The sequence below is a fragment of the Eschrichtius robustus genome, chromosome 6 (assembly GCF_028021215.1).
Source record: "Eschrichtius robustus isolate mEscRob2 chromosome 6, mEscRob2.pri, whole genome shotgun sequence".
Taxonomy (NCBI): domain Eukaryota; kingdom Metazoa; phylum Chordata; class Mammalia; order Artiodactyla; family Eschrichtiidae; genus Eschrichtius; species Eschrichtius robustus.
The window spans coordinates 78,912,033-78,984,121 of record NC_090829.1 but is presented as its reverse complement, the minus strand read 5'-3'; the positions used below and the strand labels follow the sequence as shown (position 1 = coordinate 78,984,121).

The 72,089-nt window shown below is 41.2% G+C and overlaps 1 protein-coding gene across 1 annotated transcript; it reads left to right on the top strand.

Moving 5' to 3' along the window:
- The first annotated feature begins 18,424 nt into the window (after positions 1-18,424).
- Positions 18,425-42,067, top strand: CD86 (CD86 molecule). Its single transcript, XM_068545510.1, is given in 7 exon segments — positions 18,425-18,460; positions 26,956-27,301; positions 28,878-29,186; positions 31,909-32,065; positions 32,622-32,629; positions 39,454-39,487; positions 41,965-42,067. Coding segments are annotated over 7 exon segments (987 nt in total). The 3' UTR covers positions 42,062-42,067.
- The last annotated feature ends 30,022 nt before the right edge of the window (positions 42,068-72,089 follow it).

Below are 72,089 nucleotides of genomic sequence, written 5' to 3'. Positions count from 1 at the left end.
CGTTCAATAACTTGCCCAGGGCCCAGTGGCTCAAGCCAGGATTTGCCCTTGGGCTGACCACCAGTTCCAAACCCGCACTACTTCCCCTGCACCACACGCCCTTGCTTGGGTGGATCTCCTCCACCCAGACAACATCAAGCAGTTTTCACTTTGTCTCTCTTAATTTCTCCAGCCTCGCAGGGCACAGCTAGCCTCCAAGAGGCGGGGAGGCATGCTCAGAGGGGGCTGCCTCTCTCCTGAGCTGCAGACTCAGAGGCACATAATTGCCCCCAAAATTGAGCAGAGGGCATTGTAGGGCCTGATCGGGTCAGAAAAAGAAGCTATGTGTTTGGGGCAGGATTATATATGTCAGGCCTATTTCTGCCTAAGCACTGGATTTGAAAAAATCCACTTGGAATTCACATGCTTTCGTACTTCTTCTTGTGACTTTTCCCCAGACTCAAGAGTACCATCCGCTTCCAGGAATAGCAAACCAAGGTAACAGAAACATTCTAGGCTACGACAATTAGGATTAGATTAGGGTAATCTGAAAATAGGGGCTGTGTAGGCTCATTGGCTTCTCGCAGGATCTATGGAGTGGTACTCAGTGAATGATTTTGTGGGGAAGGTGACAGTTGAAACACTGGGTCTCTCTGCTCTCTCTCGTTGAGGACTGTCTCCTGCAACCCGGCCGAGCCAGACACAGCATCTGGCACATAGCTGCCCAGTAAAACATTTGCTGAACTGAGCTGACTCTTTACCTGTGGACCTCTGTAATCTGTCAGGGAAGGTGTCTTTGCCATGTTTGTGGCGGGGCTGTCTTTGGGGGGTTTCCTCAGGGCTTTACAGTCACTCGCTCTCAGGAGTGCATTTGTAGTCATTCTCATCAGTGGAAATGCCCACCTGTCAGCAGAAGTTATCTGGAACCAGCGAGAACACTGCCACTGTCTGTGGTGTTATTTCTCTCTAGTCAGTTCCCCTTTCTGCATTTGAGATCTAGCCTCAGCCCTGACATTCTTTCTCTACTAGGAGTGTTCGGAGGTATGGGGAGCTCACAAAGGCTCCTCTTCATTTATTCTTAATACCTTGCTTCTGTGTTCCACGGGAATGCCACTGGGCTTATGCCTCTGGTCTCTGGGAGCTGCAGTGGATGGGCATTTGTGACAGGTATGTTTTTATGAAGCTTGTATGCCTGGGGGAGCATGGTATGGGATCAAGCTGCATCTGGGGCAGATGTTCAGAGGTGGGGCTGACAGCCAACAAGGGAGTGGGTAAGAAGAGGTGAGGGGTACGTGCTTAAAACCTTTGACCATCAGGCTTGATTCTCAGACTGGCTACGTCGGAGGTGGGACATTATCGAAACGTGTCTCTTCCAGTCAGATCCCTTTGTCTGCTTTGGTGAGTGAAGAGACATGACAGGCAGGAAATAGACGGCACCACTTACCAAACAACTGGCAGCCGTTCTTGGCCTTGGAGTGCTGGGGGCTACAAGCAGCTCTGCTCCAGGAGAAGCTGTCCAAGTATGCTAGCCCTGACTGAGCCCCTTGTGCCAGTAGAAAGTCCAGAGGACGGGGACAAAACTTACACACTCTGAAATGGCCTCTGCTTTCTTGATTGGCCTTTCCCTTCTCCTGTCCAGAAACCTTTGCCCATTTCTTCCTCCCATCCAAGTGCCCCATCCCAATATTGGCCCCTTCTGGCACCAGAGACCAATAGCTTATTTGGAAAGAAATAGTCCGAGGTCAAAAGAGAGCCCAGGCAGTGGTTTATCGTGTTCTGTATACCATGAACGTATTTGCATTTGCAAATAGGCTTAAAATAGCAACTCCACTAACAGTTATTTAAGGCTCTGGAGAGACAGGTGAAAATAATTTTTGGCCAAGGGAACTTCCCACTCCTCTCAAATTATAATAACTGAGGAGTTGACCTGTTCCTCCCAACCTCAATCTTGGGACTCAGGCTCTGGACTAAAATAAGTCAATTTAATTGCACAAGTTCACAGTTTTATATCTTCTGTTTGCTGCTACAGATACCACTAACTCTATTTACATGAGCTATCCTGTGTATAATGGAAGCTTTTTCAAATCTCTGCTCATTTGTGTGTTCTAAATACGTTTATTGAATGCTTCCTACATCCTAGGTACCGGGTTTCTAACAGGGAGCATAAAAGACATGGTCCTTGTCCTCCTGAAGCTTCTAACCTAGTGGAAAAACAGTGCTAATTAAATAGTCACACTAAAAAATTACCGTATAGCAACAGTGCTTTGAAGAGAAGAAATGGTTCTTTGTGATTGCGCTCACTGTTCAATAACTATGTCTTTGAGCTTGATATTTTGGTTCCTCTGATATCCCCAGATAACAGATGTCCCCTCCTGGTGGAGGTGAGGACTGGATTTCATGAAACTGAGGCTAGGGTGGGAGGGGAGAGGACATGAAAGGTGAAAGGGTGAGCCAAGCTAGATTCCTTAGTAGAAAAATCAAGGTTCAGATACCATGCTTCAAAAATCAGATGGGCTTCCCTGGTGGCGCAGTGGCTGAGAATCCGCTAACACGGGTTCGAGCTCTGGTCCGGGAAGATCCCACATACCCATGCGCCACAACTACTGAGCCTGTGCTCCAGAGCCCGTGAGCCACAACTACTGAGCCTGTGCTCTAGAGCCCGTGCCCCACAACAAGAGAAGCCACCGCAATGAGAGGCCCGCACACCGCAACGAAGAGTAGCCCCCGCTCTCTGCAACTAGAGAAAGCCCGTGTGCAGCAACGAAGACCCAACGCAGCCGAAAATAAATAAACAAACAAATAAATTTATTAAAAAGAAAAATCAGATAGAGGTGGGAGTTGAGTTTAGGGGTCTCTGGGCCAGGAGATTGAAGCTGTGAAGACACAGAACTAGAGCAAACATGTCTAAACAAGCGAGGAGGTGGTGGGGCGTTTCCTGGAGTCATTCAGAGTCCAAGCAAGTGGGGACACTTCACCTTTCATGGTCAGGAAGGATGGATAGGCCTTAGGCTGAGCATATAACCCTTTATTAGACCCTTATCCTCATCTCGAATCTGATATAGAGAACTTCTGAGCTGCACATCAGAGTATACTTAGGCTGAGGTTTGGGAGAGAGACACCATTTTGAATATATGTAGAAGAAGAAAAGTGTCCAGCACTTTCTGTCTCCCCATCAAAATGGGAAAGGTCCCATTCCCTGTTCTTCTCCCTCCTTTCATGAATATGATTTCTTTCCGAGTTCCATTTCCTATTTAGATAAATTAACTGGAACTTAACTTTTTTTAAAAAATTAATTAATTTATTTATTTTTTGGCTGCGTTGGGTCTTCGTTGCTGTGCGTGGGCTTTCTCTCGCTGTGGCGAGCAGGGGCTACTCTTCGTTGTGGTGCGCGGGCTTCTCATTGCGGTGGCTTCTCTTGTCACAGAGCACGGGCTTTAGTAGTTGTGGCGCACAGGCTTAGTTGCTCCACGGAATGTGGGATCTTCCTGGACCAGGGCTCGAACCCGTGTCCCCTGCATTGACAGGCGGATTCTTAACCACTGCGCCACCAGGGAAGCCCAAACTTAACTCTTAATAGCTAAAAACAAAAGACATTTCTCCTTTCCAGATAGCATTTGCATTTTAACAGGGGCTTTCAAAAAAATGCCTTTACCCAAGGAATGAGTAATTTGGGAATTCCAAGCACCAGGGTAGGGTTAGTACATGGAATGGGGAGAAGGGAATGTCCCTCAGATTGTGCCCTTGAAACTTTGGTTTTCTCTTTTTGACCATGATTCTGGTTCTGAGAGAACAGGAAGGGGCTCCCTTAGGTTGCCGGAATTGGCATGGCTGCCTTTTGGTAAGTTCTGTGGGTCTTATTCATGGCAGGCAGAACCCTTGATTGGATGTTTACAGACTCAGAGAGAGGAACTTGTAAAACTTTGCATGATACTTACCCATAGGAACTTTTTGGCACAAGGGGAAAAATGGTTTCCAAAACCATTGATAATTTGAAAAAGCAGTGCTTCTTGACTCAGAAAGGTCCAATTCTAGACACGACTAGGAAAACTGGGCATCTGTCTCATACACAAACCTGCTGCTGGGAGACTGGAAAAGCTAATTACTATTGCCATGTTACGCTCCTTCTTCTGGGCAAGTGAGGGGAATGGACTCAGTTTTAAGACTTTAGTTACCTACAATATTGGGGAGTGGAGAAAAGCATCCCCCTGCTCCTTATGAATCTGCCTAGACATTTCCTCTTCGTACCTAGGCATCTTTGATGCTGCTCTCCTCATAGCTGTGTGGAAACACTGTGCTCCCAAATGGGTGAGGAAAAGGACAGCTAACGAAAGGAAGGCAGTGTTAGGCAAGAAGCTTCTCCGCCAATGAGGGCCCAAAGGGATTTGCTCCAAGAAGAGACTGGAAACCAAGTCAGACATATGATCCAGCCTAAGCTAGCAGATGTGGCTGGTGGGGAAGCTCAAGGAAAGCAGAGCTCAGGATGGGTGACGTGTATCCGTACCAATCACCTCCCATGTCCACCAGACACCAGGAAGTGTTCACGTTTTCATCAAGGCATTGCTCATGCCCATCTTCTTTCATGTCATGCCTGCTGCCCCTAAGCTGGTTCAGCCTCTTCATCTCAAGGTCTACAAGCCTTTAACATTGGCTTTCTTGATCACCCTGATATCAGCCCTTGCCTCCTTCCTCAGGCCACTGACAGGATTATTTTCTTTAAATTTTCATTACATAATTTCTTTGCTCCCACACTATTAATCCCAAACTCCCAATTTTCTATCAAATATAAACTCTTTATCTGACTTTCTAGGCCTTGTTAAGCTATCCTACGCTGCTTACAGAAACTCATTTCCCATTATTTGTCCAGAGTCAACCAACAACCTCTCTTCCAGTCCAGCCTGATTTTCTTACTGTCCTATAAAAAGACCATGGTCCTTCCCCTATTTCCAGGTGTCATAACATTACTATATTTGATTGTGGCTTAGGAAGTTGCCAAAGACTTTTATACTAGTAAGAAACATTGAACACAGGGTTCTGCCTCTGTTCTTTTTTTTTTTTTTTAATTAATTAATTTATTTATTTATTTATTTTTGGCTGTGTTGGGTCTTCGTTTCTGTGCGAGGGCTTTCTCCAGTTGGGGCGAGCGAGGGCCATTCTTCATCGCCGTGTGTGGGCCTCTCACTGTCGCGGCCTCTCCCGTTGCGGAGCACAGGCTCCAGACGCCCAGGCTCAGTACTTGTGGCTCACGGGCTTAGTTGCTCCGTGGCATGTGGGATCTTCACAGACCAGGGCTCGTACCTGTGTCCCCTGCATTGGCAGGCAGATTCTTAACCACTGCGCCACCAGGGAAGCCCTGCCTCTGTTCTTATACATGTGCGTGCACCTCAAGAATATGGCTAAAATGTTTATCCAGTTAAACTCAATCAAACATTTAAAAGTGGTTCATCAGGAGGCAGCAGTTTTTTGAGACATATTAACTGGATGCCTAGGATGGTACCTCTTCAGGAACGTGTTTGAAGGGCTGTCCTGGGAAGAATTGTTGGAAGCTTGCAAAGGCTTTCAAGGACAGAGGCAGATAGCCACCACATCGAGTTCTGGACAATCAACAATTGCTAATATGAAAGGAAGACAGAAATTCTCCAAGAAAGTTTCTGTTACGCAGTGGCCGAGGCTGACAACTCTCTGGAGTGGGAGTATCAGAATGAGTGGGCTTAGGTGGAGCACTGGGAAGAAGCCTCACCTGCTCTAACAGAACCTGACTCTCTCCAGCAAGCACTAACACCCCTAGCTCACTCTGTTCCTGTCACCAGAGGACAGTTCTGAGACCAAATCTGACCTACTTTTAAGTCCCAGGTCAGTTATCACCATCTTCACCCCACCCTTCCGGACTATAGGAGTGCTTGCTGTTTTCCATCTCTTCTGAAGCCTTAGACCACATGTCAGCTCAGCAGACCCTCCACAGACCCTGGGATCCTCTAAATGCACCCTACCATATACTATGCTAAAAATAAGAGGAATGGGATTGGGTGGGGGCAGGGAAAGGTGGTGTGTCCAGGTTTTCTCCCTTATTTTTCCTCCCTCCTGGGAATGGAATGAGAAGCTTCAAGGTAAACTTAAAAGTTATGAAGTTCAACCACCCACCCAATTCAAGCATCTCTCTTAAAATGTCTCTCTGCATTATTACCCCACTTTTGCTTGAGCAAGTCTGGTGATGAGGAGCTCATTACCTCACAAGAAAGTCCAGTCCTTGGTTGTACCACTCTATTCAAAGTTCTTCACTATCTGAAGCTGAGCTCTGGCTCCCTGTGACTTCCAATTATTGGAACTACTGGCCCTTTAACAACAGTGCATGTGTCTTCCTGTGGGCGGGCCATTAAATATTTGCAGAGGGCCATCAGGTATTTGCAGGCTTCTCTTCTTTAAGTTAGTTCACCCCAGGCCTTTTAACTGTTCCTCATTTGACATACTTTCACTATTCCCTGGTGAATCCCTTGATAAACTCTAACTTGTCATTGTCATTCAAGTATAACCGACCGTGATACCACAAGTGATGTGGTCTGATTAGCACAGAGCACAGTGACCACATTCTACACTAAGAGTGAATTAACTTTTGGTTAGCCTTGCCATGCGAATGCTTATGTGATTTTTACATTTACTATGGATAAGCTACTTCTCTATTGTCTACTTAACTACTTCACTTAAGTGCAGATCTTCATGTGTACCCTGAGATTCAGCATGCTATTATCACACTTTCTTTTCAGGCTTTACAAACATTAATTCAGCTTACCAACTGACCAGTAGCTATCTGGCTCATTCTTGTGCACATTTTTATGCACATCTGCACATTTGAAAGCAGAAGTATGATTTCTGTGCTTTCATTCATAGTTTTACTAAATATGTGAAAGTGAAAAAGTAAAAAACAGAGCCCCACAGCATCCACCATGGTATGAGTCTATTAAACAAGAATGATTCCTGGCACTCAGTTGTTGAGTGAATCAATCAATCAATACCTTGTCCTCATTCCCCATATTTAACCCATCACCATATCCTGTTGGCTATAATCCTGCTTGAACCTATAAACTACTATCTACTTTTGCCACCACAACCATAGGCCATCTTCTGTCACTTAAACAACTAGAGTAGTCAACTGATTGGTTTTCTGGCCTCTGCCCTGGCTTCCCTACTATCCATTTGCTACACAGCAGCCAGTCATCTTCAAAATGCAAACCTGATTATGTCACTCCTCTGCTGTTGATGTTGCTCTCAGAATAAAGACCAAAATCCTTAACTGACCCATAAAATGAGTATGGTCTGACCCTTGCCGACCTCTCCAATCTTGTCCTCCACTGCTCTGTCCACATTGACCTCTCATGTGCCCTCAGTGCCTTTGCACATGCTATTTCCTTTGCCTAGCATCCTTCCAAGTCACCCCCCCCAACCCTTCACCTACTTAGCACCTATTCAATCTGTTCTGTTTACCTATTGATGCATCACAAACTGCCCCCAAACTTAGCAGCTTACAACAATGAATATCTTACTCTTTCACAATGTGGGAATCAGAAATTTGGGCAGGCTTCTGAGTGATTTTTCTGGTCCTCATGGCATCAATTGAGGTCACTTGGTGGTATTAAACTGATGAATGGGCTAGTCTGGAAGTACACTGCCCAATTCAGTAGACACTAGCCACATGCAGCTACTGACCACTTGAAAGGTAGCTCATCTTAATTGAGATTTGTTGTAGGTCTAAAATACCCACAAGATTCTGAAGATTTAGTACAGAAAAAAGAATGTAAAATATCCATTAATAATTTTTATATTGATCACATGTTGAGATTATAATATTAGGAATATTGGATTAAACAAAACATATTATTAAAATTAATTTCACCTATTTCTTTTTGAATTTTTTAATGTGGCTACTAGATACTTTCAAATTACGTATGTGGCTTGCATTGTATTTCTGTTAGACAGTGCTGATCTAGAGCAAGGGTCAGTATTTTTTTTTTTTCTATAAAAGGCCAGATAGAAAATATTTTCAGCTTTGCGGGCCATATGGTCTGTGTCACAGCTACTCAATTCTACCATTGTAGTACAAAAGCAGTCATAGATAATAATTAAATAAATGGGTACGGCTGTAGTCCAACAAAACTTTATTTGTAAAAATAGGTGATAGCCTGATTTGGTCTTCACGCTGCAGTTTGCTGACCTCTGATCTAGATGATTCAAGGTTTTATTCACATGTCTGGTGGCTTGGCAGAGATGGCTGGAAGGCTGGGTTCAGCTGGGTCTATTGACCCGAACACCTACACATGGCCTCTCCAGCATGGTGGTCTCAGTAGTGGGACATCTTACACGAGTATTCCAAGAAAGACAGAAGCTGCAAGGCTTCTTTTGACCTAGCCTCAGAAATCCTAAACATCCCTTCTAGTGCACTCTATTGGTCAAACAAGCGTCTAAGGCCAGCCCAGACTCAAGAGAGGAGATTAGCAAAGACTATGTGTCCATCTTTAATCTATCACATCATTCTTCAAAGTTTAGACTAGACCTACTATGGGCCCTCAAAGTACCATGAACCTCTCCTCTGTAGCACTTGTCATCATTGTAATTTTACATTTATTTGTATGATCATTATCCTGCTCCTCTGCTAAACCGTAAGCAACCACATGAAGAGGAGTCCTTTCTGGTTTTGCTCATCATTCTGTTCCCAGCACCTAGCACAAGGCCTGGCTCCCTAAATATTTGTTAAATGAATGAACGACATTAGGGCACAGCTTTTCAGCCAAGTAACTGTACGAGTATATATCCCATGTTTCTCCATTGCTCTCAAGCATATCATGAGACACCCTGTCAGAAGTTAAAATTCAGATACAGTCAAGTCCCAGCAACCTTCTTATTTTGCAGTTCAGAAACTTCGTAAAAAAGGAAATAAGCCTACCCTATTCCTCCCAGGGCCTCAGAGGTTATCATAGCTGCTCTAAAGGTAGAGCTTCAGGTTCTGGTGCCCTGAGAAGTGATTCATGCAGCACGTCACCCCGAGGCCAGCCAAAGCCCCGGGCAGCCTTGTCCTCCTCCTGGCCTTCACTCTCCTCTCACCCGGCTGGCTGTGCCCATCTAGCACACCTGGCTTGTCCAGTCACAGTGTGAGCTGGCAGAAGGCAAAGGGCCAGGGCCTGAGCACTGGGCTGAGGCCCATCTAGTCCTCCCTCCACGGAGGTTGTGGCGTCTCCCGCTTCGCTCGGAGCAAGGACTCTCGTATGTGCCAGGAGGAGATAAATGAGTCCACCTTCCACACTGGCCTGGAGCTTGAATGGTAGCTATTTGTGGACATTCTGTTTCTCTTTTTAGTGCTGGGTCAGGAACCAAGGCCTGCACATCTTTACACTCCCCCATAACCTCTAGAACAAGCCTGACGCTGAGCAAATTCACTACATGTTTGCAGGAGACAGTCTCAATGAACAACCTTCCTTAGACACCAGCAAACCTATCAGCATTTTTCCTGGTGCCCTGATCACCACTAATACTCTAGACTAAGTTGAGAAATAGGGAACTTTTTTTGTTGCTCCCCAACTTCTGCCTTGGAATCCTTCTCTCACTTCCTGAGTCATCATGTCTGTGCTCCCCTGTCCCACGCCATGGCTGGCCACCACTGCACCACACCTCTGCATACTGCCTTTTGCCTGAACTAGATCCCACATCCTCCTGCAGACCTGAGATGAAAAAGAGCTCTTCTTAATCCTCTCCTTTTTCTGCCCCAATACCTGTAGTTCCCCGAGCTCTTCTAGGTGAAGCTTAGCTGAAACACAGTAACATGTGTCTGGAGGTCAGCCCAGGCCAGGAAACTGATTACCTGTCTAGGGCTGGAGTGGAGAGGAGCATTCTCCGCCTGGCACATAGTGGATGCTCAAGCAATATCTGTGGACTGAATGGCAGCTCAGGACAGAACTTTTCCTGATACACAGGAACACTTATGGCTCCCTCCTACCCCCAGCCCAGCCTGGCCCCCTGAGTGTCACACTCTGATTCCAGGAGCCACCATCACACTTGGCCCCAGGGATGTGCTGCTCCCCTGCTGTCCTGAGAGGGTAGAACTGGGATCCTTTCACTGGGTCCTACAGCACATCTGAATCCAGCTGGAACTTTTAAAGGAACTACACCAGTGTTAAAGAGAACACAGTGAGTGACGGATAGAAACTAAATTTTTGGTGGTGAGCAAGCTGTAGTGTATACAGAAGTGGAAATATAATGTTGTATACATGAAACTTATATAATGTTATAAACCAATGTTACCTCAAAAGAATTTAAAAAGAATGCAAGGAGGCTGTGCAGGTTTAAATCTCAACCTCGGATCTCAACCTCTCAATCTCAATCTCAACCTCCGGGTGACTTGGAACGTTCTCTAACCTCTCTGAAACTCCATTTCTTCATCTGTAACACGGGGAGAAATAATCTCACCTTGTTGTGAGGCATAATAATATACTTAGTCATTCAGCTGACTCTCACTCACATTCTATGATGGCCAGGCATGTAAAGCAGGGGAAAGTAGTGTCTGATGGGTACTTTACTTTGGTTTCTGAAGTGAACCTCCAGCTAAATGGAAGCTACTCATTCTAGGTTTTTGACCAGTTCACACACCTACAGACTTTACCCTGCTCAGAGCTGACAGAAATCTCCTCTCAGAGAATCCTCCCTGTAAATTCTTAGGTTCTTTCCTCTCCGATTCCCCTTTTTGCTCTCTCCCTCCAAAGGCTAGAGTGTCTACTTCTCAGGCCCTCTGGAAAAAGCAGTGACTCGTAGTTGGGGTTAAGAGTTCATTGCACAGGAAGCAGTGACATTTCTGCTCTTCTTCAGAGCCGATGACATTGAAGAAAACTGGCTTCCTAAGTCAAGCCGCCACCCTCACGCACACTCCATGGCTAGAGGTGAGAGAAATTTTTTACATGGGGCATTTATACTGGATAAGAGAGAATCATGTCAATCTCAAGTGTTTTAGCCCTATATTTTAATAGGGCCTCTGATAAACTAAGTGTCTAAAGGGTTGGCCAGGATGGTGGGCAGTCTCCAAATTGATGTTAGTGAAGTTTACTAGGAATGTCACTGCTGGGCCAGGATTTTGAGAACAAACATGATCTCTATCCCCCAAATCCATGAAGGGCTTAGATAGAAGTGTGGTAGGCTTACTCTGCATAGTTTGAGAGAACACCACCAGTATCAATGAGAGGAAGTTAAGGAGAGGCAGCTTCTCACTCAGGGGAAGAAAGAGTTTCCAAACAGAGAAGTCAGAAGCGATGTTGACTTCCTTCTCATACCCAGTGCTCCTCCCCACTGCATGAATTACAGGGCCCATCTGTCCAGGATTTCCCAGGGCCGTACCAATTTCATGTAATTATTTGAATTAAGGGTGATTCATTAAATTTATAACAAAATATAATTTTGATTGTGTGTCCCTGTTCGACACATCACCCAGGGGAAAAAAATCTTTGATTACGTCAAGCATACTGATATTTGGTTTGCAAACAATGGGAGATTTTTACACTAGGTGGGAGTTCAGACTCAAAGGGTTCCCAGTCCTCAGATTCTATGATAAATAGGATGCTGGCGGTGATTTAGGATGAGGAAGTGCACAGGAATCAAATAGAGAACCCCTTTACCATATGATCCAGCAATCCCACTCCTGGGCATATATCTGGATAAAACTCTAATTCAAAAAGATACATGCACCCCAATGTTCACTGCAGCACTATTTACAATAGCCAAGCTATGGAAGCAACCTAAATGTCCACTGACAGATGAATGAATGGATAAAGAAGATGTAGTACATATATACAATGGACTATTACTCAGCCATAAAAAAGAATGAAAAAATGCCATTTGCAGCAACATGGATGGACCTAGAGATTATCATACTAAGTGAAGTAAGTCAGACAGAGAAAAGACAAATATCATATGATATCACTTACATGTGGAATCTAAAAAAAAAAATGATATAAATGAACTTCTTTACAAAACAGAAACAGACTCGCAAACATAGGAAACAAACTTATGGTTACCAAAGGAGGAAGGGGGGCGGGGATAAATTAGGAGTTTGGGATTAGCAGATAAAAACTACTATATATGAAATAGATAATCTACAAGGTCCTACTGTATAGCACAGGGAACTATATTCAATATCTTGTAATAAGCTATATGGAAAATAATCTGAAAAGAATATATGTATGTATATATAACTGAATCACTAGGCTGTACATCAGAAATGAACACAGTGTTGTAAATCAACTATACTTCATTTAAAAAAACAGAGAACTCTTTTTCCAGACTCTACCACTGAGTGGTGCCAGCTTTGGCCCAACAGATAATGCCCGAGTTCTGAAACCTATTGAAATCACTGGAAGGAAGGCAGAGCAATTGGGAGAGAGCATGAGGTGCATAGACTGAACACCTACTGTGTGCTTCAGCAAACTGAATATATTTGCAATTCACTGTCACAAAGCACTAATTTTCTAATTGTTTACTAATCAGCACTAATTTTTTAAATATAAAAGCTCCTAGAAATCAATTAAAAAAAAGGCCAAAGACCCAAGTTAATAGTAGGAAAAATAAATGTACAGATATGGAACAGGAAATATTATCTCTCATACGTTTGAAAAGACGCTCATACTCAAAATAAAAGAAATTCATTTTAAAATTACAGTGAGAACCACCTCACACCCATTAGGATGGGTACTAAAGAAAAAAATACAGAAAATAACAAGTGTTGGCAAGGATGTGGAGAATTGCAACTCTTGTGCATGGTTAATGAGAATGTAAAATGGTGCAGCCACTATGAGAAACAATATGGCAGTTCCCCAAAAAATTAAAAATAGAATTACCATATGATCCAGTAATTCCACTTTCAAGTATATACCTGAAAGAAATGAAAGCAAGGTCTCAAAGAGATATTCGCACATCCATGATCATAGCATTATTCACAACAGCCAAAAGGAGGAAGCAGCTCAGATGTCCATCAACAGTTGAAAGGATAAACAAAATGTGGCATATAATACAATGGAATATTATTCAGCCTTGAAAAGGAAGGAAATTCTGACATATGCTACAACATGGTTGAACCTTGAATACATTACGCTAAGTGAAATAAGCCAGATACCAAAAGACAAATATTGTCTGATTCTACTTACATGAGGTCCCTAGAGTAGTCAGATTCATGGAGACAGAAGGTAGAATGGTGGTTACCAGGGACGAAGGGGTGGGGGAGAGTGTGGAGTTAGTGCTTAACGGGTACAGAGTTTAATTTTTGCAAGATGAAAGAAGTTCTGGAGATGGGTGGTGGTGATAGTTACACAACAATGTGAATGTGTTTAATACCACTGTACACTCAAAAAATGAGTAAGATGGTAAATTTTATTTATTTGTGTATTTCATGACAACAAAAAATTTTAAAAAATTACAATATGTCATTTTAACCTTCCCTATTGAAAAAGATCGCAAATTAGAAACCTTTGTTGGCAAAAGCTACATGAAACTAAGCACACTCATGTTTTGCTGCTGGGAGCATAAACATAAAATTTTAGGGGAGAACAATTTTTCAGTATCTGTGAAGATTAAAATTGCAATTACCTTTTGACCTTTTGGTCAAGGCATTCTGCTTCTAGGAAGATAGCTTACTCTCACATATGTGATTTGGCATACGATCAAGGTTTTTCATTGCAGCAGAAGATTGGAAAAACCTAAACGTCTATTGATAGGGGCTGGTAAAGTAAATTATTGCCATCCAATAGAATACACCAGAATAATATGCGAATGTTAGAATGAGGATACTCAGTACGTGTAGATACAGAACAATCTCCAGGGGAGTGGTTAGTGTGCAAAACTGCGTTATAGTATGCTAACACTTGTGTTTTATAATAAAACGAAAAAAAATATGGGTATAAGTTTTCATTTCGTTTTGCCTAAAATAACTTCAAGTGGTTAGTGTGCAAAACTGCGTTATAGTATGCTAACATTTGTGTTTTATAATAAAACGAAAAAAAATATGGGTATAAGTTTTCATTTCGTTTTGCCTAAAATAACTTCAAGTAGAGGCAAGAAACTGCTAACAGGTATCAGTGGTCACTCCAGTTATTTCTATGGGGGAAAATCAGACTGCTAGGGGGCAGGGTTGGGAGTGAGTTGCTTTCCACTATTTATCACCTTTACATTTTAAATTTAGTACCATGTGCAGGTATGATCTACTAAAATATTTTTAATTTAAAAAAAAAGGTTATAGTCCAGAAGGGAAGAAACAGACACTTTTGGCCCAAAGCTGTGTGCTGGGTGCTATGGGAAAAGAAAGGAAGGGTGTCTAGCCTAGCCCAAAGTCATCAGGGATGGCTTCTAGACAAATCACCCCTAAGAAAGAAATTTCTGCTATTGCATCAGGAATAGTTGCACACTTACCCCTGAGCATTGGTTTGTTTTTATCTCATGGACAGATCTGTAAATTAATGTACCAGTTAGGTTTACCTTTTCTCTTTGGCTGTTAAAAAAGCTACAAGCCAAACTTGTGACCCACACCATGCAAAGCGGGCAGAGTTCTATGGTAAGCATTTAGCATTTGCCTTGTACTGGGCTCCATTTTATATTCCTGCATTTGGTTTGCTTTTCCCCTGTTTGTAATGTTGGTCATCTTTCCTATTCTGTGCTTCCCTGTAAGCCACTCTACAGCCTTTTTGGTCTAAGTTGGGGTAAGTGGGTGAATGAAGAAAGACAGAGGGCAGGAGAGTTAAAAAGAGAGGATGGAGTTTATAGAGCAATGCCTGTCATTTTCCTTGGCTCCATCATGTAGATAAGTGAACACTCTAGTGCAGTGGTTCTCAAAGTGGGGTCCTCAGACCAGCAGCATCACTATCACCTGTGAGTTTGTTAGTCATGGGTTTCACTCAATCTACTAAATCAGAATCTCTGTGGACAAGGCCCAGGAAACTGCTTTGACATGCCCTCCAGATGATTTTTGTGCACAATAAAGTTTGAAAACCACAGGGAAGCCAAAGAAAAATTGATTTCTAAACATAAATACTTTCTATTTGCCCCACCATACCCATTTATTGGTCAAGATAAGTAATGCTAGCTACTGCAGTAAACAACTCCCAAAATTTCATTAGCTTAACACAATGAAGTTTTATATTTTGCTCACGTCACAGTCCAATATAGATCACTGTGGGGTGTTGAGAGCTGTTTTATTAATTGGTCCGGCAAACCAGCTTCTTTCATAATGAGGCTTTGCCATCTTCTAGGCCCTTGGACTCCTCCTCTGGATCCTCTGCATCCAAGAAGGCAGAGGAAGGAGGCAAGAGAGAGGCTTTAGTGCTGCTGTATCTGGAAGTAACACCTGTCACTTCTGCCCACAATTCCATTGGCCAAAAACCAGTCACATGGCCCACCTAACATGGGGTGGGGGGACTGGGAAATAGGGCGTGTCTGTGGTGTTAGGAGGAAAAGAAAATGGCTTTGGTGTACACACTGTTTGATCTCTGCCACACCCATGGGCCGAAGTGAATTTCAAACTCCACTTGTTATATTTTGGTTTTTGGTTTCATTTTCTAATCAAGTTTTATCTTCTCTTTTTTAACTTTAGCACTATGGGACTGAGAAACACTCTCGTTGTGATGGCCCTCCTGCTGTCTGGTAAGCACCCTCTGGCTTTATAAAGTCCTAGAATCCTCCCACTGTCTCCCGATGATCCTGACCTACAAGCTGGGGTTTGAGACTTGATGGGTTTTACTCACTTTCTATTCAGCGTTCACAATACCACATGCAAAAGACTTTCATGGAGAAGAAGGAAGTATCACAATCGAGAACAAGTATCTCAGCTGATGGCGGGCCCAGCCTGAGGTGGAGCCCTACACCTTCTGCCGTCTCACACCCGTGGTCCTGGATGCACAGAGGAGGGTAGACTGGCCTGTCCATCGGTGCCCAGGGAGCTGGGGGAGGGTCCCTACTGTGACACGCCTGAGGCTTAACTCTTCTGCTCCTCTGTTCCCACTTCTGGCATTCTCACACTTTTAGGAAATGGCTGACAGGCTTCTAAAAGTCTCCTTCCACTAGCGATCATTGTTTTTCTGGTTCCCTACCTTCCCTCTACCCCCCAAATCCACTGCCCTCCCCACCAGCCCGTGCCCATAGATCATAGTTGGCACTGATTACTGGGAGGATCAAGAAACCCAGCTCTGCTACCACCTGCTTCAGTGACCCTCAGCTAATTGTATCAGCTGATTTACCATCAAGCTAAGGGACTAAGCTTCAGGGCTCCTCACTTGCACAGCTTTTTCCAAGCCCCTCCGAGACCCCAGGAGGAGCCCTAACAGTGTGGTCCTGTGTCTTAAGCCTTAGTAAAATGTTCATTAATAAGATATTTTAACCACAATAAGTTAAGACCACTGTCTCTTTCCACTGCAACTTTTCGACTTTTCTCTCTATCACATTCTCCCCATGTTGAGTGGCACTGTAGTGGCCATGGGCATTTTGTTTTGTGTTCTGTATTCTTTTTCTGAAAGAGCTCTTCCCCCTCAAAAGAAATTTTAGAAGTGTCAGGCCTCACAAAACTCAGATCTTCCCTGTTTACTGCTCTCTTTGAGTTTCAGTTTCATCTGTAAACTGGGGTTGGCCGAGGTTCCTGCGGCCCTTCCTGCGACTGGGTGCCTTTAGTTTCTCCTGGCCCATCCCCTTCCTGCTGCCTGTTTTCCCCACCCTTAGCACCGAGAGGGAAGGCATCCGGTCCCGGTGTGGGGCAGACAGGGAGGGGGAGCCCAGCCTGCTGTTTGGCTACAACGGCACACAGGCTGCCCCTGACTAACTGGCCCGGCCACGAGCTTACCTCCTTCCGATAGCCACACACCAGGCCCTTGGCCACTGTCCTTGTCCCTGCTGTGGGTAAAAGGAGTCAGGCTACAAGGGAGAGATGCTCCCTCAGATTGATGTTGGCTGGGACAGGCCTTTTGTGGTGTGTTTTCTGTTTAGCACCTTGGAGCTTGTTGGGTCTGTGCTATAGATGAGCTGCCTGATCTATAGATGGGCTAACTGATCACTTTACTGACTTAGGTCATAACAGCAGCTTCCACCTCCCAGCACCAATATGACATGTTACTCTAGCTCTTGGGGAGGTAGAAGTTATGTGTGAGCAAGAGCAAGAGAGAAAGGGGATAAAACAAAGCTTTGCAGGACATTATCCAGCAAGAACCCCTTCCCATCCCACTTCTTATTTTATTTATTTGACAAATACACAGATGTAGTGCTTACTTTGTGCCAGGTACTGTTCTAAGCATTTTATAAATATTAACTCACTTAAACGTCATCATAACTCTCTGCTTTAGGTCTTGTTATGATTCCCCATTTTACAGCTGTGCAAACTAAAGCCCAGAGAGGTTAAGTAATTTGCCTAAGACAATATTGCTAAGAAGTGGCAGAGCTTGGATTCACACCCAGCGGTATAGATTCAGCCTCTCTTCACTTCACCTTGACATTATGCTGTTCCTCCTAACTCTTGCTAGGGAACTCTCCATAATACTAGGATTTGTCCCTTGGGGACTCAAACAACTTTGATAGATAAGGTGGCTTGTGCCTTAGCCAAGTTCACAAGTTCCCCACCAGGTACATCCTCTACCTTCCCAGCTGACACCTTAGCTGTCCCTAGAGCTCGGGCCCTGGCCCTTCTCATACAGTGACCAGCCCAGCTCTTATGACTTGGGAGAGAAGAAAGAAAAATGTCCTGGAAACAGTTTTTCAGAAAAGTCTGGATTGAGATACCATTCACCACCACCACCACCCCAAACTTTCTGACTCTGCACATGGAAAGTGAGAATAAAACTGAGAAACCTTATCAAAACTGAGTCCAGGTGTCACTTTTGCCCTTGCCTTGCATTTGAAACTGCTTGGATACTTCCTAAGCTCTAAAAAGAGAGTTATCAATATTGAAACTTTAAAAATAACTCCCCCAAATGGAAGTCATTTAAGCTTTATGGTGGTGAGAGAATAGTAGTTATATTTTTGGCAGTAGAAATTTAAAGTGGGATAGGAAAATGGTGACACCTGATTGGAAGATAACATTACCAATATTTAACACACGATTAAAAATAACAATAAAACAGATTTCATTCTTTTTTAAAGAATGAAAAAGTATCTTCTCAGGGCACATCTCTGCTTGCTGGGCTGGCAAGCAGTGACCTGCCCATAGGCAGGCATCCAAAGGGAGAAAGGAGATGCAATTGACCCAGATAATCCACAGCAAAAATGCAGGGCTGAATAATTCATTTGACAGCAGAGGTAAAACAGTACAGTGAAATAATTCTGTTTCTCCTTTTCCCTCCATATGTTTTGTGTCCTCCCCTAGTCATGGAAATCAGACATTATAGTTGCTGCCCTGGCCCATGAGGCGAAAACTGGATGAGAGTTTAAAACCTAAAAGGGTGAGAGGGCAGCCATGGCCTTGCAGAATTAGGTTATAATTTGTGCTTTGTATTCATAAAGCTAAAAGAATGTTGAAGTGCCACTTGCTAAGGCACCTCTAACTGTCCAGCTCTGTTGACTGCTATCCCAGCACCTCCAGTAGTACTTAAAGCTGGAGTCAGAGTGGTATTTGGAAAATCAATAGCTCACGTATCAGGAGGAAGTTTCTTCCTAGTTTGACTTTTTATGGTTGCTCTTATTGTCTGGGGGTTTTCTGGGTCCTAAGGCTTCTCATTTCTCTTGAACAATACCTCTGGTTCAATTAATGTACCAGGAGTATAGTTGGGGGTCTTCATTCACTTTAAGATTTACATAAAATTGGCTCAAACCCTCATTTCGTATCTTGTGTAAAGGTCTACTGTTTCCTCCCAGATTTCTGCAGGTTCCTACATGGGTGGCTGCATGAGGATTATGTTTATATGATTACTTTGACTCCCACTTCCTGTTGCTGTTGATAGTTGTCACTATAATCACAGAGGTGAATAGATAGATAGTTCAGACGTAATTCCCAAATTCCCAAAGACTTGTCATGGAGCCTAGTAGTTCTCCTATTGGAGTCACCCCTTTATGTTAAGGTACTGTCTCAGAGGCCTCTGAAATAGATGTTTGCTCCCCAGTAGGGAGTATCTTACTTCCAAAGTAGCGGATCATTTTAGTAGAGTATTTAGTAGGTTCCAGAGAGAATGGGCTGTCAGACAAGTTAATTTAGTGGAAGATGGTCACTGAATAGGGTAAGTAGAGGGCTGATTGGGAGCAAGAGTGAAATTTGTAGGGAACAAGAGAGGCTCCAATGGCAAACAGACTACTTTGGGAAGGAGCAAGAGTTTGAGAGACTGTGGCTTGTTTTTACTCTGTGAGAGATCTTAATACCATTTCCAGAGTATGCAACTCGGGATTTTGGCCCCCTCAGTACTGTTAAGATTTACAGAAACAAAAACACTTGTAGCCCTTCCTTTATAGCCATTGCCAGTCACAGGGCCAAGTTCCAGGACCTCAAAATTATGAAAACTCTTTCAGCAGTCTCTGAGAGTATTTACCCATTCTTGGTTTCATTTTCACTCTTTCTTTCATTCATTCTCCCTATAGATGTCTCCACTAAAAAGTATTCAACTCCCTCCACTACTTAAAAATCACTCCTCTGGGACTTCCCTGGTGGTCCGGTGGTTGAGACTTTGCCTTCTAAGGCAGGGGGTGTGGGTTCGATCCGTGGTCGGGGAGCTAAGATCCCACATGCCTCGCAGCCAAAACAACCAAAACATAAAACAAAAGCAATATTGTAACAAATTCAATAAAGATTTTAAAAATGGTCTACATCAAAAAAAAAAAAAACTTTAAAAAAATAGAAAAAAAAAAAATCACTCCTCTGGTCCTTACTACAGTGTAACAGACAAGAGAGTAAAAATAGTTATATATAGTTGTGACCACAATATATAGGCAAATCCCTGAATATGTTCTATTCAATATTGTTTCATACACACTTTCTCATGTTTCTAAATTCTTTTCATTTTTATAATTTTTGAAATTGTATTAGTCCAGTGGGTTGAAATGCTGTAATTTGCTTTATTTGTATGTGTGTGTGTTTTACTCATTCAGAAGTTATTGCCCCATTGTCTTCTTTGGTTTATGGTTGCTAAGGAGCTTTCATTCTGTCATTGTTTTATAGGTATTCTTTCTTCGTTTTTTTAAAGAATGAAAAGATTCAATTCAATTCTTCTTCTTTGTAAATTTGAAAAAATATTTTATGCTTTTTGTTTAGCAGCTTCACCACAACATATCTAGGTGTGGATTTATTCTCACTTATCTTACTCGGGACTTAGAATACTCTTTTTTTTTTTTTGGCTGCGTTGGGTCTTTGTTGCTGCACACGGGCTTTCTCTAGTTGCGGCGAGCGGGGGCTACTCTTCTTTGCGGTGCGTGGGCTTCTTATTGCGGTGGCCCCTCCCACTGCAGAGCACGGGCTCTAGGCGCACGGGCTTCAGTAGTTGCAGCACGTGGGCTCAGTAGTTGTGGCTCGCGGGCTCTAGAGCACATGCTCAGTAGCTGTGATGCACGGGGCTTATTTGCTCCGCGGCACGTGGGATCCTCCCGGACCAGGGCTCGAATCCGTGTCCCCTGCATTGGCAGGCGGACTCTTAACCACTGCGCAACCAGGGAAGTCCCGAGAATACACTTTTGATCTGAGGACTTGTGTCTTTCTCCATTTTGAATAGTCACAATCTTTATCTCTTTAAATATTGTTTCTCTACCATTCCTCGCATTCTCTTCTTCTAGAAACTACTAGAGCTTCTCAGACTAACTCCTCTTGACCCTTAACTTGTTCTTCCACATTTTTATTTCTTTCTCTCTCTGTGCAGCACACCAGTCAAGGGTCAGGTGGATCATCACAGACATGGGGGTTCTTCTCACTGTTGAGGGAGCCCCAGACAAAAGGCTCCAGCAGTTTTATGGACCCTGGGGAGAGGTGGAAGGGAAGGATGAGGGGAAAGGTCTAAGAGTAGAAATACTGAGTCAGCTGGGGAAAAGTAAGTCTCCATGGGGAAAGTGTCTCCAAGGTCCTCCTTCCCTCCTACCATAAGGCAGCCTGAGCAGAAGCATCTGAAGAAGACCTCTGCCCAAGGCCCCAAATAAAGAAACTGAGGAACAAAGGTGCCTGGGCTACAAATATAAATATGTGAAGGAGCGTGACTGGCCAGTGACAGGGCCGAGTCCTTGACTGCAACTCCCTTCAGAGACTGCAATGCCTTCTTGGCTGTGCAAAAAGAGTGAAGGGGGGAGGCCTTGAAATAGAATGTGCCTGGCATTTTGGAGGAATGGCAAGGAAGCCAGTATGGCTGGGGCAGAGTAAGTGAAGGGAAGAGGTCTGAGAGGTACCAGGGGCCAGATTACATAAGACTTTGTAGGTCATGGGAAGGATTGGGGGTATAGTTCTCAGTGTGATGGGAAAGGAGTTGGACATAATTTTCAGAGTGGTGGGAAGTCATCAGAGACTTTTGAACAGGAGGGTTATACCATCTGAGACATATTTTAATGGATCAATTGGGCTTAAGGAATTAGATTTGTGGGCAAGGGTGGAAGTAGGTAGATCAGTTAGGAGGCAATTGCCAACTATCTAATCAAGACGTAATGGAGGCTTGGCCTAGGGTAGTATCTGCAGATACAGTGAGAAATATTCCAATTCATAATATATCCCAGTGAGGTGGGAGAATTGATGGAGTGGCAGTAGAAGAAAGAATGAAATGAAAAGATAAGAGGTGGTGGCCACAAGGTGAGACGCTTGATATTGAGAGTTTTTATGGGGTGCAGTGGTAACAATAGGGTCTGGGGTCTGGTCCAGGGAGGAAATGGCTGGGGTGGAGTGGGCAACAAGATACTGGAGGAAAAGAGGACAAGAAAGTGGAAGCTAGGCACTGTGTGCAAGAGGCTGAAATCGCCTAGGCAAGGGCAGTGATGGAGAAGCCAGGTGCCTAGGAGGAGACGGACCCTGGGAGCAGTGGGTAGTGTAATCTGATGGCTTGGACTTACCAGGAGCTGAATTTCTTGACATGTAATGATGTGTTTTACATTTTACATTTACATTTTACATTATATGATGCTTCATATATTTTAATAGATCATATTTCATATAACATATAGTTCTATATTTTATAAAATATACAGACATTATATATCTATAATATATAAATATACATAATTGTATATACATCATATTTATATCTATAGTGGGATCCATGGTGAGCATGAGATCAAAGCAAAGCTAATCTTAACAGAAATACCATCTCAGCCATGAAAACTCCTGGAGAACCATCCCTGCCCTAGTCACCATTTAAGGAGTGATGAGAGAAAACTGACCAGGATGTCAGAGATTGGGAAAGAATAGAGTTTCAGAAGGAGAGACGGCCAACAGTGTGGCGTTCAACAGCATGGTCAGAAAAGATGAGGTCTGAAAAGTGTTCTGCGTTTGGCAGTGGGGGGAAGCCACTGACAACATCTGCCAGGGAAGTTTCAGCAGAGAGGTGGGGACAGAGGCTGGGGGTGGAGGCAGCAATCTCCACTTACTCTTTCAGAGAGTTGACTAGAGTCTGTCATACAGAGTGAAGTAAGTCAGAAAGAGAAACACAAATACCGTATGCTAACACATATATATGGAATCAAAAAAAAAATGGTCATGAAGAACCTAGGGGCAGGAGAGGAATAAAGACGCAGACCTACTAAAGAATGGACTTGACGACATGGGGAGGGGGAAGGGTAAGCTGAGACAAAGTGAGAGAGTGGCATGGACATACATACACTACCAAATGTAAAATAGACAGCTAGTGGGAAGCAGCTGCATAGTACAGGGAGATCAGCTCGGTGCTTTGTGTCCATCTAGAGGGGTGGGATAGGGAGGGAGACGCAAGAGGGAAGAGATATGGGGATGTATGTATATGTATAGCTGATTCACTTTGTTATAAAGCAGAAACTAACACACCATTGTAAAGCAATTATACTCCAATAAAGATGTAAAAAAAAAAAAAAATAGGAGAAAGAGAAACTAAAAGCAGTAGCAGAGGGTACTGCTGAAGTAACTGCTGTGAGGAAGGGAGAGGGTGGAGAGCCGGGTGAGCAGCCCAGAGGCCAAGTTAAGTGGAACTAGAGACTACCAATTTGTAATGTCACCAGTCTGATCAACTGCATAATTTCCTCCAGGAGTGCTCAAACATTCAGTCGTAAGAACAGATATGTAGATCAAAAGTAGATTGTTCTTGGGATGAAATCTGCACAAAGGGGCAAGTTTATTGAAGTTGCTTGCAAGAGAATGACTGAAAAAATATTCTATCACTGTGCTATCCAATATGACAGCCACCGGCCACATGTGGCTATTTAAATTTAAATTAGTTAAAATTAAATAAGATGAAAATTCAGTTTCTCAGTCATACTAGCTACCTATTAAGAGAGTGCTTTTGGAAAGCACTGCATTATAGGGTCTAGACTGGACAGAGCTGAGGTCTTGATAAAGTTGAAGAACAGATGTAGGTAGAGTAATCAAGAGCAAATCTCGGTGGAAAATATCTCGTGGACAGAGATTGGTACATTGAGGTTTAAGATTCTAGGGGCAGAGGTGTTCTTGGTGATAAGGTTTAGGATTATGTCATGGGAAAGGGGCTGCTGAAATAGCCTGTGGATGAAGATCTTTGAAGTGGGAAAGATCAAAGAACTTTGAGGCAGGGGTGTTGGTAAACTCATCCATGCCAAAGTCACCCAATTTGATAGGAATAATTGATTGGAAAGAAAGACCTTACATCTAATGCCAAAAATCTTCAGTGAGCAAGGAAGTAGTGACAAATGATTAGTAGCTAACAGCAGTGAGGGAGGAGAACACCTCAAAAGGGGAAGAGTGTTGCTCAAGGTCCCTCTGATGTGTGATAAAACAAGCAGTGGCTGGAGGCATGGGACATTCTTTGGGTTGGGCCAGATTTCAGTGAAAGCAGAACCCTGGGGGAAACATTTGATGAAGAGGTTGAAGACATAGAGGAGTTTATTACAATGGAATGAGGCTTCCAGAGGGCCTAGTAAAGCTTTGGAGGAAGTTTAGTAAAAGAAGGGAAATTCATGAGTACAGATAAGCATAGTAATATGAGGAAGATATGACCCTAGAATACATAAGACATGCATGCGGGGTAGTAGCTGGGGAAGACTGAAGTCCCAGGTGGGGTCAGAAACCTCACAAAGTTAGAAGACTGTAGTTTTTGTCTGACAGCCAAACAGTTTCTTGCTGATGACGTCCTCAAGTATCCTTTGAAAGAAATGTCTCCAGCTGATTAGGGAGGTGTCTAGATGGATTCTTGAGTGCCTAGCTCCTAACATCATCATAGCAACCAGTTATAACTAGACCCAGACCATTTCTATGACTCAAGTGCTAGGGAAGAGAGAGACTCTCAATGCTTATCCTCCAGTGGAGCCCAGCAAGTCCCGTAGCTGGGTGGCGTAAGGTTTGGGGTCATAACAGGGGAGGCCTGAAGCCACTTAGAAAAAACAGACTTTGAGCTAAATCTTCCCCATATCGTCAGAGAGGCAATTAGCATGCATAGCTCTAAGTGATGTCATGGAAGCCAGTGGTTGGTGAGGAACTATGGAGTGTAAGTTGTGAAATACTTTCAGTTCCACTCAGAATGGACTTCAGAGTGATTTCCACCCCAGGGTGAAGAGACAGGGTTTGGGGAAGGGTGGATGGAAACAAATTTTTCTTGTTCCGTCATCTGTCTGTTCCACTCTGGAGGCAGAGATAGAAATACTCTATTGCAGCTTCTCAAACTGGAGGTCTGTTAAAAATGCAGATTCTGACTCAGAAGGTCTGGAGTGGGGCCAGGGATTCTGCATCCCCTTGGGGATGCCGATGCCTTTAGAGCACAGACCACACTTTCGGTTGGCAGGTGAGAGGGGAGCAGTTACATGGGTGGAAAAATTCCGTATAATCTTTGGGAGAGGGAGCCTGGGTCTTGGACCCCTCTGTGAGTGGAGAGAATGGGTGGGCAGGAGAAGAGGCTCTGTGAGGCTCTGTAGGGAAGCAACCCTAAATTAGGAAGACAGAAGAAGCCAAAGGCAAAGTCATTTCCAGGCCAGAGGCACTGCTGAATAATAACATAATGGTGACTGTTAACTGGCAGAATTCTCAACTATGTGTTTGGTTTCTCCACCAGGTCATCTGCTCTATATCATATGGCAGGTTAGTGATAAAACCAGCATGAGTTTCCCCAGAGATAGTTGCTAGAAGCTTTTACAGTAGGTGACACCCTTACATTATCATTCAGAGTTTAGCAGAGGAGTAGCAGCACCCCAGGAGTGCCTGATAAGTAGTTACTGAACACAGTAAGTCTTCTTTAGGTCCCCCTTTCACTGTTCCAGGTACCCAGGTAGTTTTCCCGCCTCCCTCCAATATGGGAATGCATCTTGTACAGACTGTACTTCCTGCTTTCAAGGGCTTCACAGGCTTCTAGTGAGTGTAGTGCAATAGGCAGTGATTCAAACTTGTGCCGACTCTCACTGATGACTGGAGTCCCTTCCCATAGAGTTCAAGACCACCCCAGGCACCCACCCCCTTGATTATGGTTCTCACTGGGCCACTCTGCACACAGTTCAATTTCACCAAGTGCATGTCACTGTTATTTCTCTTCTACTCCCTCTTAGAAGAGAAACCTATTGATCAGATCAATTTAATTTCTCCTACCACCCCTGAAAGAACACCTCAGATAACTCCTCTCATCTCCCTCACCAACCTGCTTCTCCTTTCCTCCTTAATGTCAACATCCGTTTACTGAAGTCTGGAATGATGAAGCTTTACTTAGAACCCATCCTAACTCCCTCCCCAAGGTGGCGTCTAACTTCATATTAACTAAGAAACAGCATTTCTCCCCTAACCCTGCACTTCTCACTCACCACTACTTAATTTCTCGGCCGGGTCTCAAGCAATTCTGTGATCCAGAATAGGTCTTACAGAGACCCTATAATCAATCACATTTAAGGAGTGAGGAGACCCAAATCCCTCCACAAACCCCAATATGCCCTCAGGGATGAAAGCCTTTCTCTGAACTCTCCCAGCACATTCTCCAGGGGTTGAAAACATTTCCAAAAGCAATGCATCCTGGGGGGAGCAAATTTGTGGTACCTGGGGATTCCCCAGTACTCCAAAAGTACATCCTCACCTTCCCATTTATGATTCATTTCCAGCATTTCATTCATGTACCTTAAATGGTCTTCGACCACCACAATCCCAAAACAACCATCAAATCTGCCCAGTTCCCTTTCTGATCTCTGAAAGAGCTTAGAGAGGTCACAGAATAGAGGCCTTGGTTGACCATTTGTGTCATTTCCAAACTGTCTTATACCCTTGGGAGAGCTGGCCATGGGAGCAGCAGTCATGAGGGAAACTCTATAAAGGGAACTATTTGAATTTCAAAGATATTATTCACTCTGATCCCCAGCTACCGAGGCATAATGAAAGGAGGGATATCGGAACTCTTTTCACCACAGCAGGCCAAGGGATAAGGGGATAGGGAGGGGAGAAGGGAGCTTTTGGTCATGGTGAAGAAGTAATGGAGCCTGTAACAGCTACAGTGAAGAGAATCAATATTCAGATTATAGGGAAGTAACCAATGGGTGAATGAGTTGTCTAACTTTGCTGATTTTCTGTGTTCTGGGATTTAAATTCACAGAACCATAGTACTGGAAAGAACCTTAGAACATTTAGTCCACCCCTTCATTAAACAGATAAGGAAACTGAGCCTCATAGGAGTTGCAGTTTGCACAAGGCCACCCAGTTAGTTAGCAATAGAGTAAGGACAAAAGCCCCTTCCTTTCTGCACACGCCAATGTGTATGCACAGTTCCAGAGTCTAATATCTACTTCTTCAAGATCATTACTGATAAGATAGCATCTGGGTATTGTAAAGAGAAACGGAGTTTCTGGGTTTTTTTTTTTTCTTTCTTTCTTTCTTCCCTCTTGTGTCTCTTTCCCCACTTTCCACCTTTCCTTCTTTTAGGTGCTGCTTCCTTGGAAAGTCAGGCATTTTTCAACGAGACTGGAGACCTGCCATGCCACTTTCCAAACTCTCAAAACCTAAGCCTGGATGAGCTGGTGATATTTTGGCAGGACCAGAATAAGTTGGTTCTCTATGAGCTGTACAGAGGCCAAGAGAAGCCTCACAATGTTCATCCCAAGTATATAGGCCGCACGAGCTTTGACCAGGACAACTGGACACTGCGACTCCACAACGTTCAGATCAAGGACAAGGGCTCTTACCAATGTTTCATCCATTATAAAGGACCCCAAGGACTGGTTCCCATCCACCAGATGAGTTCTGACCTGTCAGTGCTGGGTATGTAGCCAATGGCGCGTTCAGATCCAGGGCCTTCTCAGATGAGACTGCAATAGGTGGGGGAGAGGGCTGCCTCGAGAGAGGCAGAGGACAGCCAATTCTGGGAAGCCCGTTTGAAGGGAGTGCAGGGCTTGGGAGTAGGGAACTAAGAGTCCTTCGTACTTTTTATAGTTTACTTCTGAATGATCTGTAAGAATCTGCTTTGGGGACCAGATAGAGCTAACTAAACCAAGGTAATGTGGCTAAGTGAAAACCATGGGTGATTTGGCCCTTAAGTTTATATGAACCATATAGGTCTCAAATCTCTTTTACATTCATTTTCTCCTTCAGTCCAAGAGTTCTCACCTACTAAATCTTTGCCTGGAGCTCCTACCAAGGGTGACAGCTGGCTGATTTGGGATTTCCCTTCAGCCTCCTGGAGGTTGCTTATGACTTATTTGCTGCCCAACCATAAGCCCAGTAGACAGGAGGGAAATAACCCAAGGCACACAATCCAAAAGCTGACAAACCAGCTCCCTTGTTTTTCCAGGCCTTGAAAAACCTACATGTCACTACAGATTTTTTAAAATTAAAATACAGTAAAATTATTTTTATTTTGGTGTACAGTTCTATAAACATGAACTTATGTATAGATTTATATAACCAGCAATATAAACAGGATACAAATCATTTTCAGCACCCTAAAAATAATTCCCCGTGCTATGCCCTTATAGTCATATCCCCTCTATACCCATAACCCCTGTTTTGCATCTTATAGTCTTATCTTTGTGTGAATGTCACATAAATGAAGTCATACAGTATGTAACCTTTTACGACCAGCTTCTTTTATTTAACGTAATGCCTTTGAGAGTCATCCAAGTTGTTGCATGTATCAAAAATCTGTTCCTTCTTATTACTAAGTAGCATTTTTGTTTATCCACTCAACCCATGGAAAGACATTGGGTTGTTTTCAGTTTGGGGCCATTATGAATAGATTTGCTGTAAAAATTCATGTACAAATTTTTTGTGTAAACGTAAGTTTTCATTTCTCTAGAGTAGATACCCAGGTGTGGGATTACTAGGTCCAGATTGATTATTGTTAATGAGGTTTAAAGTAGGTAACACCATGGCAATCTACCTTCTACCGGCCACATCAGGTACAAGCAGAGTGCTTAAGGAGTGGGTAGATATAGCAAAACTTGTAACAATATCATGCTAATCACTGAAGTTTTAGAAACAATATACTAAATTATAAATTAGTATGTAGAACCTGCACAGCATCTACTGACTACAGAAGAAGAGCAAGGGATTTGGCTGGCAGAAGGGGCTAGCCCCCCTGTTGCTCAGAGAGCACCTCCTTGATTGGGGTAAGCGGGAAGTAAGCATGCTGGCCCCAAACTCCATTCCTGAAAAATAAATGTGGGATCATTATGTGGCTCTCACCGTGGGCTGAGGCCCACAATTTAGACACCCTGAGGCCTGCCAGATGTGTCCCCAGTGAGTTCCCAGGATACCTAGTTATTTGTTTTTCCTCTCTAGATACATCTAAATTTAAACTGATTTCTTTTTTTTTTTTGTATCTCTATTCTGCTTTCAGCTAACTTCAGTCAACCAGAAATAAATCTAATTCCTAATCAAACAGAAAATTCTAACATCATAAATTTGACCTGCTCATCTACACAAGGTTACCCAGAACCTCAGAGGATGTATATATTGCTAAAAACTAAGAATTCAACTACTGAGCATGACACTGTCATGAAGAAATCTCAAAATAATATCACAGAACTGTACAACGTTTCTATCAGCATGTCTTTTTCCATCCCTCCTGAAACAAACGTGAGCATCTTCTGTGTCTTGCAACTTGAGCCAACGAAGACACTGCTTTTCTCGCCACCTTGCAATATAGGTAAGCCTGACAGTTTCTTTTATCAGGTATTATACACAGATGGGTAAGGCAGAGCATCCAATGTCCCCTGCTTGCCAGGAAACCTCCAACTGGGCCATTTTGATACTGTTAGGAAAGACCCAGACAGAGGGCTCCTGTTTCATCTGAGTGCTACAAGGTCCAAGAGGCTATGAACCTGTGCTGCTCTTGAGGAAGCATGTTCTTAGCCTTGACACTGGCCCAGTCTTTTGGGCTACCTTTAGATAGAAGATTCTGGAGCTTAGGTTAGAAGATGCAGGATTTCTCCAGGCTAAAATTCTTCCACTCATTAAAACACACACACACACACACACACATTCATATATACATACAGCACTTGTTATGAGTACAAAACCATTCTAGACATTGTTGGTTTCAGGGGAGAAAACCAAAAGGTATAAGACACGCTCTCTGCCCTTCTAATAGAATCAGAACTCCACGATGGACACACATGGTAAACTGGATTGTAAAAGGACTGAATTAGAATCTAAATTATATCCCATGGAAATATACAACTAAATTTAAAAACAAGAGTGACTGATAATAAGATTTATAGGCATTCAGAGATAGGCAAGTTCCTTGAGGGTCAGTAAAGGCTTCCTAAAGGACATGGGACCTTATATTACCATAACAGAAATAACTGGGCTTAATAAGTGTGGGAAAGAGGTGACAGGTACTCAAACTTGTGGTAGCTTCTGAAAAATTCTGAAACAGCATTCAGGCTTGGGAGGTGAGAGGGCCACAATCTATTAGCAGTATCTGCCATGGGCACAGGCAGTGGTGGCCATCAGTACACATGTGTCAAGGAAATACGCAGAAGCAGAAATGCTTGTGGCATGTTGACAGTGTACTATGGGGGCCAATCCCACTGGGAAAGGGTTGGAACTAAGCAGTGTACACTAATAGGAGCCTGCCATTTTAAATTCCTGGCTTTGCCCTAGAATACATCCATATTTGAGACCCCACTTTTGAGGAGCAGTAATTGCAAGAGTCTCTCCTGCAATAAAGGCACTCTGTACCCACACTGCCTTCAACACTGCTTGTTCTGAGCCTGACCCCTCCTCCCACCCATCTGCCTTCTGTTTGCCTTGGCCCCTCCTCCACCTCTGGCCCCTTGGTTTGCCCCCTCCTAAGGCATCCATCCAGCTCCTTGCTCCATCCTCTGGCTTTAATGCCTCCCCTCTCCTCGTGTTTCATTGTTCAAACATAACTTGGCCTCTTGATGCATTCTTACGGACAGCCCCTGGGGCCAGTCCCCACCAGCCAGCTTAGCTGTACCAGTGGGCCAGTCCCCTGGGCAGGTGCTGATTTCCTTCTGATCAGACACCTCTGACTCTTGACAGTTCAGTAACTGGCGAGGTCACCCTGCCTGTCCTGGTTGCTTCCACTGTAGCCTCTCTTGGCCTGATAGAAGCCTCTCCCATGCTGTCCTGAAATTTAGCACCTTCTTGGCGCTGCCAACATCACCACACATGACACACCCTGGGGCTCTCTGCCGTGACCCCCACAGGGACAGAGCCTCGCCACCACTAGAGCCTCATCGTGGCTCACCTGTCTGCCGTTTCTCAACTGCTGCCAAAACCTTCCTAGCTGCCGCCATCTTCAGAAATGTTTCAGCTCTAGCTGCCTCAGGAAGATGGGGCTTGCCTCTCTGTGTCCCTATTCTATGGCTAGATCAGATATAGGTTAGGCCCTGTGTCAAGGAATCGTTTTGGGTATCAAAAGGTAGCAGCCTCCATGTTAACAAGTATTACCCTCCTTTACTGGGATGCCAAACAGGTTCAAGTGAGATTAAACTGGGACAGACTCAAAACGTGTTGAATGTGGCCTGCAGTACCAACAACTCCTTTTCTTAAGGTCCCAGGAACAGGGCATGGGTCCACAAAATGCCCCTAAGCTAATGGGAGGTCAGCTGGCCCTATTCTCCTGTAATTTGAGATTAACTACCAGACCTCTTCCCATAAATGTCTATAAGATGGGCCACTCAGTATTAATTTTTCCGCCCAAAACCTGTTTTTTAACTTCCTGTAAGTTTAGGAGTCCTTGTGCAAGGAAGTAAGTCCTGACTTCCCAGGAGCGGATTCTGACCCTGATCCTCAGGGCATGAAGACATATCAAAAGTTTTCCAGTAGGAGAGACAGGCTGAAAGCCATGCCTGAGGAAGTCCACCTAGACATCAGGGGAAAGAACAAACAAAGCTGGAGATAGGAGGCCTGTAAAGAGGCTGCTATGTTTGTCCCGGTGAGAGGTGTCTGGAGCCTGATTTAGAGATGATAGTGGATGGAGGAATTACTATAAGAGAAACTTCAAAACTTGGGGCCTGACCACACAGGGGGCGGAGGAAGCCGGATGCTGCCCAGATGACTGTACCTTCAGAGCCTCAGTACAGGTACATTACCCAGATTCCAGAACCGAGGGCCAAGGTGACCCTCTTCTAGATCACGGTCATTGTCATCTCAGTCTCTGGGAAGGGAAGGCAAGGCAGCTCAGTCCAGGCACTTGGTCAGAGTCACTGGCTTGGTTCTCAGTCAGCTGCCGAGGCCCTGAGACGTGGATTTTCTATGGCCCAAATCATGTGGATTTCAGGCTGCTCTGGCAGTAGAGCCCTGAGGAGATGCTGGCATGTAAATAAAGTGAAGAGAGCAATTATAAAGCTTTTATAATCAACCTTCCTGGCTGATTGAAAACTTGGGTTCATTTTTAGATGCAAAGCCACCTGTGCCAAGCCCCCCTGTCCCAGACCACATCCTCTGGATTGCAGCTCTACTTGTAACATTGGTCGTTGTGTGTGGGATGGTGTTCTTTCTAACACTAAAGAAAAGGAAGAAGAAGCAGCCTGGCCCCTCTAAAGAATGTGGTGAGTCAGTGCTTGTCCTCTCTGCAGATTGCCACTTTGCAGCTAACTTCCGATCAGCTGCCTTCTGGAGCTGGTTGGCTGAGCCCAGGCTGGCAAAAAGTCAGCAGGTGTTCGGAGGAAAAGGTTCCCTCAGGGTTTTGAGCCCATATAGACGGGACTCAGCAGCTGATAAGGTTGCCTGGATTTCCAGGAAAGGCAACACTTCTAACCTAAGGTTTACAAATGTACCTCTGGTTTCCAAACAAAGCTGATTATTCCTTGCCTTACCTACTTTATTTCATGAGGTTACTGTGAGAATTCAATGAAGTAAAATGGTGAAAACACTTCTAAATGTTCACGATTATGGACCTGATGATGTTCAGGCAGGGATGTTTGGTGGGAGAAGGGGAGGATTAGGTGACCATAAGATTTGCCTTCTCATCTCTAAAAGTCTCGGTTTACTGAGAACTAAGTTAGATGAATTATTCCCCACTGACTTTAAAAAATAATATTAACTCATATGGATTACCAAGTAGTACATATCCATTACCAAATATACTGAAAATAAAAATCACCTATAGTTCTACTAGTAAGAAAAAATGATTATGCCGACATTTTAGTGTATAACTTCCAGATTTTTCTATGTATTAATCTGTTATTTTTCCATAAGTGGGATAGTATTATGAGGACTGTTTTTCACAATTTGAATAATATAACATGTACTGTTTTCTAACTTTTTTATACTAAATGTTGGAAGAATATTTTCAGTGTCACTAAGTATTATTCTACAGCATCATTTAAAATGGCTGCAAGATACTCCGTTATGTGGATACACCTTAATTTATTTAACCAAGTCCATACTGTTGGACAGTTGGGTTGTTCCCATAGTTTTGCTATTTTAAACAGCACTGCGTTGAGCAGCCTCCCCATTGACTTCTGTTGTAAAAATGCCCTGTGTTTAAGGGGGGGCAAAGTGGTTCCTGACTTTATAAGAATCCCATGCCTGTTTGTGGTTTGGGCTGGTTTGGATGAAGTTGTAAGATAAGCTTGGACTTTATCTCAGTAATTGCCTCCAGGAAAAGTTTGGTTGGTGCTCATAATTAAGGTAAAACCTTCTTACTCACTTATGGTAAAAAGCACAAGCTGAGTAATGCTTCTGGTCAGCATCTTAAGATTTCAGGGTACTGATTTTAAGATCCATCTAGAGAATGGACGGATGACATTAGCAGTCATTCATTTCATCCAGCTGTATTCCAAAAACAAGAAATCTAGGCGTGATGATCCAGTTTCAATACATTAACACAAAGCATATGGCAGAGCCATTCAAACTGCCAAAGTACAGGGTATACTGAGAGATTTCTATGTCACAAAAGTGTAAAATTCACAGCGCAGGGTCAGATGTGCAGTTATATCATGCTTGTCTAGGCTTTGACTTTTCAAAGCGAGAATTTTGAACTTCTCTTTCTCTCAATCTCATTGCTATTTAGAATTAGCTAAATGTGCAGAAGCAACCTTCTGCTTGGAAATAAGCTGTCTCCTAAATTTGGTTTTGCATTGGAATGATTAGCTTACAAACGTAACAAAGAAAAGGGATGGAGAAAAGCCAAGTAAAATGTTTCTTCCCCTAAAATGCAATCAGAAAAATTCAGGAGACTAGATAAGGGAGTTAAAGAGGGTGTGTCTGTATATATGAGAGAGTTGTAAGGGTGTCTGTTGCGTTTGAGATGGTCAAATTGAGCTATGAGTATTAAAAGGCAGAAGACCACAAGAGAGCATAGTACATATACGAACCCCTCAAGAACGTGATAAAGAATATTGGCAGAAAAAAGTTGTTTGGTCAGATAGTCACATGTGCCAGTAAGTTTGGTCAAAGAGAAGAGCCTTGATATCATTGGAGGAGGGAGATGTACCAAGTAACCATGCCACGTAGGTATGAGATGTTTGTAAAACTGGGTTTTGTAACTTCAGCAATGTCTGCACTTGTTTGTGGATACCCCTGGCATTGGCTGTATGATAGGCAGAATAATGCCACCAACAAGATATCCACCTCATATACCCCAGAATCTATAACATGTTATCCTACATGGCAAAAGGGACTTTTCATACGTGATTAACATACTGAGTTTAAAATGATGAGTTTATCCTGGATTATCCAGGTAGACCCAATCTAATCACGTGAGTCACAGAATCTTTCCCACCTGGATTAGAAAGATGAAATGCAAGGAGGAGAGATCCAAAGCTTGAGACAGGCTCAACGCACCACTGCTGCCCTTGAAGATGGAGGAAGGGGCCGTAAGCCAAGAAATGTGGGTGGCCTCTAGAAACTGGAAATGGCCCCCAGCTGAAAGCCAGCAAGGAAATGGGGATCTCAGTCCACAAGGAACTAAATTCTGCCAGTAGACAAACATGGAAACAGTCATGACCCATCCACAGAGACACAAGCTTACTGATGAGTAGAAATTTCTCCAACAATGCAGCTTCCTCCTAATCCAATATTAATCCTTTTCTCAGAGGAGACAGCCCTCCAACTAACTAACTTGGTGTCAAAAGTCCTTTCCAGTGATTTTTCAGTAGTTACAGTTTTTCTATTCCTCAACCGTACATATTTACCCTGTTTAGGCTGTTAAATGAATAAAAGGGAAATGCCATGGTTGTTCTAGCTGGTTTCTAATCTCTCTTCTCTTTTTTTGTTTTGTCAAATAGGGCAGTTAAAGCATGAGAAATTGTAACCTTCAATTACTGTCTTTTCCCAATCAGAAGTTACCCTCTCAGCTTACCCAGTGGGGAGAAAGACTAAAATAGCTCCTCCTGAAGTTTTACTTCCTCATTTGGTTCTTGTCTGACTAAAATCTGTATTGTAATAGTGCCTAGCAACCTACAATTTGTACAACTTGCCTCCCTCCTCCAAACTTGGAAAAGTCTCAGCTCTTTCAGGAATGATTTCTTAAAGGGAAAATGTCTTTTCCAAAATAAATCATTTTTAACCACCATTTAAACAGAAAGTTTCACAGGGCTTAAAAACTGAAACCAGGTGATATCATCATATCTGCTCTTCAAAATGCTAAATTTGTAATCAAATCCAAAAGTTTAGAAGCTGTCTTTTTATTGTCTGCTTTCATTTTAAGATAGAAGCTTTTTTAAAAAAAAAAAAACGGTGGTGATTTTGTCATGAGTATGAAAGGATAATATTATTTGTGTTGGTGTACAGACATCCTGAAATACTGTATTCAGCTATAAGCACTGTTATTTTTAAGAGGAACTTTGACAAAAATAGAATGTAACTAGATTTACAAAGTATCTGGAAGATCAGTCAAATATACAATGGAATATTACTCAGCCATAAAAAGAAACGAAATTGAGTTATTTGTAGTGAGGAGGATGGACCTAGAGTCTGTCATACGGAGTGAAGTAAGTCAGAAAGAGAAAAACAAATACCGTATGCTAACACATATATATGGAATCTAAAAAAAAAATGGTACCGATGAACCTAGTGGCAGGGCAGGAATAAGGACGCAGACATAGAGAATGGACTTGAGGACACGGCGGGTGGGGTGGGGGAAGCTGAGGCGAAGTGAGAGTAGCGTCGACATATATACACTACCGGATGTAAAACAGATAGCTAGTGGGAAGGAGCAGCATGGCACAGGGAGATCAGCTCGGTGCTTTACGATGACCAAGAGGGGTGGGATAGGGAGGGTGGGAGGGAGGCTCAAGAGGGAGGCGATATGGGGATATATATATGCATACAGCTGATTCACTTTGTTGTACAACAGAAACGAATACAGCATTGTGGAGCGATTTTACTCCAATAAAGATGTATTAAAAAAAAAAAAGAAATATCTGAAATAACTGAGAATGCTCAGCCTGGGGGAAAAAAAAAAAGCCTTGGGGAGGACACAAGTGCTGCCTTTAAATATCTAAAAACTGCCATAGGGTGCAAAGATCATACTTAACTGAGGCTCTAAAGGGTATCTCGATGAAGGTTATAAGAAGGTAGAAAGAAATAAGAGACTTTTCTAACAGTTAAAGCTCTTTTAAAATTATATAGAAGAGACAGACTTTTCCTTCCTCCCATTAAGGATTAACTGCTACAGGAATTGCCCTCCTGCTGTAGACAACTAGAATCAGACAAAATATATGTAACAACTGTTTTCAGATATTGGACAACAGGCTACAGAAAACTATAGTCCCTGAGAGAAGGGAAAAGATGAGGTGAGCCCTATGATTGTCCACAACTTACTGCCTGGAGTCAGTTTCTAGGCTGCTCTGAAGGCAGGGGGAGCCCTAATACCAAAACTAGAAAAAGACATTACAAGAAAAGAAAACTACACATATCCCTTGTGAACATAGATGCCAAAATGCTCAACAAAATTAGCAACTGAAATCTAGCAGTGTATTAAAAGTATTATACATCATGATTAAGTGGGGTTTATTCCAGGAATGTAAGGTAAGTTTAACATCCAAATATCAAGCAATAAAACTCACCTATTGAAAGACTGAAAAGAGAAATCATGTGGATACAGAATACATGTCAATGGATACAGAAAAAGCATTTGGCAAAATTAATACCCGTTCATAATTTTTCAAAAGAAAGATAAACTCTTATAAAAGTAGGAATACAAAAGAATTCCCTCAACTTGGCAAAGAACAGCTACTAAAATCCTTTAGTTAGCATCATAGTTAAGGATAAAAGACTGATTGCTTTCACCTAAGATCAGGAATAAGGCAAGGATGTCACTCTCACTGCTTCTGTTCAACCTTGTACTGGAGGTCCTAGCCAGTGCCACAACTCTAGAAAAAGAAATAAAAGGCATGCATATTGGAAAGAAAGAAGTAAAACTGCCTTATTTTGCAGATGACATCATGTTTGTAGAAAAGCCTAAGGAATCCATTAAAAGCTATTAGAACTGATTTAGTGTAGCAAAGTAGCAGGATACAAGGTCAATACACAAAATCTATTGTTTTCCTACATACTAACAACAAACAATTGTACACTGAATTTTTTAGTACCATTTACAGTAGCATCAAGTAATATTAAAGACTTTGGAATTAATTTTTTAAAACAAGTACAAGACCTGTATGTATACTGAAAACTAAAAAACATTACTACTGACAGAAGTTAAAGTAGACCTAAATAAATGGAGAATTATGCCGTGTCCATGGTTTAGAAGACTAGCTATTAAGATACCAGTTCTCCCAAACTGATCTTTGGTTTCAATGCACCATCAATCAAAATCCTGGCAGGCTCTTTAGTGGAAATTAAAAAGCTTATTCTAAAAGTTATGTGGAAATACAAAGGATCTACAATTGCCAAAACAATTCTGAAACATGACAACAAAGATGGAGGACTTATACAACCTAATTTCAAGATTTATTATATAGCTATAGTAGTCAAGGTGTGACACTGGTGAAAGGACAGACATATCAATCAATGGAACAAAATGGAGAGTCAAAAAATATGATTTTGTCAACTGATTTTGACAAAAGTGCCAAGTTAATTCCATGCAGAAAGGATAGTCTTTTCAACAAATGGTATTGGGTCAGTTAGATATCCACATGGGAAAGTATGAACCTAGACACCCAAAAAAATAACTTGAAGTGGATCATAAACCTAAAATAAGAGCTAAAATTAAAAAACTTTTGAAAGAAAACATAGAAGAAAAATTTTGTGAGCTTAGGTTGGGCAAATCTCAGATAGGATACGGTAAGCACAAACTGTATTATAAAAAGATAAGATTGATAAACTGAACTTTATCAAAATTAAAAATTTTTGCCCTTTGACTTTGTTAAGAAAATGAAAAGTCAAGCCACAGACTGGGACAGAATGTTTGCAAAATATAAATATAATAAAGGACTTATAACCAGAATACATACTTATATAATACTACTTAGTAATGAGAAGACAATCCGTATAGCAAAAGGCAGAAAGTAAAAGACTTGAATAGATACTTCACATAAAAATATACACAAATGGCCCATAAGCACAGTCACACAGTCGTAACACCATTAGTCATTGGGGAAATACAAATTCAAACCATAATGAGATACCACCCCATACCCACTAACGTGGCTAAAATTAAAAGGACTGATAAATGTCAGATGTTGGAGAGGCTATTAAACAACTGAAATTCTTATGCTCTACTATACAACCCAGCAATCCTTGATATTTACCCATGAGAAATAAAGACATATGTCTTCACAGAGACACACACACAAATGTCCATAGCAGTTTTCTTCATAATACTGAAAACCTGGCATCCTGAATTTTTGCAGTTGGTGAATGGATAAACAAATGATGCTATATATATACAATGAAATACTGCTGAGCTATAGAAAGGAATGGACTACTGGTAACATGAAACAACATGAATGAATTTCAAAAGCATTACGCTACGTGAAAGACACTAGGCACGAAAAGACTACACATTACATGAAATCCTAGAAAAAGCAGAACTACTGTGGCATTAAGCAGATCAGTGGTTACAGGGGATGGGGTGGGGGGAAGGATTTGATTGAAAAGGGGCTGGAGGGAACTCTTTGGGCTTATATAAATGTTCTATATCTTGGTTGTGGTGGTATTTACATGACTGCATACATTTGTTAAACTCATCAAAATCTGTATGGAAAATGATTGGATTTTACTGTGTATTTTACCTCAATAAAACTGATTATTTTTAAACACACACACATGCACACACAAAGAGAACTGCCAAAGATAGGAAGTGTTCAAAACCATCAGGGGTGTTGTTGAAAGGATTGCTGCGGTCCCTAAATTCCTCCATGGACCCTGGGTTAACAACGCCTGCTGTAAGGCTGAGAGTGGGACAACAGCACGGTCATAACAGTCAACATAGAGGAATTTTCACCCGAAGTTGCTTCAGTAGTAAGTCCATGCCAGTAGGAACTCAGGCTTTGGGAGGTCCAGCCCACTAGAAATTTCCCACTTGAGCCTCTCCATGCAACCTTGTGTATTATTTGGTAGCACCAGCTGGCTAACCCATTTAGGCACCAACAACTGGAAGATTTCCTTTTCCTCCTCCTTCTAAACCTTACTTTCAGAAAAGGATTGGAAACTTATTTTCCCATCACTAAATGATTGCTAAAACTAAATGTATTATACCTCCCAGTAGTATTTTTATTTTAGTAAAGAATAGAGCTGTAAGTAAAACCTATTCCCAACATTAGAACTTAAGGCACAATGAACAAAAGAAGGCATTTGCTTTTTGGATGAAAGAAGCTCCTTCTCAGTCCCCATGAAATCTCATCAAGGAACCATCTATTCCACATATATGGCAACAACGATTTCTCTCTGAGTCCTAGGACTTAGGAGCCTCTTCAAACTTTCCCTCTTTTAGTTTTTATGGGCAATACATTTTCTGAAGTTGTTTTTGTCTCTTTCAGAAACCATCAAAGTGGAGGGGAAAGAGAGTGAACAGACTGAGAAAAGGTGAGTCCTGACCCTACAACATTGTTGAAAGAGGTACAATGCCCAGAGAGTCTATAATTTAACTAGGCTTGGTCTGAGGCATGCTGAGACCTCAGCATACATGAACTAATGGAGAGGAAGAGGAAAGTCAGACTAGTTAGGACTTGGAGGAAAATGTCCTAGCTATAAATGGATGGCAGTGTGCCCTATGCACAATGCCCAAGGGTCATGGCAAGTTCAGTTGTGGTCAAGTAAAAAATTAATACCAAAAGGGTCTGATGTGGTGAGCATAGGCTGCATCTTATTCACCATGGTAACCGCAGTACCTGGCACAGTGCCTGGGTGTCCTACATGTGTGGAATGAATAAATAAATAAGTGAGGAGTGATAATATGTACCCTCTAGCCTCAGTGTCTTTGCATCTGCTGTGCCCTCTGCTTGGAATGTTCTTTGCCACTTCTTCACCTCATTCTTTAGATCCTGACTCAAGTTGCACTTTCTTAAAAACCCTTCCCAAACTAGATTGTGTCAGCCTGTTATAGTATCATGTGGATTCCTGTGTTTTTTCTTCATAACACCAGGTTATACTTATATACTGGTATAATTATATTATTAAACTCTATAAACTTAACTAAATCAAACTTTATAGAGGGCAGGGAACATATCAGTGAAGCTCATCATTGTGCTGCCAGAACCTAGCACAGTGCCTGGCATATAGTGCTCAATAAATTTTTTAAACTGTGAAATTGCAGCAGCAGATATGTTTGTGTCTATAGAAAGTAGCCTTTTAATAATACTAACAGTTTTCAGTAGTTGTAATTTTCATGGTGAATACTGGTTGAAAGATGATAGGACTTATAGAATTTACACTCTAATGGTTTGATAAGTATATAACATGTTGAAAAGGAGTTTTGCGGAAAAGTAAACATTATTCTGGGCTTTAGTTTCTCTTACGTTTGCTTTCAGCTGAGCAATAGTTTAAGTTGTTTGTTTGATTTGTACTTATTTTTCATTTATTTGGCTTTCTTTCTAGATCCTTTACCTAATCAAATCCAAATAAGAACAGCACTTAAGTAACCCTAAATATGGCATAGGGAGAAGTGTGTATATCCTTTTCTTTATATTTTCCTTTGTTCACGTACGAGGGCTGTGGAAGGCAAAATTTGGTGAGGCGCTTTTTTTCTTTAAGAGTGCAAGTTTTCAGATTGTTTTTAAAAATTCAGTTTATTTAAACCAAAAAAAAATTTACCCATTTCTCCCACCTCCATACCCCCCCACCTCTGGCAACCATCAATCTGTTCTCTGTATCTATAAACTGATTTTTTAAAATTATTATTATTCCTTTATTTTTAGATTCCACATATAAGTGAAATAATACAGTATTTTTCTTTCTCTGTTTGACTTATTTCACTTAGCATAATACCCTCAAGGTCCATCCATGTTGTCACAAATGGCAAGATTTCATTCTTTTTTATGGTCTACTGTATGTGTGTGTATGTGTGTATGACAATTTCTTTATCCGTTCATCCATCAGTGGACACTTAGGTTGCTTCCATATCTTGGCTATTAAAATAAATATTTGCTGAAAGAATGAATGTATGCATGATGGAATACACAAAGATTCCTGGTGATCCATCCTTTCACAGCATGATGCAATCAGATTGTCTGTACCTCCACCCACCCTGAGAAACTGCACTCTCAAGAATATCAATGCTCTGGTCACATAGTCATGGGGTCAAAGCAACCCTAAGTCAAAAACCTGGTCACAGGGCTTCCCTGGTGGCGCAGTGGTTAAGAATCCGCCTGCCAATGCAGGGGACACGGGTTTGAGCCCTGGTCCGGGAAGATCCCTCATGCCGCAGAGCAACTAAGCCCGTGTGCCACAACTAGTGAGCCTGCGCTCTAGGGCCCGCGTGCCACAACTACTGAAACCTGCACGCCTAGAGCCCGTGCTCTGCAACAAGAAGCCACCGCAACGAGAAGCCCGCGCATCTCAACGAAGAGTAGCCCCTGCGCACCACAACTAGAGAAAGCCTGCACGCAGCAACAAAGACCCAATGAAGCCAAAAATAAATTAATTAAATAAATTTATAAAAAAAACCTGGTCACAGAGACACAAGTCATGATCCCAGGGTGCACAGCTCCCAGTGTGCCCAGCACTTATCTGGATACACCAGCCGCTGTGAGTCTCGGAATCCAGGATGGTGAGCCCAGGTGCTGAGATCTTGCCTGCCCTGTCAGACTTAGCTCAGAAGTGGTCCGGAAGAGCTTCAGAGGGAAGGCAGCAGGGAATCAGCACAGGGCAGGGGCAGGCCCAGACAAAAATCAAAGATAATAATTTAGGAAGTGTGGACGGTACATCTCCACCTCTCTTCAGTAGTTTATTTCTCCTCATTGCTAATGCAATGTCCCCTTATATTCTGCCCTATCATTGAAATCTAGAAAGAGAAAGTGGCTCTACTGTGAAATCTCACTGAATTCTTTTCTCTGTTTTTCCAGAGTAGAACTCCAAGAATCTGAAAGATCTGATGAAGCCCAGTGTGATATTAACATTTCAAAGACAGCCTCAGGCGACAAAAGCGCTACACATTTTTAATTAAAGAGTAAATGCCATATGACTATCCGGTTTTTATATGCTTTTCTTTTCAAGTTTTGACTGACCTTTTTCTTGTCTCTCTAAGCCTTCCCAGAAGGCAAGAGAATATTACTATTAATAATAGAGGGGGCTTCACGATTCCCTCTAAGTGAAATAGCCTCCCTACAATGCCAGCTCTGCTCTCTATGCCAGGAGCAGATTTTAACTGTTTCTTTTCATTTCGGAGCACACTTGTGGGTCAAGCCCACCTAACTGGTTCCTGGCTCAGGAATCATGTGTAAGACTAACACCTCCTGTTTCAGATTCAGTCTCTTAATGTTATAAATTGTGTTTTATGTAAAACTCCCAATTCCTGGAATTGTGGCTTTTATCTACCCTGAATCTCAAGTAGTGCCTCATTCCATCCTGTATACCTGTGACTGAACAACTACCTTTTCAGTCCGGGTGGGAGTTATGTATTTTATGGCCTTATAGTGTTAATATTAATATTTTGAAGTATAAAGAAATATGTACTATAATAATGTAATTACTGAGAAAAGTCCACCCTCTGCTAAGGAGTTCCTGTCCCTCTGTGAGGGTCAGTAAGGAAAGTGGTGGCCCAGTGTGCTGACAACAGTGAGCAGACCAACTCAAAATCTGGGAAATTAGAGACAGAGAAGGAACCAGTTCTGTAGCCATTACCGTCTGGGCTGTTGCTAATGTTAAGGAGGATCCACCTGCCCAAGAAGCTACTGCTGAGCCTTAGCAAAGAGTGCTGGATAAAGCAGGAGAGTGCTGTGCATCATAAACCCTGCTTCTCTTCTCAAAGAAAATGACTGAGACGATGGCCTGGGGCAACTGTTCAAGAGCCAAGAGAGAGATCGCAATACTCAAAACAGGAAAGAAAATGAAAGATCTTGACCAACAGAAATACACATGAACGTTCAGTCTGTCCAGTCCTTCGACAAGCCATAGGAAGAGCAACGGATGGACAGTCTGTCCAAATGGACTTAAGGCCAACTGCAGTTTCCTTGGAGGTTGGTGATTGGTTTTGATGATAGCCAGGTTGTTGTGATGTTTCATCTGGCTGGAAGCAGAGCTGGGTGGGGAGAGCTATCATCTTAATAATGGGGTGAATGGAAGGAGGCTTAGGGCTCTTTCAATGAATGGCCGAGAGGGAAGGAGCTGGAGCAGAATTAAAAGGACCAGAATACAAACTGCCCAGAGGCTGACTTAGCCTGCAGATGTCCTAAGGAGGTGATGGTTGGCCCAGAGAAGGGCTAGCCAACTTGTGTCTGAGGACTGTCTATGCGTCATTCTCAATGACGGGAAACCTGGGCGCAAGAGAGGAATATATTAGCCCTGTAGAAATGAGCTAGGAGACTCTGGCTCTAAGGCAGCATCACTAAGGGATGGAGAAGCCTCAGTCCAAACCTAAAGAGAACTTTGGGAAAGCCACAGAAATAGTAGTTCTTCTTATTCTACATAAAGGACCCTAAAGGGTTATAGACAGCTGTGCTAGCCATGCTTGAACTTGTAATCGTACCATCTGTGTGCTCTGCCCTGCCCTTGCCTTCCTTAGGCTCTAAGCATCTTGCTGTTTTGTAACATGTTTTTTTTTTACCTTTTATTTTATATTGGAGTATAGTTGATTAACAAAGTTGTGATAGTGTCAGGTGTATAGCAAAGTGATTCAGTTATACATTTACATGTATCTATTCTTATACAGAGCAGTTCTCAATAAATTTCTATTAAAATGATGTAAAAGTCTAAATTTTCTTCTTCTGTTTTAACAGTACTTATAGTCTGATATTACTACCTCTATCCTCCTAATGTATGTCCTTCCTCTTAACAGCTCTAAGGTAGCCCCATTCTCCAGTCACCTAGCTAAAAGCCTCTGACTCACCCTAAACCCTCTCCTCTTCCCTTTCCTCTGTGTCTCATACGATTCTATGTTTATCTAGTTACTGAGACATATGTCAGGTAAGGGATGTTGTTTCTCCGGATAACTAGGAAATCTGAAGTTAAGGAAGGGATACTTGCTTTTCAGTTTGTAATGTTTTATACCATGTAATGTGTGCTTGCATGTACGTTAAACAATAGCTTAGTATAAAAATTTATTCATTGAAAATACTTTGATTATAAAATAAATGCATGTAATTGTATTGTATATTTGAAAGTTGCTAAGAGAGTACATCTTAAAAGTTCTCATCACAAGAAGAAAAATTCGTAACTATGTGTAGTGATGTATGTTAACTTATTGTGGTGATCATTTCATACTATACACTATATCAAATCATTATGTTGTACACCTAAAAGTAATACAATGTTATATGTCAACTATATCTCAATTAAAAATAAATACATGGCATGTGAGAAGAGTCATTATGGAAATTATGGAAAAAAGAAAACTGTCCAGGCTCTGTGAGGGCAGGACTGTGTCTGATTTCTTCACCAGTGGATCCCAGGCACCTAAGGTAGTACCTCAAAACTAGTTGTTTAAAAGGGACTTCCCTGGTGGCACAGTGGTTAAGAATCTGCCTGCCAATGCAGGGGACATGGGTTCGATCACTGGTCCGGGAAGATCTCACATGCTGTGGAGCAACTAAGCCCACGCGCCATAACTACTGAGCCTGCGCACCACAACTACTGAAGCCCGCACGCCCTAGAGCCCGTGCACCACAACTACTGAGCCCGTGTGCTGCAACTACTGAAGCCCGTGGACTCTAGGGCCCGCGTGCCTCAACTACTGAGCCCGCGTGCTGCAACTACTGAAGCCCGTGTGCCTAGAGCCTGTGCTCTGCAATAAGAGAAGCCACCGCAATGAGAAGCCCGCGCACCGCAACTACTGAGCCCGTGTGCTGCAACTACTGAAGCCCGTGGACCCTAGGGCCCACGTGCCTCAACTACTGAGCCCGCGTGCTGCAACTACTGAAGCCCGTGTGCCTAGAGCCTGTGCTCTGCAATAAGAGAAGCCACCGCAATGAGAAGCCCGCGCACCACAACAAAGAGTAGCCCCCGCTTGCTGCAACTAGAGAAAGCCTGCATGCAGCAATGAAGACCCAATGCAGCCCAAAAATAAAATTAAAATTAAAAAATAAATAAATAAAAAATAAAGATTGAATAAAACATTAACATGCCCTCTGGTGAAAACATCCCCTCTTTGTACATTAAATTCTCTAGGCCTTCTGTGTTCCAAGTCTGAGAGAAAGAACCCCAAGAAAGGTGAAAAGTGAAACAGTACTAGCTAATATTACTGGTGTTTATTTTGTACCAGGCATTCTTATAAACCTTTAAACTCACTATCCCATCTAATCCTCACAACAACCCTATGATGAAGGTACTGGGCCATTATGCCCATTTTGCTGTTGAGGAAACATAGGCACAGAGAAGTCACAGTGATTTACCCAAGGTCATTAACTTAGTAAGTGGCAGAGCTGGGGAAAATTTTGCGAATCATCATCCCTTCCACCTCTTTATTTCCCAGCCTTGTGTTTTCTGGTCATGGAAGAGGCCGCATCTTGGTTGGTTACAGGTTGAGTGCCTACACTCCATCTTACACTACACTACCTCAGCCTTCCAAGGTGGTGCCTCCAGAAGACCCATCACTGAGTTTTCCAGAAGCCATTCCATCATTCATAAGTCCAGAAGCTGTGGATGATAAGGCACGTGATATGACCAATGAATATGTTTTTGGTCAGAGAAAACGTGAGCTACAGTTGCTGACTCTAACTCCTTCCCCTTATTATACTTTTGCAGTCCACCCTCCTCCCTCTGCCATTCTTAAGCCAGTTTCATCTACTCAGTGTCCTCACATTTGTGAACCCAGGCTAGAAAGCAAGGAGTCATCTCTGACCACTGCCCTCTGACCTTTCCCTTGGCACCCACTGCCCACCCCCACCCTCATGCCACATCTGGTCATCACCAGGCCAGGCAAAGATTCCTCCATCTTTAGCATCCAGCCACTGTTTTCTCATTCAACCCCTTATTTCCTCATTCCAAGAACATGACAATCACCAACCAAATAATCCCAGTCTACTGTCTCTCTTACCCTGCATTTTGTCCAAAACATCAAAAGGAACAAGGAGATAAATAGTGAAATGAAGGTCTCCCTCACATTCCTTTTCCCTAGCCACGAAGAGGCAGCACTGATCTCCAGCTTCTTATGCATCTTTCTATAGATACACTATGCCTCTAGGTAAGTGTGCATGTGTGTTTAACATGTGTATACATATATACACACATATATAGTATGTGTATACATATACATACATACACATACATTTATATGTGGGTGTGTGTTTGTGTGTATGTTTTCCCCTTATTCAGGCAGATTTGCTTTTACTCTATACCTAAGCAACCTAAAGAGCCTAAACTAAGGATCTTGCAAAGATAATTAAGAGAGATACCAGTCTTTAGTATGACCCTTCAAATTAAAAACGTACTTCTTTCATGTGTCAGTTTTCAGTCTCACCCATATGCCAGAATTATTATGGATCCTATAAAAGTGAGGTTCCATTGGCTTTCACCATGGCCACCTGTTCACACCAGGAGAAAAAATACATATAGATACAGAGTCCTGCACTGTCTTTAGACACAAATTTCCGAACCTGTTCCAATCTGAACAAGCTAGATCCTAGGTCTGGTGAATAAATTCTGCACTGGATCTCCTGTTTCCTGCATTTCATGTATTTGTCTTTATTTACTCACTCACTTTGGTTGTACATACATATCCACCAGTAACTTTCTGAGAAAGGTATGTAGGGATTAAATTTAATGAGATTTTGTGTATCTGAAAATGTATTTATCCTACTCTCTCACTCAGTCATTTGGCTCAATAGAGAATTTTGGATTAGAAATCATTTCCATTGTCTCTAGCTTCCAGTGTTGCCCTTGAAAAATCAGTAGATATTCTGATTCCTTATCTTTATGTGGAAGTTTTTAGGATCTTCTCTTACCTCCAGTGTTCTTAAATTTTGTAATGAAATACCTATTCACCCACTATTATTAGCACTGAGGTGGCCTTTTCTATCTGGAAACTCATGTCCTTCACTCCAGGAAAATGCTCCTGAATTGTTTCATTGATTATTTTTCCCTCTATTTCTCTCATCTCTCATTCTGGATTATTGGATTCCAGTGTTGTACCTCCTAGAATGATCCTCCTATTTTCTTATCTTTCTCTCCTTTTCTCTGTATTTTTGTCTTTGTTCTATGTCTTAAAGGTTTTACAACTTAATTTTCCAATCTGTCTGTTGTATTTTTAAATTTCTGCTATCATGTTTTAATTTCCAAGAGCTCTTTTTTGTTCTCTGAATATTTCTTTTTCCAAGGACCTTGTTCTTCATGGTTGCAATATCATCTATCAACTCTCTGAAGATATTAATGATAGGTTAAGCTTTCTTTTTCCTGCATTGTCTCTGTATACTCCAAGTTGTTTCTTTCTGCTTTGGTATATATCATCCATGTTGGGGGATTCCTTAAATTAGATTCCTTAAATCTAATATTCCTTGATTGCCCGTTCATGTTAAAAGTGCAGAACTGAAGATTTGTTTGGAGGATCTGAGTCTATGGATGGCCTTGTTAACTTTAGCTTTACTGTAAAGGGATCTGGCAGGAGCGCTTTGTCAGGAAACCATCTTTAGGTCTTTCCTGTTGGGCTGGTAGTTTTCCAGTATCTTGCCTGAAAGGTAGAAGTCTGGCTGTCAGAATTTTGGGGGACAAGTGAGAGAAGAGGGGTGTGTGTGTGTTAGTGGTGAAGTCTCTGCAATCTTTATTCAGTATGTATAAATTTACTCTGTCCCTATGTTTTCAGTAGGGTAACACCATCCTCAAATGTGTGAGATGTCCCTCTTTTCAAACACTTTCTGCTTTTCCCTCTCCAGATAATAAAACTCCAGATTTCTGCCAGGGTGGGAGCGGAAAGTTGCCCAGTGGTATGGAGTGGGAAAGAGAGCTCAGCTTCTCAAACAACTTTTACCCAGTATTCCTTATTTTGGCCCTCACACTCACTGTCAATTGGTTCCCAGTCTTGCCATTTCCCGAGGCTTTTGATGACTCTGGGGTACAAATTGGGTTGTTTCTTGGTTTCTACACTGACAGGAAAGATTTGGCTATCCTGCCTTCCTAAGTTAGTTACCAGGCATCCATCTGTTTTTCAGATTCCAAACTGTTGTCTCCTTTCTTATTCTTGTACTTGAAATTAAAAAATATTTTTTCTTTAGTTTTAGTGGAAGTTCAGGAGGTAATGGAATTAGATGTGTGTATTTAATCAATACTCTTACCTGGAACTCCACTATTCAAAATTTTCAAGGACTCTACCATTGACTGCCTTCAGCCTAAAATCCAAAGTCATCAACAGTGTGACTCAAAACTAACTCAACTCTTTACCAACCTTATTTTTCCCTCTTCTCATATTGGATATCCATGATGCTGCCAAATTTAACTACTAATAGTTTACAAAATATAGCTTGTATTATCTGGGTTGTTTTCACTTGTGCTATTCTGTGTGTCTCTGGAATATTTCTCACCATCTCTTTCTGCTTATCGGACTCTTGTTCATCATTAGAGCTCAGCTCAAATACCACTACTTCTGTTGGGTCACATACCTCACCACTAGCCAGGCTGCACACAATTGACACAGTATCTTGTGATCCAAGAATACCCATTCCAGCAATAATTCATTCCTGTCCCAACACTTCCTTTCCCCACCAAGCACCATGACTCTGGCCACTGGCCAGTATATAGAGCAGCTCCAGGTATCCCAACGGGAACCTCAAGCTACTGAATAAGCAAATGTTCTTGTTCACAGCCTTAGTCCTAAACTTCTTGGTCTGGGTAGTTTCATGCTCTACCTGCCATCTTCACCCCAACCATCCTAGCTCTCAACCAACCAGCTGCCTCCTGTCCTTGCCACAACACTCAGACCTGACAATCAGCTCCACCTCCCAGGTTAGAACTTTAGTTTCCCACTCTAAGAATGACTCGGATTTACTCCCTTAAAAAAGCTGCCTCTGGCCACCCAGGATAATCATCCCCCCATCATCTCAGCCTTCAGAACCCATTATTTCAGAGCGTTCACACCAGACGAGCTCTTCCCAGCCAACAGGAAGCAGGATCACAGGGTACATACTTGACTCTATACAGGAGGTAGAGGTATCTACCCTATATCTACCCCTCAATTTTAGTAGAGATCCTTATTAACTAAAGTAAAACCTCTCATTTCATGAAATCATATAAATCTAGGGCTTAAAAGAAGTCAAATAGTCCTTGGCCCTCATGGGAGATGGAGGCTAGGTACCACAGGAATTGGGAAGCAGGGTCTGGAGAGATGGGAAAGAAAGTGAAGATTCATTCAGAGATGGGTGGGGTGGTGGCAAGGTTAAATTAGACTAGAAAAGGAAAAATGTCCATTAGAGCAACATTTCTGAACCTTGCTACACTTTGTTTGCCAGCATGTAACAAAATGCTTCTAATTATGTAGGCAGCTATCTATCTGTTCCTTATAACTTTCTTAAGAAAATACTTTCCTGCTGACGGTGCATTAACAAACATTAAGGATAAAAGGCATGATAATGAAGGAAACAAAAAGGAATCAGAATCAGTAGTTTCCACATCTTATAAGAAGCACGTAAGATTTCCCACTGCTCGGGCTTCCCTGGTGGTGCAGTGGTTGAGAATCCGCCTGCCAATGCAGGGGACACGGGTTCGAGCCCTGGTCTGGGAAGATCCCACATGCCGCGGAGCAACTGGGCCCGTGAGCCACAACTACTGAGCCTGCACGTCTGGAGCCTATGCTCCGCAACAAGAGAGGCCGCGATAGTGAGAGGCCCGCACACCGCAATGAACAGTGGCCCCCGCTTGCCGCAACTAGAGAAAGCCCTCGCACAGAAACGAAGACCCAACACAGCCAAAAATAAATAAATTAATTAATTAATTAATTAAAAAAAAAAAGATTTCCCACTGCTCAACTTATTTCTTATTAATCTACACTTTCAATTAGAGTGATTAATAAATTTTCTTTAGTGGACAAGGGCAATACATCTCAGTATGTATAGTGTCCTAAAGTAGTACTCTACTTTAGTAGAGTCTAAATCAGAATCACAGAGTTCGGGGAACCATAGATGCTATGCCTTAGGTCAAGGCTGTCTACTAATGACACTTTCAGAGGAAACTAATACCTAGCCTTCCTCATGCCGGCACCAATTATGTTCTTCCCTATTCATATGTACACAAGAACAATGAAGTATTTTTTATAAACAAGTGTAACTCAACAAAGATTAGAGTGCTCAGTACCTTTTAAGTGTTTTTATTATGAAAAGATGCCTTTTAAAAATACACATGAACTTATTTCAGAAAGTAGCTCTCCACCCTGGCAGTAGTGCCAGCTTGATACTACTCAGCACATGTGGCAAAGTGGCATCTCTTCCCATGATCTGATTGTAAATCATTGTTCCTGAGGTTAAATGCTGTGAACTCATGGATTTCCTAAATATAGAGAGTACAGAGTAAAGAGTCACTAAATAGTCCTAACAGTCTATTAGAAATGGAAGAAACATAGAAAGCATCCAGTAGAGCCCTTCCATTTTATGTGGCAAATGAGGGCAGAGGAGAGGGATTCACCAAACATTAAAGTGAGCTATGACCAAAAGTCAGGTTCCCCAGCTTCAGTCAAGGGTGCTTTCCACCTTACTGTGCCTTTCCATGCTTCCTGTTACCTGGACCATCTGGGAAATGGGCATTGACAGAGTATAACGCAGCAAGAGCATGGACTTTCCGTCAAGTAGACCAGACACTGCTATAGTTGGCATGTAACCTTAGGCAAATTACTTAATCTTTCTGATTCTAGGTTTTCTTATGTGTAAAATAGGGTTAATACTACCTCCTTACCTACCTCATAGAATCAGGGGCAATCCAAAAGATACAAGGATTATACAGTTAAAGAACAGAAGGGAAGGGAAGGGGCTTCAGCAAACAAGCAATTGGGTACCTTGTTGCAGCAAGGTGGGGTTGGCGGTGGTGAGGGAGCGTTAGAAGCAGGAGAATGGGAACAGGAAGCCATCGTGGAGTAATAGGGGTAGGCGTGGGTTCTTTCATATAACACTCAGCCCAGAAGTCCCCCCACACCCTGCCGAAAGCCAGAAATGCTCCTACGATACCTCTCGCATCAGCCTCACTTGAAGAAGTCTCTCAGCATCTAAACCCAGGAACTGAGATGATTCATGTAATCATGTTATGCACATGGGACTTTTCCATCCTTACCGTCTGAGGCCAAAGCCATCTTTCTAAGACTCCCTTTATATTTCCTTTGTCAAGATTATTTCCAGACATGTAATAATTTCTACTTCTCTGTCATGGTGGCAGAGAGCTCTGTCCTTACTAAGTGTAACATGAGATTCTAAGCAGCCGGACTGAGAGGAAAAAGGGGATCTCTCAAGGGCTAGGGCCTCCCTGCTAAGATTTTGGAGGACTTCGTCTTAAAGGGTAGTCGTGCAGAGGACGGTTTGTTGGGGGAGGGGTGTGCAGGAAAAACAGGAAACTGGCACAATTAACCCCTACAAGTTTGGCATTTCTAAGGAGATGAACTAGGAGAAGCCTCCTGATATTTCCAGGCTGGACCCCAGTGCCCAGGCTCATCAGACCGAAGACAGGATCAAGTAGACTACACTACAGAAGCAGATGCAAATGACAGGGAAATGAAAACTTAAGTGAGCTGCTTTAGGAGAGATGGACCACAGGAGTTCTCTGCACTCAATCATAATGGGAGGAAAGAAATCCTAACATTGGATATTAGAAAAACTATATGATTCAGGCATAGCCGGCAGACTGAAAATAGTATTATCAATCACAGTCTTTGATTTAGTCACCAAAGTGAAAATACCTTTTTCTATGTCATAGACCCAGCATGGGGTTAGGGCAAAGGTTAATTTCAGATGTGAGAGCCCAGAGACAGAGTGGGAAGCAGGGGATCTTTGCTCCCAGAACACTGGTTACCTAATAATTAAAGCCCTCCCTTAAATTCATATTTGCAACCCAGAGCATATACCTGAAGCTTATTATTAGAACAGGCCAGGGTATGGTCACCATGCTAACTGGTAACACAAACTAGTTACATGCTGTTTCCACCAGTACACCTGCCACTTTTTAACTGCACACATCAAGTATTTACCCTCAGGCTTCAGGCCTCACAACCTCTGTAAGAACAGCTGAGCTGTGTCCACTTGATGGGAAAACATCAAGCCCATTCCATTAAAAAAAAAAAAAAAAAAAGCCAAACCAAACAATTAAATCAGTCCTTTACTTTTTTTTTTCTTCTCCAGTTTTCAATTTACTTGTTGAACTCTCTTGGAGTCACAGCTTCAGAGTTATATTTGAGACTCTCATTATCCATTTAAAAAGAAAGGAAAAAGAAGGAATGCTTTTTTAACATTAAAAATAAATCTTGTTCCTGTGTCCAAACCAGCCATGCATATTAACATGGGTGAGTGTCCCCAGGGTTTAAACTCTGGCTGGAAAAAAAAATACTGTAGCAAGATTCAAAGAAACAAGATGACATATCCATGAGAATTTTAAGAATTTTCATTCTCCCTGAGTAATTGCTTATAGTAAGAACTTAATAGAAATGGTTTATTTGCAGCAGGAAATATAGGTAAGAGATGAAAAAGATCTCGTATCAGGGTGTTTAGCATTGGAAACAATTGTCAAATCTTCCCAACACTAGGTAAGGGGTCGATGCTGCCTCATTGCCGTCGTCATCGTCATCATCGTCATCATAGCTATTTATTGAGCACACTACATGCCAGGCACCCTGTTAAGCAGCTTACATATATTATCTTGGGAAGAAGGAAGAAAGGCTGCATCATCTTGTAGAAGTTTAAGAACTCATTTTAAGACGAGAAGGGAGAACCAAAAGGAAAGTGTAGTGATATGAGAATTTAGAGAAGAAAAAAAATTATGAGAGCAGCAGAACAGTGAGCAAGTATGTTACTGTAGTGGGGCAGAGTGGGGAGGCGCAGTCTAAACCCAAATTGTCCTACACTAAGACAGGTATAAGTGAGCATGAGGAGAGAATTGGTGGGGAAGAACTGGTGTTGCTAGGGAATAATTCATCCTAAAAGAAGAGAGAATCCAGGCATAGATGTTTGATTCAAGAATCATGGAACTATTGCCAAGAGAGGTAAGTAGATTTTGAGGAAACCAGAGTATCTGTCCCTCAGCTTATTGTCTGATTCATGTTTAACCTGAAGATGGAGCCAGTCCTAAGAAGCAGATCCAGGAGATAGATCCTGGTGATGTCATGCAGGCACTGTTCCCACCACACCTGAAACAAATGTACTCCTGGGCTCTCCAGTTATGTTTTTCTTTCTCTCTCTCTCTCCCTCTCCTCTCCTCCCACCCTTTTTATTCCTCAAGTTGGTTTTATTCTTTAAGTCATACTTTCTGTTCTATACAACTAATATATTCCTAATTGAGACATCATAGAACAGAAAAAACCTTGGCTCACCTGAGTCCAGCACAATCAATATTTTTAGGCCACTCTCTTTCTCTCTCTAGCTTCATTTTTGGCTCAGATTTTCTCTGCATGTTGATCTCTTCTCCTGTTACAGGCAGGTTCCTTCGGTGGAGCTAGAAAAGACATCCACAAGCAACTCTAACTTATGTTGTCCAGAGCATCTTTTCTGTTAGCTCCAGCAGAAATATCCTTGAGAGGAAGCTGATTGGGCTTGTTTGGGTCACATGTTCATCCCTAAAGTAATCACCATGGCCAGAGATTTTTGACCTTATGAAACAGGTCCAAGTATTATTCTCCTCTTCTCCCTCCCCAAAATGCTAGGGGAATGGAGTCAACCCAAACTTAAATACATGGAATTGGGGAAAGGTGGTGTACTGGATGTTGCTGGTGCCCCGCCCAGGCCCCCTTTATCTGCATGGATCCCCCAGATGCTGTGAATGTTGACTGACAACGAGCCACAGCTGCCCTCTCTTTGAGACCTGCCCTTGGCCAAATAGGAACCCCCTCCCCTAATTCTCTTTATTTAAAATTTGACTTTGTTCGTTGTGAGTTTTGGGGGTTAATTTTGATTTATTTAAAATATTGCATTAAAATAGTATTCACCTTGATTACTGAGATTTTGGTACTCCTCTAACTCTACCCTGCTCACCTCACCCTAGTCCTAGTCCTAGCCCTGGCTAAGAAGCTGCGCTCCAGCCCTCTGCCATCCCCTCTGGGAGCAGACCTCAGCCAATGATTAACTGATGTAGGGGTACAAAAGGTTAGCCCCCTTGCCTCAAGATAGGACTAACTCTGCAGTTGAACTTTGTTCTAGAACTCCCCATGGGATCAGATTCTACAGCTAGTCTTAAGCTAGGACCACATTCCTGCTGGTTTTCATTCCTGCCCTGTTCCTGCCTTCCTCACTCTGTTTTTCTAAGAGCATTCATGGCAAGTTACTTGGATAAGATTCCCTGTCTTCAGGGAACCCTACCTAAGATAGGTGATACCAAAAAAGGTCCTAGGAAGTAGACACTAAGTGTGAGATTTTGTAGTTGGATTACTCACCAGCTGGATGACAATGAGGACTAGATTTTGAGACTGCCTGGATGCTGTGGTAGTAGACTAAGGCTTACCTCTAATGAGCTATAGAGGGATACAGGTACAGTGGGATGTACTAACTGGTACAATGTCCTAGCATTAAAGTCACCTGGTAATCTCTTAAAAATTCCTAACCAAGACCACACCTAAGACTAATGACATCGCAATTTCTTGGGGTAGGACACAGGCACCAGTATTTTTAGAAGCTCCCAGATGATTCCAATGTGTTGACCAATTTAGGAACTACTGTGTCAGGCAGTTGAGGGGTATGGGAGCAATAATAACTGTAAGGAAGAACCGTGGGATCAGATAGTTGTTGGTAATCACTACTGATTCTTTGCAGAAAGAAAATCACAGGCTCAGCTGTACTCATCAACAATTTTAAGCAGTGAAAGAGTCAGAGTATTTCCTTGACAGCATTTAAAAAGGAGTCCCCTCTTCATTCAGCTGTTATCAACAACCATATCACAGTGGTAAACAGCTTATTAAGTGCACAGCATGATATTGACATCTTAAATCAGAGGCCACAAACTCCTTTGCATGTAGCTGCTGATCTTGGAAATGTGGAAACCCTGCGGAAGGCGGGCGGTGACCTAAAGGTTGTTGACAAGCAAGGGAAGACTGCCCTGGCCGTGGCCGCCAGGAGCAGCTGCAGCCTCATCGTGGACACGCTCATTAAAGCTGAGAGGTGCTACGCCTGGAGAGAGGGCCTCCTTGGTGGCGAAGTGGTAAACAATCCGCCTGCCAATGCAGGGGACATGGGTTCAAGCCCTGGTCCGGGAAGAACCCAAATGCAGCGGAGCAACTAAGCCCGTGCGCCACAACTACTGAGCCTGCGCTCTAGAGCCAGCGAGCCACAACTACTGAGCCTGCGTGCCACAACTACTGAAGCCCACCTGCCTAGAGCCCGTGCTCCGCAACAAGAGAAGCCACTGCAATGAGAAGCCCACGCACTGCAATGAAGAGTAGCCCCTGCTCACTGCAACTGGAGCTGCTACAAGAGTAGCCCCTGCTCACTCCACTGCAACTGGAGCTGCTACAAGAGTAGCCCCTGCTCACTCCCCTGCAGCTGGAGGGGAGGCACGGCTGAGGATTTAATGAGAACTTTGAATTGCCTGAACCCTCTCGGCCCACCGAAGTGACCAACTCTCCCTTGTTGGAAGAGAGAGGACTTCCGCTGCTTAAAGGCTATAAAGAGGCCTCAATTGAGGCAGTAGGGTCACCAGATAATGTGCAAGATGTGCAGTTAAGTTTGAATTTCAGATAAACAATGAATAATATTTTAGTATCCTAATCTCCTGTATCCTATTTTTTTATTTGCTAAATCTGGCAACCACACTGTCAAGGCAATCCTTGCCCTCTTCAGGATCTGTTCCCACCTCCATCTGGTCACGAGATGCACAGTTAAGACCAAGACTCTGTAAAACCTGACTGAGGGAATACAGGCTTGATAAGAGAAGAAAGAGAAAATATACCAAACGAACTGCAGGACCGGGCTAGCACGTACTGGCAGGAACTGGGAGTAGATCCTGGGGGTGCTGGATCAAGGGAGGAAGAATAAAAATCTAAAAAAGGGATTTAACATCTGGTTATTAAAGGGTTTTGAGTGACAGTTCTAATACACCACTGGGATGGTGCTTGAAGATTAGAAAAAAAACATGACACGTACCTAGCAAATGAAGTAGAGATGCAAACTGTGGAGGAAAGTCTCAAAGGGCTTTGGGAAGTTGGAATGCTAGAATAAGCCTGCTTATAAACCTGAAAACCTATCACTGTCTCTGTTTCTCAGCAGGGCCTGGAAGATACTTCATTAACCAAGGCGATGAGAAACATGCTGGTGAGAGAGGGACACACGTTTTCAAAAGTCCAGTAGTATCTGTTCTCTGTAGGCCAGGACTGACAGTAGAAGACACTTCTACAGAAGTGGGCTTTACAGTATCAATGGGGATGACAAAATTCTGGAATAGCAGAGACCAGGGGTGGCACTTAAACAACAGAGGTATTGGTCATAGTTAATGTGATGGGCAGCAAGTTTGGAACAGCAGCCAGGGGGGCCTCAGAGATCCCTAGAGATGGCTCATAGAACACAGTATTCCTGGGGGAAAGGAGACAGGCTGCCATCAGAGGCCCTGTGTGACTGCCCTAGTTGTATGCCCCATGAAGCCGACCCTGCATAAAATATTCATACAATAGAACAACATAGAGCATTTAAAAGGAGGATGCTATAGGTGCACACACACTATATAAGTCTCAGAAACATAATATTGTTTGAAAGAAATTAGTCACACATAAAAAACCATACAGTATAACTCTATTTATATAAAATTTGGAGTCCTGGGCAAATTAGACTATATTCATTAGGGTGCATACATAGTCTGTAAAACCATAAATCGAACAAGAAAAGGTTTATCACAAAGGCAGGATGAAGACTACCTTTGGGGGGAATGGTGGGCTTTTGACCTCAATTTTCATCTCATTCATTTTTGATCCCAGACAATTACTGATCTGCTTTTTGTCATTAAAGATAAGTTTATAGATAGTAGATTGACTTTCAAGAATTTTACATAAATGAAATCATACGGTGTGTATTGGCTTGGTTACTGGCTTCTTCCACTCAGCATAATTTGGAGAATCCGCTTATTCTTTTTTTTAAATCTTTTAAAATTTTTATTTACTTTTTGACATATAGTGGATTTACAATATTGTGTTAGTTTTAGGTGTACAGCAAAGTGATTCAGTTACATATATTTTTTCAAATTATTTTCCATTATAGGTTATTATAAGATATTGAATATAGTTCCCTGTGCTGTAGAGTAAATCCTTGTTGCTTATCTATTTTATGTACAGTAGTTTCTATCTGTTAATCCCATACTCCTAATTTATCCCCCCCCTCCTTTCTCCTTCAGTAACTATGAGTTTGTTTTCCATGTCTGTGAGTCTGTTTCTGTATATAGATTCATTTGTATTAATTTTTAGATTCCACATGTAAGTGATATCATATGATATTTGTCTTTCTCTGCCTAACTTACTTCACTCAGTATGATATTCTCTACGTCCATCCATGTTGCTGCAAATGGCAATATTTCATTCTTTTTTTATGGCTGAGTAATAGTCCATTATATATATTCCATGTTATGTATACACACACACACACACACACACACACACACACACACATATATATATATATAATCTCACATCTTCTTAAACCAATTGTCTGTTGATGGGCACCTGGGTTGTTTCCATGCCTTGGCTATTGTAAATAGTGCTGCTATGAACATTGAGGTGTGTGTATCTTTCCAAATTAGAGTTTTCATCTTTTCTGGGTATATGCCCAGGAGTGGGCTTCCTGGATCATATGGTAGCTCTAGTTTAGTTTTTTAAGGAACCTCCATACTATTTTCCATAGTGGCTGCACCAGTTTACATTCCCACCAACAGTGTAGGAAGGTTCCCTTTTCTCCACACCCTCTCCAGCATTTATTATTTATAGACTTTTTGATGATAGCCATTCTGACAGGTGTGAGGCAATACCTCATTGTGATTTTGATTTGCGTTTCTCTAATAATTAGCAATGTTGAGCATCTTTTCATGTGCCTGTTGGCCATCTGTATGTCTTCCTTGGAGAGATGTCTATTTAAGTCTGCCCATTTTTTGATTGGGTGGTTTTTTTATTTTGATATTGAATTGTATGAGCTGTTTGTATATTTTGGATATTAACCCCTTGTCAGTTGCATTGCTTGCAAATATTTTCTCCCATTCCATAAGTTGTCTTTTCGTTCTTCTTTTCTGATCTACCTAAGGCTATAAAGTTCCCTTTAAAATCTGTCTTAACTGTATCCCCAAAATATGCTATGAAGCATTTTCATTATTGTTCAGTTCAAAATATTTTCTAAAGTCCACATGGGTCATTTATAAATGTGTTTCTTATCTAAATATTTAGGGATTTTTTAGTTTTTTTGTTTCTTTTTGCTTTTACCAATTTTAGCTTAATTACATTGTGGTCAGAGAACATGATCTGCATAATTGCCAGCCTTTGGTTTTGTTGTGACTTCTTTATGGCTCAGCATGTGGTCAAATTCTTTAATATGTTCTGTTTGGGCTTGAAATGGAAGTACTTTCTGTAGTTGTTGGGTACAGTGTTCTATATAAGTTCATTATGTAAAAATCTCTTAATCATGTTAATTAAATCATTTAAATCCTTATTGAATTTTAGGGGGGATTGTTGTTCTATCAATTACTGAGAGAAACTTAAAATCTCCCACTATAGTTGTCCATTTTTCTATTTCTCTTTGTAATTCTGTCAATTTTTGCTTTGTATATTTTGAGGCTATATAATTAGGTGCATTATAAATTTTAAATTGTAATGTCTTCCTGTGAATTGAGCCCTTTATTGTTATAGAATGATTCTCATTAACAGTAATTCTTTTTGCCTTGAAGTCTTCTTTGCGTGATGTTAATTAACATACCAGCTTTTCTTGGTCAGTATCTGTATACTGTATCTTTTTCTGTCCTTTAACTTTTAACCTCTCAGTTTCCTTATATTTTAGATGTGTCTAAACATTTATTTTTAGTTCTGATAAATCCAGTTTATCAATTATTATTATATTTATTGTAATTGTTGATATATTTCAGTTTATATCATTTTATTTTGTGATTTTTATTTGTCCCACCTTTTCTGTGTATATTTTTCTATCATTTCTTGCCTTCTTTTAGATTATTTCCCAACATTCTAGTTTTTTCCTCTACTAGGTGTGAGATTAAACAATTTTTCCCATTATTTTAAGGATTACTATAGAAATTACAACAGCCGAACTTACCAAAGTGTACAGTTAATCACTATCTCCTCTTGGACAATACAAAGCCCACAGAACACTTTTAATACCACTTAAACCCCTTCCAACTTACATGTTGTTTTTATTATGCATTTTTTTTAAAATTAATTTTTACTGGAGTATAGTTGCTTTACAATGTTGTGTTAGTTTCTACTGTACAGCAAAGTGAATTGGTTATACATTCACTTTGTATACAAAGTGAACATATATCCCCTCTTTTATTTCCTTCCCATTTAGGTCACCACAGAGCACTGAGTAGAGTTCCCTGTGCTATACAGTAGGTTCTCATTAGTTATCTATCTTATACATAGTAGTGTATATATGTCAATCCCAATCTCCCAATCCATCCCACTCCCCCTTCCCCCCTTGGTATCCATAAGTTTGTTCTCTACATCTGTGTCTCTATTTCTGCTTTGCAAATAAGTTCATCTGTACCACTTTTCTAGATTCCACATATAAGCGATATTATCTGATATTTGTTTTTCTCTTTCTGACTTACTTCACTCTGTATGACAGTCTCTAGGTCTATCCATGTCTCTGCAAATAGCACTATTTCATTCCTTTTTATGGCTGAGTAATATTCCATTGTATATATGTACCACATCTTCTTTATCCATTCCTCTGCTGATGGATATTTAGGTTGCTTCCATGTCCTGGCTATTGTAAATAGTGCTGCAATGAACATTGGGGTGCATGTATCTTTTTGAATTATGGTTTTCATCTTTTCTGGATATATGCCCAGGATTGGGACTGCTGGATCATATGGCAGTTCTATTTTTTGTTTTTTGAGGAACCTCCATACTGTTCTCCATAGTGGCTGTACTAATTTACACTCCCACCAACAGTGTAGGAGGGTTTCCCTTTCTCCACACCCTCTCCAGCATTTATTGTTTTTATGATGCATTTTAATATCTTATCTTTTTTATACCACAAGATGTCATTATTGTTTTATATAGTCAATTTACCCACATATTTATTAGTTTATTGTCCTTTTATTTCTTTTTTTTTTTTCTTTTTTTTGGCCACACCACGCGGCATGCAGGATCTTACCTCCCCGGCCAGGGATCAAACCTGGTCCCCCTGCAGTGGAAGCACGGATTCTTAACCACTGGACAGCCAGGGAAGCCCGTCCTTTATTCCTTCTTACATTGCAGATCTTCCCTGTAGGATAATATTCTGTCTATCTGAAGTACATGTTTTAGAATTTTTTTCTTTCTAAAACCACTTTATTGAGATATAATTAATATACAAAATGCTGTACATATTTAACGTATACAACTTAAGGAGTTTGGAGATAAGTACACTCCAGTCAAACCATCACTTCAAACATTAGAATTTCTTTTAGTGATGCTCTGCTGTTGAAAAACTCTCTCAGTTTTTGTTTATTTACCCTTATTCTTGACAGATATAAAATTCTATTTTGGCAATTATTTTCCCAGTGCATTGAAGATACTACTTCACTGTCTTCTAGCTTTCCTTGTTAAGTTGAGAAGTCAACTGACAAGCTGTCACACCTTTGAAAGCAGTCTGTATTTTTCCCCCTCTGGCTTCTTTTAAGATAGTCTCTTTGTCTTTGTCTTTCTGATGTTTCATTATGATGTGCCTAGGTATAGATTTCTTTTTATTTATGTTGGTTAGCTTCCTAAGTTGGTATATTGCTGTGTCTTTTTCATTTTCAGTGAGTTATCCATTATCTCTTCATATATTGTTTCTCCGAATTTCTCTTTCCTCTCCTACTGCAACTCTGATGAATTGATTTAGACCTTCCCATACTATCCTCCTTGTCTCTTAACTTTTCGTTTGTATTCCCCCAGTTTTTTTCCTCTAGACATTTTTTTTCTGTCCTATCTTGTAATTCACTAAATATATCTTTACCTATATCTAATTTGCTGTTAAACATGTTGACATTGTACCTACTATGAGATATAATCCCTGGTCCTTCTCGGGATGTAATGGTTGCCATGCATTCATTCATGTATTCAATTAATACTTACTGAGTACTTTCCATGTGCCAGGCACAGTGCTAGGCCTTGGATATACAGTGGTGAAAAGCACACAAGACCCCTGCTCTCATGGAGCTCACAGTCTAGTGGACAGAACATACATTAAACAAGTAATTAAACAAGCACATTCATTTCATATTGTAGTAAATATGATGCAAGAGAAAAACAAGGTGCTGTGAGAGAGAATGAGTGTTAGAGCTTCCACTGTGCCTGGCTCACCTCCACAACAGCTCCCATCATGATTTATTCTAATTGTCTGATCCCTGTGGCTATTATTTTGCCTGACACCATTCCTCCCTAACAGGGATAGACTCTAGTTTGACTCTGCTTCCCTCTCTCTGGCTGCCCTGCTGACTTAGCATGGCCTGGGTCACTCTTGCTCTGAGAAACAAAGTTCTGAGAAAACTGAGCCAACAAACAGGTGACAGAAAAATAAAACTCCTAGCGTAAGGGATTTGGAGCATGTAGGGGTGGAAAAATCACTCTGGAGTTGTCAGATGAACCTGATCCAGATAAAATACTCTGTGCTTAGATGAACAAACAGATAGTGCGGTAAATAAAAGTACATTTTGAGTACTGTTTGAAGCAGTGGCATGTAAATGCCTCCTATACCTTGAGAAAGGCCCTCACAATAATAGGGGAGATCTTGTCACAAAACCAAACCTAAATATATGGACTATGAAAAAAACAGAAAATAGAACATGCAGTCAATGAATCCACATTTTCTCTGTCATCATCATCTGAGAAACAAGCCATTATAGCCTCAGGGTTTCAGGACCTTAGAAGTCCTAAAATGACAGGAAAGTGCCTTCCAGTGTCTTCCCTGAACTCAGGGCCTGGCATTTCCAATCAAATCTCTGCTCCACCAGCTGCATGGTCTTGGGCAGGTTATTTAACCTTACTCACCCTGGGCTCAGTTTCCTCATGCATAAAATGTGAATAATGGGTCTCCTATGGTTCCCCACCCCCAGTTTTATTAAGAATCCTAGGGGTTCTTAAATATTTAATATATGAAAGGCATTACACTTTTATAATATTTAATTTTTTCAGCACCCAGCTCAGTGCTGAGCACATATTAGGTACCCAATAAATGTTTTATTGTTTGATTAGCTGTGCTTTTATTACTGGTGTGTCTCTGAAATACTGAGGCTGCATCTCTGAGATAAATGAGTAGGTGGTCCCTGTGACCCCACAGAGGCTTTCAGAGGCCTGGTGATAAGTCTACAAAGAGTGACTCAGGGGCATTCAAAGACAGCTGAGCCTAGCTAAGGCCCTCAGGGATGGAAAAGAAGAGCCTTCCTCCACTGACCTGCTCAAGTGCCTTGCTGGACTTATTTACCTTCCAACTTCCTAGGCAGACCTAGTCACAAAAGCAGAGAGCAATATAGATATGCTTTGCCTAAATGAATAAATTAAAAGCACTGGGTAATGTATACTGTACACTCTTAGTCAAGTTTAGCTAAAAGGAAAGCTCAAGCTGGCCAGAGGCTTTGCCAACCACCTGCTCAGCACATAAGGTTGTATGATGCTCGTTGGACACTGACCCTGTCCCAAGCCCCACACCTGGATCTGGAGCTTTCTTTCCTAACCAGAGCTCTATCCCACGCCCTGGTGGTCTTCAGTCAGCTCACATGTTTTAACTTTCCCAGTGGAGCAGCAGGAACTATCTTCTCTATTCTGTCATCTGCTTCGTCACCACCCCACGCCAAATCATGAACTGTCAGAGGATGGGGTCGGGGCCTGCCTGCAAGGGCACCACCTCTGGCTGCTTCCCTGATTGTTTAATGGAAGCTTTAGCTCTGCAGGGAACTCTGCTCACGGGGGCCCAGAAGGAGCTCCCTCTGAACTGTACTCAGTCCCAAACCAGTCTGTGACATGGAGTAAGAAGGGATTTGCTCAGAGAAGTAGAGAGACAGTCTGCACATCTCCACCTGAAAGGGTAAGGATCATCCTAGATATTCTGGTGGAAATTCTGATGGACCCAATCAATAGATCATCTGAAACTCAAGGAGATTTTCTTCTACCACAAAGAAAACTAAGGCCACAATTTTCCTTCTCAAAGTAGCCTGAACCACTACTTGGAAAGGAAGTTTGATATTTCTAATTATGGTTCTCTTAGTAATCAGCTGACAATAATTTTAAAAATCGAGAACTGAGATAGAATTAAACACTCAGATATGAGCTTGGTACATCGCAGTTAAGGACAATACTTAAAGAGTAAAATGATTAATCTTGGGTTCACAGCTGTGGGGTGAGACTGCAAGAAAAGTTTATTTCCTGAAAGCTGAAGACCAGGCTCTCTCTCTAATCCCAGACCGTATTATCCTGATAAATAAGGAAGTTGTGCTTATTAACAGGAGCTTAATAAGATTGCAGACCCTTTAAATATCCTGAAGACACCAGCCGCTTACCTCTCCAGCAGCAAATTGTGGTGAGCAACTCAAGGTCATTTCCTGCCTTGTCCTTGACTACCGGCTACAGCCTGTGGACATGGCTGACCAGGGCACAGAGCCACATGAGCCATCTTTCTTCCAGCATACGGATATGAGGGCAGCACCATTTCACAGGAAAGCACAATTTTGTTTTATTTTGTCTAATGTGGTTCTGGGACAGCACAAGCTGTCCCTAATCTGAGGCGAGAGAATTTGATTTCCTCTCTTACCTGTGGAAATGGGTTCAGCATATAAGCCTATTTAATCACAAACTATCAACACTAACCTTACTAAGATGGCCAGCCCTGGGCCACCACAGATGCAGCGCGGATCCTTCTCGCTGAACCTCGCTCCAGTCTCAGAATACAGAGCTCTTGGCAGCCCCATCAACCACAGGAGGCATGTGTGATTGAAACCACCATATATTTCCTCAGTTCAAAGATGCATATTTTTTATTCACTAGGAGAAGAAAACACATTACTATTTTAATAGTTGACACCAGAATTCCACTAAGGGAAGAGTACAACCACTTCTCGCAACAGTAATGTACATTCATGTTGATGCTCTTTCCAGTGCTATTTTCAAATTCCTCTCTGTTATCCCTAATTCCTCAATCAGAGCCTAATAGAGACAGCCGCCTTGTATTCCTGAAGAGTTGGGGAAAAAAGGAAGAAAGGTGGTGCCTGTGTGGGGTGAAGCAGGGGGAGACAGGACCACAGCTACAGATACTGAAAGACAGGGTAGAAGCCAGGAAACAGTAGAGAGGCTGGCTGCAGTGTGGACAGACTAAGAGAGAGACAGACACAGGAGAAACCCTGCAGTCGAGGGGACAGGGAAGGGAAAACAGGTAGATGGGGCTAGAAGGCCTTGGGGCTGTTATATGGAAAGGGGCTTTCCAAGTGATAGGCATGTACTTGTTTAACACATCTGTGATAATTCATGAAAATCTAGTACCTTGACTATTTTTGCAAAATATAATCTCAGTAGCACTTTCTGTGTTAATATTATCTTCATGAATATAATTTTCAGTGGTGTCATAATAGTCTATTGGGCAGCTTTACCATGGATTACTTAACATTTCCCTATTTTGGACTTTTAAATAAATTCAAAATTTTAGCTATTAAGGATGATGCTATGAATACCTTTATGTATAAAGCTTTTTCACAGCTATGATAATTTCCTCATGATAAACTGCCAGCAATGGAATTTACCAGTTCAGATAATATGAAATTTTTGAACTCTTGTTAATATTGGTAAAGTAGTTTCTACTTCCATCAATACTAGGGGAATCCCATTTTCTTTACACAAAAGAAGCTCTCTATTAACTTCCACTTATTCTCTGGAGGGAGATATTCTTAAGACTGATTGGTATTCTTAGAGGTATAATTGCTAAGTCAAAAGATATGCATATTTGAACTTTTGGTAGATAATGCCAAATTACCTTCCAAATAGGCTATACCACTTAAACTCTCATCAACCATGTATGAAAATACTCATTCCTCCACATTTCTGCAAACATGGGTATTATAAAATTCATCATAAAACTAATTTGGTCAATCTGATGGTCAACGATATCTTATTATTATTTTAACTTAACACTTCCACAAATGTTAGAGAGGCTGTCTTTTCATATGATCAGCCACTTGTATTTTTTTCATCTGTGAATTGCCTGTTCATATACCTTGACCATTATTCTATTAGATTGTTCATATTTTACTTACTGATTGTAGAAGACCTCTAAATATTACAAAAATATATTGCCTATTACATATATTGCAAATATTTCCTTCCTTCTTTGTTTTTAATGCTTTTTATTGTACAGAAGATTTTAATTTGTATGTAGTCAGATCCATCCGTCTTTCCCTTTTGAACACCTGTGTTTTTTACCTATTTTAGAAGGGTCTTACCCATCCAAGATTATAAAAATATTCTCAGAAGATTTATTCTAATATTTCTGTTTTTTATAGTTAGCTATTTAATCTATATGGAATTTAGTTTTGTATAAAGTGTGATTTCATTTTATTTTTCAAAAAAAATTAGCAATTGTCCATTTATCACAAAATAAATTCATAGTCTTCTTGGATCTAGCTTTTTTTTGTTTTGGGCCGCGTGGCTTGAGGGAATCTTAGTTCCCTGAACCTGGGCCCTGGCAGTGAAAGCACCAAGTTCTAACCACTGGACCACCAGGGAATTCCCTTGGATCTAGTGCTATACTCTCTAATTATTACCTTCATAATAGGTTTTGTTCTGCTAGAGCAAGTTACTCTTTGATATTTTTCCTGTTTTAAAATTTTATGGGTAATTCTTGTGTATTAACTTTTCCAGATGAACTTTAGAATCATCTGAAGAGCATTTTTTTAAACAATTAATTTCTTTGAGACTACACTGAATTCATATACTAATTTGGGGAGGAATAGTACCTTGCTATAATATTAAATCTTTCTATGCATAAAATGGCATTACTCTCCATTCATTTATTTACTGGACTACTTTTCAATTTATTTTTATTGGTATTTTCAAATTTTTCACTTTGTCTTGATAAAATTTTAATAACAGCTTTATTGAGATACAATTCACGTATCATAAGGTTCATCCTTTTAAAGTGCATTATTCACTGGCATTTAGTGTCTTAATAGAGTTGTGCATTGATCACCACTGTCTAATTGCAGAAGATTTTTATCATTACTTATAGAAACTTCATACCCATTAACAGTCACTCCCCATTCCTTTCCTCCCCCTAGCTCTTAGCAACTACTAATCTATTTTCTGTCTCTGTGAATTTACCTATCCTGGACATTTCATTTAAGTTGAATCATACGTGGCCATTTGTGTCTGTCTTCTTTCACTTTGTATAATGATTTTAATGTCCATCTATGTTATAGAATGTTATCAGAACTTTACTTCCCTTTATGGCCAAATTATATTCTGTTATATGGATATACCACATTTTGTTTATCCATTCATTAGTTGATGGATTTTGGGGTGTTTCCACTTTTGACTATTACGATAATACTGCCATGAATATTTGTGTACAAGTTTTCGGTGGAGGTATGATTTCAATTCTCTTGGGTATAGATATAGGCATATATACTTATACCTATATATATCTGCAATTACTGGGTGATATGATAACTCTATTTATAACACTTTTAGGAACTGCCAAACTGATTTCCAAAGTGATTATACCATTTAACATTCCCACCACCAATTTATGGGAATCCTAATTTCTTCAACTCCTTGTCAACACTTGTTACTGTCCATTTTTTATTATAGCCATCTTAGTGAGAATAAAGTTGTATTTCATTGTGGTTTTGATTTTCATTTCCCAAATGACTGATGATATTGAGCATCTTTTCATGTGTTCCATTTACTCCTATGTTTTTTTCTAAGAGCTTTTTGGTTTTAGCTCTATGATCTATTTAAGTTCATCTTTGTATGTGATCTGAAGTAAGGATCCACCTTCATTCTTCTGCATGTGGCCATCCTGTTTTCTCAGCATCATTTGTTGACAAGACTATTCTCTCTCCCAGTGAATGGTCTTGGCACCCTTGTTGAAAATCAGTTAACCATAGATTCATGGGTTTATTTCTGGACTCTCCATTCTATTCCATTGATCTATATGTCTATCCTTATACCAGTACCACATAATCTTGATTGTAGCTTTATAGTAGATTTGAAATCAAGAAATGTGAGTTCTTAACTTTGTTCTTTTTCAAGATTGTTTTGACAATTCTGAGTGCCTTGCAATTTTATATGAATTTTAGAATCAACTCACCAATTTCTACCCAAAAGTTCAGGTGAGATTCTGATAGGAATTACATTGAATCTGTAGACCAATTTAGGGAGTATTGTCATCTTAATAATATTAGCTCCTCTGATTCATGAATATGATATGTTTTTCTATTTATTTAGGTTTTCTTAAATTTCTCTCAACTATGTTTTGTCATTTTCAAAGTACAGATCTTCTATTTGTTTTGTTAAATTTATTGCTAAGTATTTCATTTTTTAAATACTATTGTAAATGGAATTTTGTTCTTAATTGCATTTTCAGATTGTTCATTGTGTATAGGAACTTGATTTTTATATTGATCATGTATTCTTCAAACTTGTTGAACTCATTTATTTGGTCTTATAGTTTTTTGTAAATTTCTTAATATTTTCTATATAGAAGACCATGTCATGAAGATAGTTTTACTTCTTTCTTTCCAATCTGAATGCTTTTTATTTTTTATTTTTTTTGCCTAACTATTCTTACTAGAACCTTCAGAACAATGTTGAGTAGAAGTAGTGAGAGCAGACATACTTGTCTTGTTCCTTATCTGAAGGAGAAAGCATCTAGTCTTTCACTTTTATGTGTGAAGATAGTTGTGGATTTTTCAAAAATGCCCTTTTTCAGGTTAAGGAAATTCTCTCCTATTCCTAGTTTTTTCGTGTTTTTATCTTCATAAAAGGGTGTTGGGTTTTGTCAAATAATTTTTCTGCATCTATTGAGATGAACATTGTCCTTTATTTTATTAATGTGGTGTATTACAATAATTGATTTTCAGATGTTAACCCAACATTGCTTTGCTAGTATTTTGTTGAGAATTTTTGTTTCCATATTCATAAGGGATATTGGTCTGTAGTTTTCTTTTTGTGTGATTTCTTTCAATGGTTTTGATATCAGAGTAACATTGACTTCATACAATGAGTTAGGGAGTTTTTTCTCCTCTTCTATATTTGGGAAGAGTTGGTGAAAGATTGGTGTTAATTCTTATTTAAAAGTTTGGTGTAATACATCTGTGAAGCCATCTGGGCCTGGACATTTCTTTGTAGGAAGAATTTTGATTACTAATTCAATATCTACTTATTATAGATCTATTCCAATTTTTATTTCTTCCTGAGTCAGTCTTGGTAGGTGTCTTTCTAGGAACTTACACATTTCACCCGGGTTTTCTAATTTGTTGGCATATAATTTTTTATAATATTCTCTTATAATCTTTTTATTTCTGTAAAGTCAGTAATAATGCCCCCTCTTTCATTCTTTTTTTTTTTTTAAACATCTTTATTGAAGTATAATTGCCTTACAATGGTGTGTTAGCTTCTGCTTTATAACAAAGTGAATCAGTTATACACATACAATATGTTCCCGTATCTCTTCCCTCTTGCATCTCCCTCCCTCCCACCCTCCCCATCCCACCCCTCTAGGTGGTCACAAAGCACCGAGCTGATCTCCCTGTGCTATGTGGCTGCTTCCCACTAGCTATCTATTTTACATTTGGTAATGTATATATGTCCATGACACTCTCTTACCCTGTCACATCTCACCCCACCCCCTCCCCATATCCTCAAGTCCATTCTCTAGTAGGTCTGTGTCTTTATTCCCGTCTTGCCACTAGGTTCTTCATGGCTTTTTTTTTTTTCCCCTTAGATTCCGTATATATGTGTTAGCATACTGTATTTGTTTTTCTCTTTCTGACTTACTTCACTCTGTATGACAGACTCTAACTCCATCCACCTCATTACAAATACCTCCATTTCATTTCTTTTTATGGCTGAGTAATATTCCATTGTATATATGTGCCACATCTTCTTTATCCATTCATCTGTCGATGGACATTTAGGTTGCTTCCATGTCCTGGCTATTGTAAATAGAGCTGCAATGAACATTTTGGTACATGACTCTTTTTGAACTATGGTTTTCTCAGGGTATATGCCCAGTAGTGGGATTGCTGGGTCGTATGGTAGTTCTATTTGTAGTTTTTTCAGGAACCTCCATACTGTTCTCCATAGTGGCTGTATCAATTTACATTCCCACCAACAGTGCAAGAGTGTTCCCTTTCCTCCACACCCTCTCCAGCATTTATTGTTTCTAGATTTTTTGATGATGGCCATTCTGACCGGTGTGAGATGATATCTCATTGTAGTTTTGACTTGCATTTCTCTAATGATTAATGATGTTGAGCATTCTTTCATGTGTCTGTTGGCAATCTGTATATCTTCTTTGGAGAAATGTCTATTTAGGTCTTCTGCCCATTTTTGGATTGGGTTGTTCGTTTTTTTGTTATTGAGCTGCATGAGCTGCTTGTAAATCTTGGAGATTAATCCTTTGTCAGTTGCTTCATTTGCAAATATTTTCTCCCATTCTGAGGGTTGTCTTTTGGTCTTGTTTATGGTTTCCTTTGCTGTGCAAAAGCTTTCAAGTTTCATTAGGTCCCATTTGTTTATTTGTGTTCTTATTTCCATTTCTCTGGGAGCTGGGTCAAAAAGAATCTTGCTGTGATGTATGTCATAGAGTGTTCTGCCTATGTTTTCCTCTAAGAGTTTGATAGTGTCTGGCCTTACATTTAGGTCTTTAATCCATTTTGAGTTTATTTTTGTGCATGGTGTCAGGGAGTGTTCTAATTTCATACTTTTACATGTATCTGTCCAATTTTCCCAGCACCACTTATTGAAGAGGCTGTCTTTTCTCCACTGTATATTCTTGCCTCCTTTATCAAAGATAAGGTGACCATATGTGTGTGGGTTTATCTCTGGGCTTTCTATCCTGTTCCATTGATCTATATTTCTGTTTTTGTGCCAGTACTGTACTGTCTTGATTACTGTAGCTTTGTACTATAGTCTGAAGTCAGGGAGCCTGATTCGTCTAGCTCCATTTTTCGTTCTCAAGATTGCTTTGGCTATTCGGGGTCTTTGGTGTTTCCATACAAATTGTGAAATTTTTTGTTCTAGTTCTGTGAAAAATGCCAGTGGTAGTTTGATAGGGATTGCATTGAATCTGTAGATTGCTTTGGGTAGTAGAGTCATTTTCACAATGTTGATTCTTCCAATCCAGGAACATGGTATATCTCTCCATCTATTTGTATCATCTTTAATTTCTTTCATCAGTGTCTTATAATTTTCTGCATACAGGTCTTTTGTCTCCTTAGGTAGGTTTATTCCTAGATATTTTATTCTTTTTGTTGCAATGGTAAACGGGAGTGTTTTCTTAATTTCACTTTCAGATTTTTCGTCATTAGTGTATAGAAATGCAAGAGATTTCTGTGCATTAATTTTGTATCCTGCTACTTTACCAAATTCATTGATTAGCTCTAGGAGTTTTCTGGTAGCATCTTTAGGATTCTCTATGTATAGTATCATGTCATCTGCAAATAGTGACAGCTTTACTTCTTCTTTTCCGATTTGGATTCCTTTTATTTCTTTGTCTTCTCTGATTGCTGTGGCTAACACTTCCAAAACTATGTTGAATAATAGTGGTGAGAGTGGGCAACCTTGTCTTGTTTCTGATCTTAGTGGAAATGGTTTCAGTTTTTCACCATTGAGGACAATGTTGGCTGTGGGTTTGTCATATATGGCCTTTATTATGTTGAGGAAAGTTCCCTCTATGCCTACTTTCTGCAGGGCTTTTATCATAAATGGGTGTTGAATTTTGTCGAAAGCTTTCTCTGCATCTATTGAGATGATCATATGGTTTTTCTCCTTCAATTTGTTAATATGATGTATCACGTTGATTGATTTGCGTATATTGAAGAATCCTTGCATTCCTGGAATAAACCCCACTTGATCATGGTGTATGATCCTTTTAATGTGCTGTTGGATTCTGTTTGCTAGTATTTTGTTGAGGATTTTTGCATCTATGTTCATCAGTGATATTGGCCTGTAGTTTTCTTTCTTTGTGACATCTTTGTCTGGTTTTGGTATCAGGGTGATGGTGGTCTCGTAGAATGAGTTTGGGAGTGTTCCTCCCTCTGCAATATTTTGGAAGAGTTTGAGAAGGATAGGTGTTAGCTCTTCTCTAAATGTTTGATAGAATTCACCTGTGAAGCCATCTGGTCCTGGGCTTTTGTTTGTTGGAAGGTTTTTAATCACAGTTTCAATTTCAGTGCTTGTGATTGGTCTGTTCATATTTTCTATTTCTTCCTGGTTCAGTCTTGGCAGTTTGTGCATTTCTAAGAATCTGTCCATTTCTTCCAGGTTGTCCATTTTATTGGCATAGAGTTGCTTGTAGTAATCTCTCATGATCTTTTGTATTTCTGCAGTGTCAGTGGTTACTTCTCCTTTTTCATTTCTAATTCTATTGATTTGAGTCTTCTCCCTTTTTCTCTTGATGAGTCTGGCTAATGGTTTATCAATTTTGTTTATCTTCTCAAAGAACCAGCTTTTAGTTTCATTGATTTTTGCTATTGTTTCCTTCATTTCTTTTTCATTTATT